Here is a 72089-nt window from a genome sequence, read left to right as displayed (position 1 = left end):
ATTTTCGCATACGTTTGCTCCTGCTGGTTCAGCCGAGCAGCGAATTTCTACTTAACCACCTGCTATCATGAGAGACATCAGGGCTGCATCTTTTGAGCCCAGTATTTAGTATGGAAAAGCGTTCCAACCCCCCTTACAAGTAAAACTTGCTAAAATGTGCCAGGCTGCTCTTCACTGAAAATCTCATTCTACGAACATTTTTAGCATACGTTTGCTCCTGCAGGGTCAGCCGAGCAGCGAATTTCTACTTGACCACCTGCTATCATGAGAGACATCAGGGCTGCATCTTTGAGCCCAGTACTGAGCCTGAAAAGCGTTTCCAACCCCACTTACAAGTAAAACTTGCTAAAATGTGCCTGGCTGCTCTTCACTGAAAAACTCATTGTATGAACATTTTTTGCATACGTTTGCTCCTGCTGGTTCAGCCGAGCAGCGAATTTCTACTTATCCACCTCCTATCATGAGAGACATCACTGCATCTTTTGAGCCCAGTATTGAGCCTGAAAAGCGTTTCCAACCCCACTTACAAGTAAAACTTGCTAAAATGTGCCTGGATGCTCTTCACTGAAAATCTCATTCTACGTACATTTTTAGCATATGTTTGCTCCTGCAGGGTCAGCCGAGCAGCGAAGTTCTACTTAACCACCTGCTATCATGAGAGACATCAGGGCTGCATCTTTTGAGCCCAGTATTGAGCCTAAAAAGCGTTTCCATCCCCACTTACAAGTTAAAATGTGCCTGGCTGCTATTCACTGAAAATCTCATTCTACGTACATTTTTGGCATACGTTTGCTCCTGCAGGGTCAGCCGAGCAGCGAATTTCTACTTAACCACCTGCTATCATGAGAGACATCAGGGCTGCATGTTTTGAGCCCAGTATTGAGCCTGAAAACCGTTTCCAACCCCACTTACAAGTAAAACTTGCTAAAATGTGCCTGGCTGCTCTTCACTGAAAATCTCATTCTATGAACATTTTTAGCATACGTTTGCTCCTGCAGGGTCAGCCGAGCAGCGAATTTCTACTTAACCACCTGCTATCATGAGAGACATCAGGGCTGCATCTTTTGAGCCCAGTATTGAGCCTGAAAAGCGTTTCCAACCCCACTTACAAGTAAAACTTGCTAAAATGTGCCTGGCTGCTCTTCACTGAAAATCTCATTCTACGAACATTTTTAGCATACGTTTGCTCCTGCAGGGTCAGCCGAGCAGCGAATTTCTACTTAACCACCTGCTATCATGAGAGACATCAGGGCTGCATCTTTTGAGCCCAGTACTGAGCCTAAAAAGCGTTTCCATCCCCACTTACAAGTTAAAATGTGCCTGGCTGCTATTCACTGAAAAGCTCATTCTACGTACATTTTTGGCATACGTTTTTTCCTGCCGGGTCAGCCGAGCAGCGAATTTCTACTTAACCACCTGCTATCATGAGAGACATCAGGGCTGCATCTTTGAGCCCAGTACTGAGCCTGAAAAGCGTTTCCAACCCCACTTACAAGTAAAACTTGCTAAAATGTGCCTGGCTGCTCTTCACTGAAAATCTCATTCTACGTACATTTTTAGCATATGTTTGCTCCTGCAGGGTCAGCCGAGCAGCGAAGTTCTACTTAACCACCTGCTATCATGAGAGACATCAGGGCTGCATCTTTTGAGCCCAGTACTGAGCCTAAAAAGCGTTTCCATCCCCACTTACAAGTTAAAATGTGCCTGGCTGCTATTCACTGAAAATCTCATTCTACGTACATATTTGGCATACGTTTGCTCCTGCAGGGTCAGCCGAGCAGTGAATTTCTACTTAACCACCTGCTATCATGAGAGACATCAGGGCTGCATGTTTTGAGCCCAGTATTGAGCCTGAAAAGCGTTTCCAACCCCACTTACGAGTAAAACTTGCTAAAATGTGCCTGGCTGCTCTTCACTGAAAATCTCATTCTACGAACATTTTTAGCATACGTTTGCTCCTGCAGGGTCAGCCGAGCAGCGAATTTCTACTTAACCACCTGCTATCATGAGAGACATCAGGGCTGCATCTTTTGAGCCCAGTACTGAGCCTAAAAAGCGTTTCCATCCCCACTTACAAGTAAAACTTGCTAAAATGTGCCTGGCTGCTCTTCACTGAAAAACTCATTCTACGAACATTTTTCGCATACGTTTGCTCCTGCTGGTTCAGCCGAGCAGCGAATTTCTACTTAACCACCTGCTATCATGAGAGACATCAGGGCTGCATCTTTTGAGCCCAGTATTGAGTATGGAAAAGCGTTCCAACCCCCCTTACAAGTAAAACTTGCTAAAATGTGGCAGGCTGCTCTTCACTGAAAATCTCATTCTACGAACATTTTTAGCATACGTTTGCTCCTGCAGGGTCAGCCGAGCAGCGAATTTCTACTTAACCACCTGCTATCATGAGAGACATCAGGGCTGCATCTTTTGAGCCCATTACTGAGCCTGAAAAGCGTTTCCAACTCCACGTACAAGTAAAACTTGCTAAAATGTGCCTGGCTGCTCTTCACTGAAAAGCTCATTCTACGAACATTTTTAGCATACGTTTGATCCTGCAGGGTCAACCGAGCAGCGAATTTCTACTTAACCACCTGCTATCATGAGAGACATCAGGGCTGCATCTTTTGAGTCCAGTACTGAGCCTGAAAAGCGTTTCCAACCCCACATACAAGTAAAACTTGCTAAAATGTGCCTGGCTGCTCTTCACTGAAAATCTCATTCTATGAAAATTTTTAGCATACGTTTGCTCCTGCAGGGTAAGCCGAGCAGCGAATTTCTACTTAACCACCTGCTATCATGAGAGACATCAGGGCTGCATCTTTTGAGCCCAGTACTGAGCCTAAAAAGCGTTTCTATCCCCACTTACAAGTAAAACTTGCTAAAATGTGTCTGGCTGCTATTCACTGAAAATCTCATTCTACGTACATTTTTGGCATACGTTTGTTCCTGCCGGGTCAGCCGAGCAGCGAATTTCTACTTAACCACCTGCTATCATGAGAGACATCAGGGCTGCTTCTTTTGAGCCCAGTACTGAGCCTGAAAAGCGTTTCCACCCCCTCAAGTAAAACTTGCTAAAATGTGCCTGGCTGCTCTTCACTGAAAAGCTCATTCTACGAACATTTTTAGCATACGTTTGCTCCTGCAGGGTCAGCAGAGCAGCGAATTTCTACTTAACCACCTGCTATCATGAGAGACATCAGGGCTGCATCTTTTGAGGCCAGTACTGAGCCTGAAAAGCGTTTCCAACCCCACTTACAAGTAAAACTTGCTAAAATGTGCCTGGCTGCTCTTCACTGAAAAGCTCATTCTACGTACATTTTTCGCATATGTTTGCTCCTGCTGGATCAGCCGAGCAGCGAATTTCTACTTAACCACCTGCTATCATGAGAGACATCAGGGCTGCATCTTTTGAGCCCAGTATTGAGTATGGAAAAGCGTTTCCAACCCCCCTTACAAGTAAAACTTGCTAAAATGTGCCTGGCTGCTCTTCACTGAAAATCTCATTCTACGAACATTTTTAGCATACGTTTGCTCCTGCAGGGTCAGCCGAGCAGCGAATTTCTACTTAACCACCTGCTATCATGAGAGACATCAGGGCTGCATCTTTTGAGCCCAGTATTGAGCCTGAAAAGCGTTTCCAACCCCACTTACAAGTAAAACTTGCTAAAATGTGCCAGGCTGCTCTTCACTGAAAATCTCATTCTATGAACATTTTTAGCATACGTTTGCTCCTGCAGGGTCAGCCGAGCAGCGAATTTCTACTTAACCACCTGCTATCATGAGAGACATCAGGGCTGCTTCTTTTGAGCCCAGTACTGAGCCTGAAAAGCGTTTCCACCCCCTCAAGTAAAACTTGCTAAAATGTGCCTGGCTGCTCTTCACTGAAAAGCTCATTCTACGAACATTTTTAGCATACGTTTGCTCCTGCAGGGTCAGCCGAGCAGCGAATTTCTACTTAACCACCTGCTATCATGAGAGACATCAGGGCTGCATCTTTTGAGGCCAGTACTGAGCCTGAAAAGCGTTTCCAACCCCACTTACAAGTAAAACTTGCTAAAATGTGCCTGGCTGCTCTTCACTGAAAAGCTCATTCTACGTACATTTTTCGCATATGTTTGCTCCTGCTGGATCAGCCGAGCAGCGAATTTCTACTTAACCACCTGCTTTCATGAGAGACATCAGGGCTGCATCTTTTGAGCCCAGTATTGAGTATGGAAAAGCGTTTCCAACCCCCCTTACAAGTAAAACTTGCTAAAATGTGCCTGGCTGCTCTTCACTGAAAATCTCATTCTACGAACATTTTTAGCATACGTTTGCTCCTGCAGGGTCAGCCGAGCAGCGAATTTCTACTTAACCACCTGCTATCATGAGAGACATCAGGGCTGCATCTTTTGAGCCCAGTACTGAGCCTGAAAAGCGTTTCCAACCCCACTTACAAGTAAAACTTGCTAAAATGTGCCTGGCTGCTATTCACTGAAAATCTCATTCTACGTACGCATACGTTTGCTCCTGCAGGGTCATCCGAGCAGCGAATTTCTACTTAACCACCTGCTATCATGAGAGACATCAGGGCTGCATGTTTTGAGCCCAGTATTGAGCCTGAAAAGCGTTTCCAACCCCACTTACAAGTAAAACTTGCTAAAAATGTGCCTGGCTGCTCTTCACTGAAAATCTCATTCTACGAACATTTTTCGCATACGTTTGCTCCTGCTGGTTCAGCCGAGCAGCGAATTTCTACTTAACCACCTGCTATCATGAGAGACATCAGGGCTGCATCTTTTGAGCCCAGTATTGAGTATGGAAAAGCGTTTCCAACCCCCCTTACAAGTAAAACTTGCTAAAATGTGCCAGGCTGCTCTTCACTGAAAATCTCATTCTACGAACATTTTTAGCATACGTTTGCTCCTGCAGGGTCAGCCGAGCAGCGAATTTCTACTTAACCACCTGCTATCATGAGAGACATCAGGGCTGCATCTTTTGAGCCCAGTACTGAGCCTGAAAAGCGTTTCCAACTCCACGTACAAGTAAAACTTGCTAAAATGTGCCTGGCTGCTCTTCACTGAAAATCTCATTTTACGAACATTTTTAGCATACGTTTGCTCCTGCAGGGTCAGCCGAGCAGCGAATTTCTACTTAACCACCTGCTATCATGAGAGACATCAGGGCTGCATCTTTTGAGCCCAGTACTGAGCCTAAAAAGCGTTTCTATCCCCACTTACAAGTAAAACTTGTTAAAATGTGCCTGGCTACTATTCACTGAAAATCTCATTCTACGTACATTTTTGGCATACGTTTGTTCCTGCCGGGTCAGCCGAGCAGCGAATTTCTACTTAACCACCTGCTATCATGAGAGACATCAGGGCTGCATCTTTTGAGCCCAGTACTGAGCCTGAAAAGCGTTTCCAACCCCACTTACAAGTAAAACTTGTTAAAATGTGCCTGGCTGCTCTTCACTGAAAAGCTCATTCTACGAACATTTTTATCATACGTTTGATCCTGCAGGGTCAGCCGAGCAGCGAATTTCTACTTAACCACCTGCTATCATGAGAGACATCAGGGCTGCATCTTTTGAGGCCAGTACTGAGCCTGAAAAGCGTTTCCAACCCCACTTACAAGTAAAACTTGCTAAAATGTGCCTGGCTGCTCTTCACTGAAAAGCTCATTCTACGTACATTTTTCGCATATGTTTGCTCCTGCTGGATCAGCCGAGCAGCGAATTTCTACTTAACCACCTGCTATCATGAGAGACATCAGGGCTGCATCTTTTGAGCCCAGTATTGAGTATGGAAAAGCGTTTCCAACCCCCCTTACAAGTAAAACTTGCTAAAATGTGCCTGGCTGCTCTTCACTGAAAATCTCATTCTACGAACATTTTTAGCATATGTTTGCTCCTGCAGGGTCATCCGAGCAGCGAATTTCTACTTAACCACCTGCTATCATGAGAGACATCAGGGCTGCATGTTTTGAGCCCAGTATTGAGCCTGAAAAGCGTTTCCAACCTCACTTACAAGTAAAACTTGCTAAAATGTGCCTGGCTGCTCTTCACTGAAAATCCCATTCTACGAACATTTTTAGCATACGTTTGCTCCTGCAGGGTCAGCCGAGCAGCGAATTTCTACTTAACCACCTGCTATCATGAGAGACATCAGGGCTGCATCTTTTGAGCCCAGTACTAAGCCTAAAAAGCGTTTCCATCCCCACTTACAAGTAAAACTTGCTAAAATGTGCCTGGCTGCTCTTCACTGAAAAACTCATTCTACGAACATTTTTCGCATACGTTTGCTCCTGCTGGTTCAGCCGAGCAGCGAATTTCTACTTCACCACCTGCTATCATGAGAGACATCAGGGCTGCATCTTTTGAGCCCAGTATTGAGTATGGAAAAGCGTTTCCAACCCCCCTTACAAGTAAAACTTGCTAAAATGTGCCAGGCTGCTCTTCACTGAAAATCTCATTCTACGAACATTTTTAGCATACGTTTGCTCCTGCAGGATCAGCCGAGCAGCGAATTTCTACTTAACCACCTGCTATCATGAGAGACATCAGGGCTGCATCTTTTGAGCCCAGTACTGAGCCTGAAAAGCGTTTCCAACTCCACATACAAGTAAAACTTGCTAAAATGTGCCTGGCTGCTCTTCACTGAAAATCTCATTTTACGAACATTTTTAGCATACGTTTGCTCCTGCAGGGTCAGCCGAGCAGCGAATTTCTACTTAACTACCTGCTATCATGAGAGACATCAGGGCTGCATCTTTTGAGCCCAGTACTGAGCCTAAAAAGCGTTTCTATCCCCATTTACAAGTAAAACTTGTTAAAATGTGCCTGGCTACTATTCACTGAAAATCTCATTCTACGTACATTTTTGGCATACGTTTGTTCCTGCCGGGTCAGCCGAGCAGCGAATTTCTACTTAACCACCTGCTATCATGAGAGACATCAGGGCTGCATCTTTTGAGCCTAGTACTGAGCCTGAAAAGCGTTTCCAACCCCACTTACAAGTAAAACTTGTTAAAATGTGCCTGGCTGCTCTTCACTGAAAAGCTCATTCTACGAACATTTTTAGCATACATTTGATCCTGCAGGGTCAGCCGAGCAGCGAATTTCTACTTAACCACCTGCTATCATGAGAGACATCAGGGCTGCATGTTTTGAGCCCAGTACTGAGCCTGAAAAGCGTTTCCAACCCCACTTACAAGTAAAACTTGCTAAAATGTGCCTGGCTGCTCTTCACTGAAAATCTCATTCTACGAACATTTTTAGCATACGTTTGCTCCTGCAGGGTCAGCCGAGCAGCGAATTTCTACTTAACCACCTGCTATCATGAGAGACATCAGGGCTGCATGTTTTGAGCCCATTACTGAGCCTGAAAAGCGTTTCCAACTCCACGTACAAGTAAAACTTGCTAAAATGTGCCTGGCTGCTCTTCACTGAAAATCTCATTCTACGTACATTTTTGGCATACGTTTGTTCCTGCCGGGTCAGCCGAGCAGCGAATTTCTACTTAACCACCTGCTATCATGAGAGACATCAGGGCTGCATCTTTTGAGCCCAGTACTGAGCCTGAAAAGCGTTTCCAACCCCACTTACAAGTAAAACTTGTTAAAATGTGCCTGGCTGCTCTTCACTGAAAAGCTCATTCTACGGACATTTTTAGCATACGTTTGCTCCTGCAGAGTCAGCCGAGCAGCGAATTTCTACTTAACCACCTGCTATCATGAGAGACATCAGGGCTGCATCTTTTGAGCCCAGTATTGAGCCTGAAAAGTGTTTCCAACCCCACTTACAAGTAAAACTTGCTAAAATGTGCCAGGCTGCTCTTCACTGAAAATCTCATTCTACGAAAATTTTTAGCATACGTTTGCTCCATCAGGGTCAGCCGAGCAGCGAATTTCTACTTAACCACCTGCTATCATGAGAGACATCAGGGCTGCATGTTTTGAGCCCAGTATTGAGCCTGAAAAGCGTTTCCAACCCCACTTACAAGTAAAACTTGCTAAAATGTGCCTGGCTGCTCTTCACTGAAAATTTCATTCCACGAACATTTTTAGCATCCGTTTGCTCCTGCAGGGTCAGCCGAGCAGCGAATTTCTACTTAACCACCTGCTATCATGAGAGACATCAGGGCTGCATCTTTTGAGCCCAGTATTGAGCCTGAAAAGCGTTTCCAACCCCACTTACAAGTAAAACTTGCTAAAATGTGCCAGGCTGCTCTTCACTGAAAATCTCATTCTACGAAAATTTTTAGCATACGTTTGCTCCATCAGGGTCAGCCGAGCAGCGAATTTCTACTTAACCACCTGCTATCATGAGAGACATCAGGGCTGCATGTTTTGAGCCCAGTATTGAGCCTGAAAAGCGTTTCCAACCCCACTTACAAGTAAAACTTGCTAAAATGTGCCTGGCTGCTCTTCACTGAAAATTTCATTCCACGAACATTTTTAGCATCCGTTTGCTCCTGCAGGGTCAGCCGAGCAGCGAATTTCTACTTAACCACCTGCTATCATGAGAGACATCAGGTCTGCATCTTTTGAGCCCAGTACTGAGCCTAAAAAGTGTTTCCATCCCCACTTACAAGTAAAACTTGCTAAAATGTGCCTGGCTGCTCTTCACTGAAAAGCTCATTCTACGTACATTTTTCGCATATGTTTGCTCCTGCTGGATCAGCCGAGCAGCGAATTTCTACTTAACCACCTCCTATCATGAGAGACATCACTGCATCTTTTGAGCCCAGTATTGAGCCTGAAAAGCGTTTCCAACCCCACTTACAAGTAAAACTTGCTAAAATGTGCCTGGCTGCTCTTCACTGAAAATCTCATTCTACGTACATTTTTAGCATATGTTTGCTCCTGCAGGGTCAGCCAAGCAGCGAAGTTCTACTTAACCACCTGCTATCATGAGAGACATCAGGGCTGCATCTTTTGAGCCCAGTACTGAGCCTAAAAAGCGTTTCCATCCCCACTTACAAGTTAAAATGTGCCTGGCTGCTATTCACTGAAAATCTCATTCTACGTACATTTTTGGCATACGTTTGCTCCTGCAGGGTCAGCCGAGCAGCGAATTTCTACTTAACCACCTGCTATCATGAGAGACATCAGGGCTGCATGTTTTGAGCCCAGTACTGAGCCTGAAAAGCGTTTCCATCCCCACTTACAAGTAATACTTGCTAAAATGTGCCTGGCTGCTCTTCACTGAAAAACTCATTCTACGAACATTTTTCGCATACGTTTGCTCCTGCTGGTTCAGCCGAGCAGCGAATTTCTACTTAACCACCTGCTATCATGAGAGACATCAGGGCTGCATCTTTTGAGCCCAGTATTGAGTATGGAAAAGCGTTCCAACCCCCCTTACAAGTAAAACTTGCTAAAATGTGCCAGGCTGCTCTTCACTGAAAATCTCATTCTACGAACATTTTTAGCATACGTTTGCTCCTGCAGGGTCAGCCGAGCAGCGTATTTCTACTTAAACACCTTCTATCATGAGAGACATCAGGGCTGCATCTTTTGAGCCCAGTACTGAGCCTGAAAAGCGTTTCCAACTCCACGTACAAGTAAAACTTGCTAAAATGTGCCTGGCTGCTCTTCACTGAAAATCTCATTCTACGAACATTTTTAGCATACGTTTGCTCCTGCAGGGTCAGCCGAGCAGCGTATTTCTACTTAAACACCTTCTATCATGAGAGACATCAGGGCTGCATCTTTTGAGCCCAGTACTGAGCCTGAAAAGCGTTTCCAACTCCACGTACAAGTAAAACTTGCTAAAATGTGCCTGGCTGCTCTTCACTGAAAATCTCATTTTACGAACATTTTTAGCATACGTTTGCTCCTGCAGGGTCAGCCGAGCAGCGAATTTCTACTTAACCACCTGCTATCATGAGAGATATCAGGGCTGCATCTTTTGAGCCCAGTACTGAGCCTGAAAAGCGTTTCCAACTCCACGTACAAGTAAAACTTGCTAAAATGTGCCTGGCTGCTCTTCACTGAAAATCTCATTTTACGAACATTTTTAGCATACGTTTGCTCCTGCAGGGTCAGCCGAGCAGCGAATTTCTACTTAACCACCTGCTATCATGAGAGACATCAGGGCTGCATCTTTTGAGCCCAGTACTGAGCCTAAAAAGCGTTTCTATCCCCACTTACAAGTAAAACTTGTTAAATTGTGCCTGGCTACTATTCACTGAAAATCTCATTCTACGTACATTTTTGGCATACGTTTGTTCCTGCCGGGTCAGCCGAGCAGCGAATTTCTACTTAACCACCTGCTATCATGAGAGACATCAGGGCTGCATCTTTTGAGCCCAGTACTGAGCCTGAAAAGCGTTTCCAACCCCACTTACAAGTAAAACTTGTTAAAATGTGCCTGGCTGCTCTTCACTGAAAAGCTCATTCTACGAACATTTTTAGCATACGTTTGATCCTGCAGGGTCAGCCGAGCAGCGAATTTCTACTTAACCACCTGCTATCATGAGAGACATCAGGGCTGCATCTTTTGAGGCCAGTACTGAGCCTGAAAAGCGTTTCCAACCACACTTACAAGTAAAACTTGCTAAAATGTGCCTGGCTGCTCTTCACTGAAAAGCTCATTCTACGTACATTTTTCGCATATGTTTGCTCCTGCTGGATCAGCCGAGCAGCGAATTTCTACTTAACCACCTCCTATCATGAGAGACATCACTGCATCTTTTGAGCCCAGTATTGAGCCTGAAAAGCGTTTCCAACCCCACTTACAAGTAAAACTTGCTAAAATGTGCCTGGCTGCTCTTCACTGAAAATCTCATTCTACGTACATTTTTAGCATATGTTTGCTCCTGCAGGGTCAGCCGAGCAGCGAAGTCCTACTTAACCACCTGCTATCATGAGAGACATCAGGGCTGCATCTTTTGAGCCCAGTACTGAGCCTAAAAAGCGTTTCCATCCCCACTTACAAGTTAAAATGTGCCTGGCTGCTATTCACTGAAAATCTCATTCTACGTACATTTTTGGCATACGTTTGCTCCTGCAGGGTCAGCCGAGCAGCGAATTTCTACTTAACCACCTGCTATCATGAGAGACATCAGGGCTGCATGTTTTGAGCCCAGTACTGAGCCTGAAAAGCGTTTCCATCCCCACTTACAAGTAATACTTGCTAAAATGTGCCTGGCTGCTCTTCACTGAAAAACTCATTCTACGAACATTTTTCGCATACGTTTGCTCCTGCTGGTTCAGCCGAGCAGCGAATTTCTACTTAACCACCTGCTATCATGAGAGACATCAGGGCTGCATCTTTTGAGCCCAGTATTGAGTATGGAAAAGCGTTCCAACCCCCCTTACAAGTAAAACTTGCTAAAATGTGCCAGGCTGCTCTTCACTGAAAATCTCATTCTACGAACATTTTTAGCATACGTTTGCTCCTGCAGGGTCAGCCGAGCAGCGTATTTCTACTTAAACACCTTCTATCATGAGAGACATCAGGGCTGCATCTTTTGAGCCCAGTACTGAGCCTGAAAAGCGTTTCCAACTCCACGTACAAGTAAAACTTGCTAAAATGTGCCTGGCTGCTCTTCACTGAAAATCTCATTCTACGAACATTTTTAGCATACGTTTGCTCCTGCAGGGTCAGCCGAGCAGCGTATTTCTACTTAAACACCTTCTATCATGAGAGACATCAGGGCTGCATCTTTTGAGCCCAGTACTGAGCCTGAAAAGCGTTTCCAACTCCACGTACAAGTAAAACTTGCTAAAATGTGCCTGGCTGCTCTTCACTGAAAATCTCATTTTACGAACATTTTTAGCATACGTTTGCTCCTGCAGGGTCAGCCGAGCAGCGAATTTCTACTTAACCACCTGCTATCATGAGAGACATCAGGGCTGCATCTTTTGAGCCCAGTACTGAGCCTGAAAAGCGTTTCCAACTCCACGTACAAGTAAAACTTGCTAAAATGTGCCTGGCTGCTCTTCACTGAAAATCTCATTTTACGAACATTTTTAGCATACGTTTGCTCCTGCAGGGTCAGCCGAGCAGCGAATTTCTACTTAACCACCTGCTATCATGAGAGACATCAGGGCTGCATCTTTTGAGCCCAGTACTGAGCCTAAAAAGCGTTTCTATCCCCACTTACAAGTAAAACTTGTTAAAATGTGCCTGGCTACTATTCACTGAAAATCTCATTCTACGTACATTTTTGGCATACGTTTGATCCTGCCGGGTCAGCCGAGCAGCGAATTTCTACTTAACCACCTGCTATCATGAGAGACATCAGGGCTGCATCTTTTGAGCCCAGTACTGAGCCTGAAAAGCGTTTCCAACCCCACTTACAAGTAAAACTTGTTAAAATGTGCCTGGCTGCTCTTCACTGAAAAGCTCATTCTACGAACATTTTTAGCATACGTTTGATCCTGCAGGGTCAGCCGAGCAGCGAATTTCTACTTAACCACCTGCTATCATGAGAGACATCAGGGCTGCATCTTTTGAGCCCAGTACTGAGCCTAAAAAGCGTTTCTATCCCCACTTACAAGTAAAACTTGTTAAAATGTGCCTGGCTACTATTCACTGAAAATCTCATTCTACGTACATTTTTGGCATACGTTTGATCCTGCCGGGTCAGCCGAGCAGCGAATTTCTACTTAACCACCTGCTATCATGAGAGACATCAGGGCTGCATCTTTTGAGCCCAGTACTGAGCCTGAAAAGCGTTTCCAACTCCACGTACAAGTAAAACTTGCTAAAATGTGCCTGGCTGCTCTTCACTGAAAATCTCATTCTACGAACATTTTTAGCATACGTTTGCTCCTGCAGGGTCAGCCGAGCAGCGTATTTCTACTTAAACACCTTCTATCATGAGAGACATCAGGGCTGCATCTTTTGAGCCCAGTACTGAGCCTGAAAAGCGTTTCCAACTCCACGTACAAGTAAAACTTGCTAAAATGTGCCTGGCTGCTCTTCACTGAAAATCTCATTTTACGAACATTTTTAGCATACGTTTGCTCCTGCAGGGTCAGCCGAGCAGCGAATTTCTACTTAACCACCTGCTATCATGAGAGACATCAGGGCTGCATCTTTTGAGCCCAGTACTGAGCCTGAAAAGCGTTTCCAACTCCACGTACAAGTAAAACTTGCTAAAATGTGCCTGGCTGCTCTTCACTGAAAATCTCATTTTACGAACATTTTTAGCATACGTTTGCTCCTGCAGGGTCAGCCGAGCAGCGAATTTCTACTTAACCACCTGCTATCATGAGAGACATCAGGGCTGCATCTTTTGAGCCCAGTACTGAGCCTAAAAAGCGTTTCTATCCCCACTTACAAGTAAAACTTGTTAAAATGTGCCTGGCTACTATTCACTGAAAATCTCATTCTACGTACATTTTTGGCATACGTTTGATCCTGCCGGGTCAGCCGAGCAGCGAATTTCTACTTAACCACCTGCTATCATGAGAGACATCAGGGCTGCATCTTTTGAGCCCAGTACTGAGCCTGAAAAGCGTTTCCAACCCCACTTACAAGTAAAACTTGTTAAAATGTGCCTGGCTGCTCTTCACTGAAAAGCTCATTCTACGAACATTTTTAGCATACGTTTGATCCTGCAGGGTCAGCCGAGCAGCGAATTTCTACTTAACCACCTGCTATCATGAGAGACATCAGGGCTGCATCTTTTGAGGCCAGTACTGAGCCTGAAAAGCGTTTCCAACCCCACTTACAAGTAAAACTTGCTAAAATGTGCCTGGCTGCTCTTCACTGAAAAGCTCATTCTACGTACATTTTTCGCATATGTTTGCTCCTGCTGGATCAGCCGAGCAGCGAATTTCTACTTAACCACCTGCTATCATGAGAGACATCAGGGCTGCATCTTTTGAGCCCAGTATTGAGTATGGAAAAGCGTTTCCAACCCCCCTTACAAGTAAAACTTGCTAAAATGTGCCTGGCTGCTCTTCACTGAAAATCTCATTCTACGAACATTTTTAGCATATGTTTGCTCCTGCAGGGTCATCCGAGCAGCGAAATTCTACTTAACCACCTGCTATCATGAGAGACATCAGGGCTGCATGTTTTGAGCCCAGTATTGAGCCTGAAAAGCGTTTCCAACCCCACTTACAAGTAAAACTTGCTAAAATGTGCCTGGCTGCTCTTCACTGAAAATCCCATTCTACGAACATTTTTAGCATACGTTTGCTCCTGCAGGGTCAGCCGAGCAGCGAATTTCTACTTAACCACCTGCTATTATGAGAGACATCAGGGCTGCATCTTTTGAGCCCAGTACTAAGCCTAAAAAGCGTTTCCATCCCCACTTACAAGTAAAACTTGCTAAAATGTGCCTGGCTGCTCTTCACTGAAAAACTCATTCTACGAACATTTTTCGCATACGTTTGCTCCTGCTGGTTCAGCCGAGCAGCGAATTTCTACTTCACCACCTGCTATCATGAGAGACATCAGGGCTGCATCTTTTGAGCCCAGTATTGAGTATGGAAAAGCGTTTCCAACCCCCCTTACAAGTAAAACTTGCTAAAATGTGCCAGGCTGCTCTTCACTGAAAATCTCATTCTACGAACATTTTTAGCATACGTTTGCTCCTGCAGGGTCAGCCGAGCAGCGAATTTCTACTTAACCACCTGCTATCATGAGAGACATCAGGGCTGCATCTTTTGAGCCCAGTACTGAGCCTGAAAAGCGTTTCCAACTCCACATACAAGTAAAACTTGCTAAAATGTGCCTGGCTGCTCTTCACTGAAAATCTCATTTTACGAACATTTTTAGCATACGTTTGCTCCTGCAGGGTCAGCCGAGCAGCGAATTTCTACTTAACTACCTGCTATCATGAGAGACATCAGGGCTGCATCTTTTGAGCCCAGTACTGAGCCTAAAAAGCGTTTCTATCCCCATTTACAAGTAAAACTTGTTAAAATGTGCCTGGCTACTATTCACTGAAAATCTCATTCTACGTACATTTTTGGCATACGTTTGTTCCTGCCGGGTCAGCCGAGCAGCGAATTTCTACTTAACCACCTGCTATCATGAGAGACATCAGGGCTGCATCTTTTGAGCCCAGTACTGAGCCTGAAAAGCGTTTCCAACCCCACTTACAAGTAAAACTTGTTAAAATGTGCCTGGCTGCTCTTCACTGAAAAGCTCATTCTACGAACATTTTTAGCATACGTTTGATCCTGCAGGGTCAGCCGAGCAGCGAATTTCTACTTAACCACCTGCTATCATGAGAGACATCAGGGCTGCATGTTTTGAGCCCAGTACTGAGCCTGAAAAGCGTTTCCAACTCCACGTACAAGTAAAACTTGCTAAAATGTGCCTGGCTGCTCTTCACTGAAAATCTCATTCTACGTACATTTTTGGCATACGTTTGTTCCTGCCGGGTCAGCCGAGCAGCGAATTTCTACTTAACCACCTGCTATCATGAGAGACATCAGGGCTGCATCTTTTGAGCCCAGTACTGAGCCTGAAAAGCGTTTCCAACCCCACTTACAAGTAAAACTTGTTAAAATGTGCCTGGCTGCTCTTCACTGAAAAGCTCATTCTACGGACATTTTTAGCATACGTTTGCTCCTGCAGGGTCAGCCGAGCAGCGAATTTCTACTTAACCACCTGCTATCATGAGAGACATCAGGGCTGCATCTTTTGAGCCCAGTATTGAGCCTGAAAAGCGTTTCCAACCCCACTTACAAGTAAAACTTGCTAAAATGTGCCAGGCTGCTCTTCACTGAAAATCTCATTCTACGAAAATTTTTAGCATACGTTTGCTCCATCAGGGTCAGCCGAGCAGCGAATTTCTACTTAACCACCTGCTATCATGAGAGACATCAGGGCTGCATGTTTTGAGCCCAGTATTGAGCCTGAAAAGCGTTTCCAACCCCACTTACAAGTAAAACTTGCTAAAATGTGCCTGGCTGCTCTTCACTGAAAATTTCATTCCACGAACATTTTTAGCATCCGTTTGCTCCTGCAGGGTCAGCCGAGCAGCGAATTTCTACTTAACCACCTGCTATCATGAGAGACATCAGGGCTGCATCTTTTGAGCCCAGTATTGAGCCTGAAAAGCGTTTCCAACCCCACTTACAAGTAAAACTTGCTAAAATGTGCCAGGCTGCTCTTCACTGAAAATCTCATTCTACGAAAATTTTTAGCATACGTTTGCTCCATCAGGGTCAGCCGAGCAGAGAATTTCTACTTAACCACCTGCTATCATGAGAGACATCAGGGCTGCATGTTTTGAGCCCAGTATTGAGCCTGAAAAGCGTTTCCAACCCCACTTACAAGTAAAACTTGCTAAAATGTGCCTGGCTGCTCTTCACTGAAAATTTCATTCCACGAACATTTTTAGCATCCGTTTGCTCCTGCAGGGTCAGCCGAGCAGCGAATTTCTACTTAACCACCTGCTATCATGAGAGACATCAGGTCTGCATCTTTTGAGCCCAGTACTGAGCCTAAAAAGTGTTTCCATCCCCACTTACAAGTAAAACTTGCTAAAATGTGCCTGGCTGCTCTTCACTGAAAAGCTCATTCTACGTACATTTTTCGCATATGTTTGCTCCTGCTGGATCAGCCGAGCAGCGAATTTCTACTTAACCACCTCCTATCATGAGAGACATCACTGCATCTTTTGAGCCCAGTATTGAGCCTGAAAAGCGTTTCCAACCCCACTTACAAGTAAAACTTGCTAAAATGTGCCTGGCTGCTCTTCACTGAAAATCCCATTCTACGAACATTTTTAGCATACGTTTGCTCCTGCAGGGTCAGCCGAGCAGCGAATTTCTACTTAACCACCTGCTATCATGAGAGACATCAGGGCTGCATCTTTTGAGCCCAGTACTAAGCCTAAAAAGCGTTTCCATCCCCACTTACAAGTAAAACTTGCTAAAATGTTCCTGGCTGCTCTTCACTGAAAAACTCATTCTACGAACATTTTTCGCATACGTTTGCTCCTGCTGGTTCAGCCGAGCAGCGAATTTCTACTTCACCACCTGCTATCATGAGAGACATCAGGGCTGCATCTTTTGAGCCCAGTATTGAGTATGGAAAAGCGTTTCCAACCCCCCTTACAAGTAAAACTTGCTAAAATGTGCCAGGCTGCTCTTCACTGAAAATCTCATTCTACGAACATTTTTAGCATACGTTTGCTCCTGCAGGGTCAGCCGAGCAGCGAATTTCTACTTAACCACCTGCTATCATGAGAGACATCAGGGCTGCATCTTTTGAGCCCAGTACTGAGCCTGAAAAGCGTTTCCAACTCCACATACAAGTAAAACTTGCTAAAATGTGCCTGGCTGCTCTTCACTGAAAATCTCATTTTACGAACATTTTTAGCATACGTTTGCTCCTGCAGGGTCAGCCGAGCAGCGAATTTCTACTTAACTACCTGCTATCATGAGAGACATCAGGGCTGCATCTTTTGAGCCCAGTACTGAGCCTAAAAAGCGTTTCTATCCCCATTTACAAGTAAAACTTGTTAAAATGTGCCTGGCTACTATTCACTGAAAATCTCATTCTACGTACATTTTTGGCATACGTTTGTTCCTGCCGGGTCAGCCGAGCAGCGAATTTCTACTTAACCACCTGCTATCATGAGAGACATCAGGGCTGCATCTTTTGAGCCCAGTACTGAGCCTGAAAAGCGTTTCCAACCCCACTTACAAGTAAAACTTGTTAAAATGTGCCTGGCTGCTCTTCACTGAAAAGCTCATTCTACGAACATTTTTAGCATACGTTTGATCCTGCAGGGTCAGCCGAGCAGCGAATTTCTACTTAACCACCTGCTATCATGAGAGACATCAGGGCTGCATGTTTTGAGCCCAGTACTGAGCCTGAAAAGCGTTTCCAACTCCACGTACAAGTAAAACTTGCTAAAATGTGCCTGGCTGCTCTTCACTGAAAATCTCATTCTACGTACATTTTTGGCATACGTTTGTTCCTGCCGGGTCAGCCGAGCAGCGAATTTCTACTTAACCACCTGCTATCATGAGAGACATCAGGGCTGCATCTTTTGAGCCCAGTACTGAGCCTGAAAAGCGTTTCCAACCCCACTTACAAGTAAAACTTGTTAAAATGTGCCTGGCTGCTCTTCACTGAAAAGCTCATTCTACGGACATTTTTAGCATACGTTTGCTCCTGCAGGGTCAGCCGAGCAGCGAATTTCTACTTAACCACCTGCTATCATGAGAGACATCAGGGCTGCATCTTTTGAGCCCAGTATTGAGCCTGAAAAGCGTTTCCAACCCCACTTACAAGTAAAACTTGCTAAAATGTGCCAGGCTGCTCTTCACTGAAAATCTCATTCTACGAAAATTTTTAGCATACGTTTGCTCCATCAGGGTCAGCCGAGCAGCGAATTTCTACTTAACCACCTGCTATCATGAGAGACATCAGGGCTGCATGTTTTGAGCCCAGTATTGAGCCTGAAAAGCGTTTCCAACCCCACTTACAAGTAAAACTTGCTAAAATGTGCCTGGCTGCTCTTCACTGAAAATTTCATTCCACGAACATTTTTAGCATCCGTTTGCTCCTGCAGGGTCAGCCGAGCAGCGAATTTCTACTTAACCACCTGCTATCATGAGAGACATCAGGGCTGCATCTTTTGAGCCCAGTATTGAGCCTGAAAAGCGTTTCCAACCCCACTTACAAGTAAAACTTGCTAAAATGTGCCAGGCTGCTCTTCACTGAAAATCTCATTCTACGAAAATTTTTAGCATACGTTTGCTCCATCAGGGTCAGCCGAGCAGAGAATTTCTACTTAACCACCTGCTATCATGAGAGACATCAGGGCTGCATGTTTTGAGCCCAGTATTGAGCCTGAAAAGCGTTTCCAACCCCACTTACAAGTAAAACTTGCTAAAATGTGCCTGGCTGCTCTTCACTGAAAATTTCATTCCACGAACATTTTTAGCATCCGTTTGCTCCTGCAGGGTCAGCCGAGCAGCGAATTTCTACTTAACCACCTGCTATCATGAGAGACATCAGGTCTGCATCTTTTGAGCCCAGTACTGAGCCTAAAAAGTGTTTCCATCCCCACTTACAAGTAAAACTTGCTAAAATGTGCCTGGCTGCTCTTCACTGAAAAGCTCATTCTACGTACATTTTTCGCATATGTTTGCTCCTGCTGGATCAGCCGAGCAGCGAATTTCTACTTAACCACCTCCTATCATGAGAGACATCACTGCATCTTTTGAGCCCAGTATTGAGCCTGAAAAGCGTTTCCAACCCCACTTACAAGTAAAACTTGCTAAAATGTGCCTGGCTGCTCTTCACTGAAAATCTCATTCTACGTACATTTTTAGCATATGTTTGCTCCTGCAGGGTCAGCCGAGCAGCGAAGTTCTACTTAACCACCTGCTATCATGAGAGACATCAGGGCTGCATCTTTTGAGCCCAGTACTGAGCCTGAAAAGCGTTTCCAACCCCACTTACAAGTAAAACTTGTTAAAATGTGCCTGGCTGCTCTTCACTGAAAAGCTCATTCTACGAACATTTTTAGCATACGTTTGCTCCTGCAGGGTCAGCCGAGCAGCGAATTTCTACTTAACCACCTGCTATCATGAGAGACATCAGGGCTGCATGTTTTGAGCCCAGTACTGAGCCTGAAAAGCGTTTCCAACTCCACGTACAAGTAAAACTTGCTAAAATGTGCCTGGCTGCTCTTCACTGAAAATCTCATTCTACGTACATTTTTGGCATACGTTTGTTCCTGCCGGGTCAGCCGAGCAGCGAATTTCTACTTAACCACCTGCTATCATGAGAGACATCAGGGCTGCATCTTTTGAGCCCAGTACTGAGCCTGAAAAGCGTTTCCAACCCCAATTACAAGTAAAACTTGTTAAAATGTGCCTGGCTGCTCTTCACTGAAAAGCTCATTCTACGGACATTTTTAGCATACGTTTGCTCCTGCAGGGTCAGCCGAGCAGCGAATTTCTACTTAACCACCTGCTATCATGAGAGACATCAGGGCTGCATCTTTTGAGCCCAGTATTGAGCCTGAAAAGCGTTTCCAACCCCACTTACAAGTAAAACTTGCTAAAATGTGCCAGGCTGCTCTTCACTGAAAATCTCATTCTACGAAAATTTTTAGCATACGTTTGCTCCATCAGGGTCAGCCGAGCAGCGAATTTCTACTTAACCACCTGCTATCATGAGAGACATCAGGGCTGCATGTTTTGAGCCCAGTATTGAGCCTGAAAAGCGTTTCCAACCCCACTTACAAGTAAAACTTGCTAAAATGTGCCTGGCTGCTCTTCACTGAAAATTTCATTCCACGAACATTTTTAGCATCCGTTTGCTCCTGCAGGGTCAGCCGAGCAGCGAATTTCTACTTAACCACCTGCTATCATGAGAGACATCAGGGCTGCATCTTTTGAGCCCAGTATTGAGCCTGAAAAGCGTTTCCAACCCCACTTACAAGTAAAACTTGCTAAAATGTGCCAGGCTGCTCTTCACTGAAAATCTCATTCTACGAAAATTTTTAGCATACGTTTGCTCCATCAGGGTCAGCCGAGCAGCGAATTTCTACTTAACCACCTGCTATCATGAGAGACATCAGGGCTGCATGTTTTGAGCCCAGTATTGAGCCTGAAAAGTGTTTCCAACCCCACTTACAAGTAAAACTTGCTAAAATGTGCCTGGCTGCTCTTCACTGAAAATTTCATTCCACGAACATTTTTAGCATCCGTTTGCTCCTGCAGGGTCAGCCGAGCAGCGAATTTCTACTTAACCACCTGCTATCATGAGAGACATCAGGTCTGCATCTTTTGAGCCCAGTACTGAGCCTAAAAAGTGTTTCCATCCCCACTTACAAGTAAAACTTGCTAAAATGTGCCTGGCTGCTCTTCACTGAAAAGCTCATTCTACGTACATTTTTCGCATATGTTTGCTCCTGCTGGATCAGCCGAGCAGCGAATTTCTACTTAACCACCTCCTATCATGAGAGACATCACTGCATCTTTTGAGCCCAGTATTGAGCCTGAAAAGCGTTTCCAACCCCACTTACAAGTAAAACTTGCTAAAATGTGCCTGGCTGCTCTTCACTGAAAATCTCATTCTACGTACATTTTTAGCATATGTTTGCTCCTGCAGGGTCAGCCGAGCAGCGAAGTTCTACTTAACCACCTGCTATCATGAGAGACATCAGGGCTGCATCTTTTGAGCCCAGTACTGAGCCTAAAAAGCGTTTCCATCCCCACTTACAAGTTAAAATGTGCCTGGCTGCTATTCACTGAAAATCTCATTCTACGTACATTTTTGGCATACGTTTGCTCCTGCAGGGTCAGCCGAGCAGCGAATTTCTACTTAACCACCTGCTATCATGAGAGACATCAGGGCTGCATGTTTTGAGCCCAGTACTGAGCCTGAAAAGCGTTTCCATCCCCACTTACAAGTAATACTTGCTAAAATGTGCCTGGCTGCTCTTCACTGAAAAACTCATTCTACGAACATTTTTCGCATACGTTTGCTCCTGCTGGTTCAGCCGAGCAGCGAATTTCTACTTAACCACCTGCTATCATGAGAGACATCAGGGCTGCATCTTTTGAGCCCAGTATTGAGTATGGAAAAGCGTTCCAACCCCCCTTACAAGTAAAACTTGCTAAAATGTGCCAGGCTGCTCTTCACTGAAAATCTCATTCTACGAACATTTTTAGCATACGTTTGCTCCTGCAGGGTCAGCCGAGCAGCGTATTTCTACTTAAACACCTTCTATCATGAGAGACATCAGGGCTGCATCTTTTGAGCCCAGTACTGAGCCTGAAAAGCGTTTCCAACTCCACGTACAAGTAAAACTTGCTAAAATGTGCCTGGCTGCTCTTCACTGAAAATCTCATTCTACGAACATTTTTAGCATACGTTTGCTCCTGCAGGGTCAGCCGAGCAGCGTATTTCTACTTAAACACCTTCTATCATGAGAGACATCAGGGCTGCATCTTTTGAGCCCAGTACTGAGCCTGAAAAGCGTTTCCAACTCCACGTACAAGTAAAACTTGCTAAAATGTGCCTGGCTGCTCTTCACTGAAAATCTCATTTTACGAACATTTTTAGCATACGTTTGCTCCTGCAGGGTCAGCCGAGCAGCGAATTTCTACTTAACCACCTGCTATCATGAGAGACATCAGGGCTGCATCTTTTGAGCCCAGTACTGAGCCTGAAAAGCGTTTCCAACTCCACGTACAAGTAAAACTTGCTAAAATGTGCCTGGCTGCTCTTCACTGAAATTCTCATTTTACGAACATTTTTAGTAAGCATGGGCGTAAAATCCGCTCCGCTCGCGGATTTTTCGGATTTTCGGCAAATCCGCAATCCGCGAACGCTCGCGAATTTGTCGAAAATCCGTGAATCCGCTCGCGGCGTATATTTTTTGCTTGGTTGCGGCGCGCGGCGTGGTGCACGGCGTTCACTTTCCGTCATTTTAGCGTTTGCCGAGTTGTTTTTCTTTGCGAGTGACGCGCCATTTTAGATCTTGCTGCGTGTTCCCGCGGGAGTTTGTCGCCCGCGAATACGTACTCGCGGCTTGCCACCTTGCACAGCACACCTCGCGAGAGTTCGCAATTGCGAACATGTAGTTGCGGCGGAAAGGAACAATCTCGCACTTGCGAAATAGAGATTTTGCAATTTCGCACAAGAAAATCACCAGCAAACAGGATAAACCTTCAGAAAATTATGATTTTTATCAGAATCACTCCTCAGGTTGACATTTGCATGGCCTTTTTTTTTGCAAGGAGTCCATTTTGGGGGGGGGGGAGGAAGGAAGTGCCCCACAGTCTCCAACTTCCTGTTCCTGTCCAGCAGGCTCCTCCCAGTGCTTTGTCCATCTCCTGGTCACTTTCATTTGGATCTGGAGCTGGAAGGATTACTTTTTGTGGGTGCTGCTGGATATTTGGATTTGAGGCCTTTTTGACTGTCTTTGGATCACTTTTGGATTAGAAATCAACTTTCACAAGTAAGTTTGTTTGGGGCATTACAGTTGCTGCAAGTACAATTTTGGAACTTTTTCAGAAAATTAAATAAATTATATTGTGGGTAGCCACAGTATCCAGTAGGACCAGGGTTGGTTATGGGTGCATGATACAACTGTTTTGTTGAATTTAAACACCATTGAGGCCATGGATGGGCTGGGATTGTGCAGATTTTATTGTTTTTTGTCGTTTTTTTGGGCCTGCTGGTGTGGCCCTTTGCCCAGGGGTGGTGAGTGTTGCATGGGCCTAGTCTTTCTGTGGGGTGTCTTCTTGAATTTAAACATAATTGAGGCCATGGATGGGCTGGGATTGTGCTTATTTTATTGTTTTTTGTCGTTTTTGGGGGGCTGCTGGTGTGGCCTTTTGCTTGCCCAGGGGTGGTGGTGGTGCATGGACTGAGTGTGCCTGTGGTGTTGTCTCACTCTCTTTGATGTAAACATCATGGATGGCATTGGATTGTGGTGATTTCTGGCTGTTTTTCTGTTTTTTGGGGGTGTACTGTTGATGTGGTCTGGCCATGTGGGTGGTGGTGGTGGCCATCTTGAGTGCTGGCTGGTACAGGCAACATGTGCTTGGGGTGTAAGGGGGCCATTTTGAGGAGAGGCAGTGTCTGAGGCCTGCACTTATTTTGCCTACTTTTCATCCCTTATGCCCAGGGGTAGTGAGTGTTGCATGGGCCTAGTGTTTCTGTGGGGTGTCTTCTTGAATTTAAACATAATTGAGGCCATGGATGGGCTGGGATTGTGCTTATTTTATTGTTTTTTGTCGTTTTTTGGGGGGCTGCTGGTGTGGCCTTTTGCTTGCCCAGGGGTGGTGGTGGTGCATGGACTGAGTGTGCCTGTGGTGTTGTCTCACTCTCTTTGATGTAAACATCATGGATGGCATTGGATTGTGGTGATTTCTGGCTGTTTTTCTGTTTTTTGGGGGTGTACTGTTGATGTGGTCTGGCCATGTGGGTGGTGGTGGTGGCCATCTTGAGTGCTGGCTGGTACAGGCAACATGTGCTTGGGGTGTAAGGGGGCCATTTTGAGGAGAGGCAGTGTCTGAGGCCTGCACTTATTTTGCCTACTTTTCATCCCTTATGCCCAGGGGTAGTGAGTGTTGCATGGGCCTAGTGTTTCTGAGGGGTGTCTTCTTGAATTTAAACACCATTGAGGCCATGGATGGGCTGGGATTGTGCAGATTTTATTGTTTTTTGTCGTTTTTTTGGGCCTGCTGGTGTGGCCCTTTGCCCAGGGGTGGTGAGTGTTGCATGGGCCTAGTCTTTCTGTGGGGTGTCTTCTTGAATTTAAACACCATTGAGGCCATGGATGGGCTGGGATTGTGCAGATTTTATTGTTTTTTGTCGTTTTTTTGGGCCTGCTGGTGTGGCCCTTTGCCCAGGGGTGGTGAGTGTTGCATGGGCCTAGTCTTTCTGTGGGGTGTCTTCTTGAATTTAAACACCATTGAGGCCATGGATGGGCTGGGATTGTGCAGATTTTATTGTTTTTTGTCGTTTTTTTGGGCCTGCTGGTGTGGCCCTTTGCCCAGGGGTGGTGAGTGTTGCATGGACTGAGTGTGCCTGTGGTGTTGTCTCACTCTTTTTGATGTAAACATCATGGATGGCATTGGATTGTGGTGATTTCTGGCTGTTTTTCTGTTTTTTGGGGGTGTACTGTTGATGTGGACTGGCCATGTGGGTGGTGGTGGTGGCCATCTTGAGTGCTGGCTGGTACAGGCAACATGTGCTTGGGGTGTAAGGGGGCCATTTTGAGGAGAGGCAGTGTCTGAGGCCTGCACTTATTTTGCCTACTTTTCATCCCTTATGCCCAGGGGTAGTGAGTGTTGCATGGGCCTAGTGTTTCTGAGGGGTGTCTTCTTGAATTTAAACACCATTGAGGTCATGGATGGACTGGGAATGTGCAGATTTTATTGGTTTTTGTCGTTTTTTTGGGCCTGCTGGTGTGGCCCTTTGCCCAGGGGTGGTGAGTGTTGCATGGGCCTAGTCTTTCTGTGGGGTGTCTTCTTGAATTTAAACACCATTGAGGCCATGGATGGGCTGGGATTGTGCAGATTTTATTGTTTTTTGTCGTTTTTTTGGGCCTGCTGGTGTGGCCCTTTGCCCAGGGGTGGTGAGTGTTGCATGGGCCTAGTCTTTCTGTGGGGTGTCTTCTTGAATTTAAACATAATTGAGGCCATGGATGGGCTGGGATTGTGCTTATTTTATTGTTTTTTGTCGTTTTTGGGGGGCTGCTGGTGTGGCCTTTTGCTTGCCCAGGGGTGGTGGTGGTGGTGGTGCATGGACTGAGTGTGCCTGTGGTGTTGTCTCACTCTCTTTGATGTAAACATCATGGATGGCATTGGATTGTGGTGATTTCTGGCTGTTTTTCTGTTTTTTGGGGGTGTACTGTTGATGTGGACGGGCCATGTGGGTGGTGGTGGTGGCCATCTTGAGTGCTGGCTGGTACAGGCAGCAACATGTGCTTGGGGTGTAAGGGGGCCATTTTGAGGAGAGGCAGTGTCTGAGGCCTGCACTTATTTTGCCTACTTTTCATCCCTTATGCCCAGGGGTAGTGAGTGTTGCATGGGCCTAGTGTTTCTGAGGGGTGTCTTCTTGAATTTAAACACCATTGAGGTCATGGATGGACTGGGAATGTGCAGATTTTATTGGTTTTTGTCGTTTTTTTGGGCCTGCTGGTGTGGCCCTTTGCCCAGGGGTGGTGAGTGTTGCATGGGCCTAGTCTTTCTGTGGGGTGTCTTCTTGAATTTAAACACCATTGAGGCCATGGATGGGCTGGGATTGTGCAGATTTTATTGTTTTTTGTCGTTTTTTTGGGCCTGCTGGTGTGGCCCTTTGCCCAGGGGTGGTGAGTGTTGCATGGGCCTAGTCTTTCTGTGGGGTGTCTTCTTGAATTTAAACATAATTGAGGCCATGGATGGGCTGGGATTGTGCTTATTTTATTTTTTTTTTGTCGTTTTTGGGGGGCTGCTGGTGTGGCCTTTTGCTTGCCCAGGGGTGGTGGTGGTGCATGGACTGAGTGTGCCTGTGGTGTTGTCTCACTCTCTTTGATGTAAACATCATGGATGGCATTGGATTGTGGTGATTTCTGGCTGTTTTTCTGTTTTTTGGGGGTGTACTGTTGATGTGGACTGGCCATGTGGGTGGTGGTGGTGGCCATCTTGAGTGCTGGCTGGTACAGGCAGCAACATGTGCTTGGGGTGTAAGGGGGCCATTTTGAGGAGAGGCAGTGTCTGAGGCCTGCACTTATTTTGCCTACTTTTCATCCCTTATGCCCAGGGGTAGTGAGTGTTGCATACTTGCATGTCCCTAGTCTTTCTGTGGGGTGTCTTCAATGTAAACATCATGGATGGCATGGGATTGTGCTCATTTTTCTGTGTTTTGTCGATTTTTTGGGGTGTATAACTGAACTGATGTTCCTCTGTCTTCCATTGCTTTTAGGTGCACAAGAAGACTCAATAGAACCACCAGTGCCAGGAAGAAGTCCTGCAGCGGTGTGTGCAGCATAACGTCACGCGACGTCACGTCTGGACACAGAACCCTCTGCAACTCGTGCAACTGCTGCCTGCTGACCTGCTCTGAAGAAGATGGCCCCAAAAAAAGTAACCCGTAGCTCCTCTAGCAAGAAAGGTGCCAGTAAGGAGCAGAAGAAGCAAGTTACCAAGGACACTGGTGTGCCGCCCGCCCCTTTTTTTGTGAGTAAAAAAAAAAGTATGCCTGCAGCAGCTGCAGCGGGATCTGCTGGGGACCAAGCTGGCAGCAGCACCCCCGCTCCATTGGGCTCAGTGCCACCACCACCACCACGCCAACTTAAGTCCAAGCCCTTGAGTGCTGCAGAGGCAGCCAGTATACTTCTTCAATCACCATCGACCAGTGATGTTGGCTCATCGCAAGAAAGCAGCAGCAATGTCCCTCAATCAACACAGGTTGTTGTAGCTCATCTGACGAGTGTTGAACAACCACAGCGGCAACAACAATCACATGTGCAAGTACAAGCCCAAGTACATGTGGAAGGAGAGGCAGCGCAAGGAGATGCGCATGCAGAGGTGCATGGAGGGTCACAACAAGTGCCCACAATAGTTGTTCCTCCCGAAGTAGGGGCACATCAGGAAATCGACAATCAAGGCGAGGTATCATTTGAGGAAGCCACTCCTCCTGATGATCCTTCATTGTCTTCCACAACCCTAGCAAGGAAGAGATCAAGGGTGGTGTCTACATCCTCTTCAAGCACACCTCCTTCTGATGATACGGATCAAACTTGGGAACCAGCACCACAGCCGTCTGAGAGTGAGGCACACCATGATCCAACAAAGGTACTTAAGCGTAAAAGGAAGCTCGTCCAAAGTCTCAGACTTATGGAGTGTGATGAGGCTCAACAAGAAGTGGCGGATACTGCTGCTGATGAAGACTCTGCCAACGACGACCCAGTCATCATAAAGGTCACTGCAGCCCCAGCGGGCATGCAGCAAACAGACATTTTGACCCTAGCCCGAAGAGCTGCTGCGCGTGATGATGATGATGATGATGTTGTCGATGAGGAGGCAGTGGAAACACCACAATCATTGGAGTTAAGTAGTACACCAACTCGTCCCGCTTCCATATTTCTTTCTGGCAAGAAGAGACCTGCGTCAACCTCGACCTTAATTAGTGGCGGTGAAAGTGGAAAACGTACAAAAGTTGGCCAATCCAGATCCTCCACTTCATCTGGCATTAGCTTCATGACCACCACCACCACCAGTATCGCCGCCTCCTCCAGGTCCCACAGACACTTCAAGTCCCCAGTTTGGGACTTCTTTACTGTTTGTCCCAAAAATCCAAGGTTTGCCATTTGTACCCTTTGTAAGCTTGCAGTTAGTCGTGGTAAGCCAGGTAGCAACTATGGTACCGGCGGCCAGAGTGGTCATCTTGACAGAAAGCACGGTGTCCAATGGTTTGCGCACCTAGCTGCGATCAAGAAAGGCCAAAATCAAGGAAACGTTGATGTTTCATCTGATGTTGACGAGCAGGAAGAAGACGTGTCAAACACTTCCCTTACACCCAGTACCCCTCTCAGCAGCACACCCAATGTGAGGCACACTAAGAGTGTTGGAGCGAGTGAGACACCAACGCACAAAAGTTCACCAGCGAGCAAAATTGGGTCAACGAAGTCATTATCAGCCCGTAAATGCTTGGTCCAGGCCAACATTAGAACAATGCTTACTTCAGACGTGCCATATGAACGCAACCACCCACTGACGCGTCTGTATAACACTAAGCTGGCTAAAATGCTAGCTGTGGACCTTCTACCTTTTTCTTTTGTAGAAGCGGTAGGTTTTCTTGAATTAGTTGCAACGCTCTGCCCTAAATGGAAGGTTCCGAGCCGGTTCTATTTTGCCAGAGTTGCGGTTCCAGCACTACATGAAGATGTGCTGCAGGCGATTGGGGCAGCTTTGCAGAAGAGTGCTGTTCACACAATACATCTGACAACAGACATGTGGACCAGTGGCCCAGGCGATGATTACATGTGCATCACTGCACACTGGGTCTCTTTTTCAGGTGTTATAGCAAAGCTAAACGCAGGTGTTGACCCGGACCAAGTTTTCAAAGCTGCTCGGAAACATGCAACACTAGCCATGTTTGCCTTGGAGAAAAGTCACACAGCAGAAAACCTTTTGGAAGAGTTTGACAAAAAGGTGTTGTCAATGCTATCCCCCCTAAAACGCAAGATTGGTTATGTTTCCACGGATAATGGCGCCAATGTAGTTAAGGCCATGTCACAGGGTCACCATGTTAGAGTGCCGTGTTTGGCGCACTGTATCAACCTGGTAGTTCAAAAATTCTTGAGTGATAAAGAGAGTCCAGCGTTCGAGGTAATGGCCACCTGCCGCAAAATGTGCAACCATTTCAGCCATTCTTTTAAGGCCCGGAAGCATCTGCGGAGACTGCTACTTCAACGTGGAATGCCAGTGAAAGCACTCATCCAGGAGGTGGCAACACGTTGGAACTCAACCTTCTACATGCTTGAGCGTCTGCATGAGCAGTATACGGTACTCGATCACTATTTCTTGACAGAGGCTACATCTCAGAAGGAGGACCTGCGGATGAGTAAGGCGCAATGGGCCATAGTTAAAAGCCTGACAGACATGCTTCGTCCTTTTGAGTTCTTCACGCGTGCAGTCAGCCAGGAGGACTGTAATTTGGGAAAAGCTATCCCATTGTTGTGCATACTGGAGCACCAACTGATGGCGGTTTCTTCTGAGTTTGAAAAAGATGAAAAAAAAAAAAACCATTTCATTTTGTCTGAGAAATTATTACATCGCCTACGTGGTGATGAACGTCTTAAAAACATCAACTCAGATCAGCATTACATTTGTGCTACTATTCTGGATCCACGCTACAAAAAGGCGCTGGCAGACAACGCATTCTTTCCTTTCGCTGATGCAGATGTTCAAAAGTACAAACATTGGTTAGCCTGGTCAGCCAAGAGGTTTGAAAAAGAACGGCAGGTTATTGAAGGAGAAGCCAGTACATCAGCATCAGCATCAGCAGGCCATCCGCAGTCACAAGAATCCACTTCTGCACCTGTGGCTGGGGCACAAGTGACCTCTCAGCCGTTAAAGACACCGGCAACTGGATCATCTGCACCACACACAATGACAACACTAACAGTGGCTGGGGAGGAGGATTGGCTAAGTTTGATGGGGTATGGTTCTCTAAAAAATGTCACAGGCACAGCAAAAAGTAAGCAAAGTGGAGGAACAGTTGATGACCTTGAGTCGATGGTGCAGGACTATCTGAATGACTCAACAGTGGTCTTTCTTAATGAGGAGCCATTGCAGTATTGGCATGGCAAAAAACAATTGTGGCCACAGCTCTACAACCTGGCTATAAACTATTTGTCTTGCCCACTCGCAAGTGTGTCTTCTGAACGTGTTTTCAGTGCTGCTGGTGGCATTGTAACTGCCAAACGGAGCCGCCTATCGCCCAAAAATGTGGAGCGGCTGACAATGATCAAGATGAATCAGCACCTCATACCACCAGATTACAAAGTGCGAGAAAGCACGCCACATGAAGACGATGAGGACAGCAACGTAGATGAGGGGATTTTTTCTCTGTTCGGTGCCACTGACCTCATCCAGCCTGAATTCGCAGAGTATGATGACGAAATCTTGTTCTTATTCCCTGACACCGAGCCCTGAAAATGAGACAATCAATCAAGAACTTTCTTTTTCGTCCTTATTCACTTTTATTCCTGTGTGCTTTGTGTCTCTCTTTCTTTGTTTTGCACAGTTAATTTAATTCAAACTTTAATCACCTAATCCCAAAAAGAAGACCATCATCAGAACTGTCTTCACTTGTTTGCTTATTGATTTGAAGGTGCCGCAGTCTACATTCCTCAGGTTCACAAGTTCTGAAGAACATGCTCCTCTATCCTCCTCCTCCAGACTGCGATTTCCCTCCAAGCAGAGTGCTGGATTACGCACAATGAAGAAAGACTCAGCACTTGTGGGGGTGTTGTACTTCTTTGCGGGTGAGTTGACGGTTTTGGGCCCATTGCTGTGAAGCTCTAATAATGGACAAAAGTGTTTTGGACCAAATATGAGGTGAAAATTTCTTGCCGTTTTTGCTGACTTGCTTGCCTTTGAGGTGCTCTTTGGCGGGGTTCCGGGGGTTTGTGTGTAATTTTTGGTGTCTGTCGAAGCACTGCTGCGACAGTCTAATCTTGATTGCATTTGCTTTTCAGGAAATCCGTGGTGGAAAACAGGAGTTATGATGATTGATGATGACCTAGCTGCACAGCGCGTTACTTTGGACCGAAGGCCGAGAGATATTGTAAGTATGAGATTTAGCTTTTTCGCTGTTTGGGGGTGTTGTCGGGTGTTTTTTTGCGGGTGGGTTGGCGCCGGCGGGTCTTGCCTGGGGCATTCCTGGGAAGGTCTAATACCGGATACAAGTATTTTGGACAAAATCCATAAGGAACAGCCTTTTTTTTGCCATTTCTTCAGACATCTTGCTCAATGTAGCTTTTGGGGGGCTTCCTGCTGTTCGTGGGTGGGTTGCGGCCGGGGTCTCTGTCGAAGCACTGCTGCGACAGTCTAATCTTGATTGCATTTGCTTTTCAGGAAATCCGTGGTGGAAAACAGGAGTTATGATGATTGATGATGATGACGACCTAGCTGCACAGCGCCGCCTTTGGACCGAAGGCCGAGAGACATTGTAAGTATGAGATTTAGCTTTTTCGCTGTTTGGTGGTGTTGTGTCGCGTGTTTTTTTGCGGGTGGGTTGGCGCCGGCGGGTCTTGCCTGGGGCTTTCCTGGGAAGGTCTAATACCGGATACAAGTGTTTTGGACAAAATCCATAAGGAACAGCCTTTTTTTTGCCATTTCTTCAGACATCTTGCTCAATGTAGCGTTTTGGGGGGCTTCCTGCTGTTCGTGGGTGGGTTGCGGCCGGGGTCTCTGTCGAAGCACTGCTGCGACAGTCTAATCTTGATTGCATTTGCTTTTCAGGAAATCCGTGGTGGAAAACAGGAGTTATGATGATTGATGATGATGATGACGACCTAGCTGCACAGCGCCGCGTTTGGACCGAAGGCCGAGAGACATTGTAAGTATGAGATTTAGCTTTTTCGCTGTTTGGTGGTGTTGTGTCGGGTGTTTTTTTGCGGGTGGGTTGGCGGGTCTTGCCTGGGGCATTCCTGGGAAGGTCTAATACCGGCTAGAAGTTAGTTGGACAAAATCCATAAGGAAACACCAGTTTTGGCACTTTGTAAGTTAGGGTTCGTTAGGGTTAGCCCTAGCAGCAGGATTGCATGTGTTTAGGGGGGTTCTATTGCAACGCGGTTCTGTTGTTGTAGAGCACTGTTGGAGCGATGCTGGCTATGGATACTTTTGCTTGCAGGCAAGTGGTTTGAATACAATCCACGGTCTGTATTTGGGTCTACTGTTACTTTCAAAGTACGTTTTGTAACCATTTTTCTGCTAGGCATCATCAAAGTGTGACTTTTTGAACCACACAGCGTACATACCTTTTATTTATTTATCAGTGGTATTGTAATAGCACTTCCTGTTTTCCGTTCAATAATTACAGGCCGGGTTTCAGTCAACATCCGCCAGGCAGGCAGTGGACAGGGTGTCTCTTCTGTCAGTGGTCACCACCACATTGATGGACGAAGCGTCAGCTGGAATGGAGGAGTGCCGCCAATAAGAGGAATTGTTTGCTGCATGCAACTTACTTACCAATTTCAACAGGACAACTCCAACAACATACGCAATACAGATACAGTATCCATTGTTGTCTTTTATTCTATGAGTGTGACTGCATGTGCTTACCTTTACTTTGTAACCAAAGATTGTCTGTAAACTCTGTATCTTCAATTATTGTTTGTCCATGCTCTGCTTTTTTTTTCTTCTCTCAACAAAACCTACCCAAAAAGAAACCCCCATTCCCATCCATTTTACAAACCCTAACCCTCTTCCCCCGGGCTGTGTTGTTTTGCTTGATGTCTGACTAAAATGACATCAATAATTCCACACACTTGCTGGGGAGGATAAGGTGATAGCAGCAACAGGCTGGTGAAGGAATACGAGGATATCTTCTAGACTTACTCAGCTTCAGTACTATATCTTCTAGTAGTAGTAGCCAATGTCAAATAAATTCAACGCAAGTACTAGTTATACTTGCAATACTTTACCATTTGTTAGGCTACATTATGGCACTGTTCTAGTGTACTGTCACCTGCTATTTTCTCGATCGTACCGTAACCGTTGTAATGCTACAGTAAGGAGTACAAACAAGGTTTCGTTTTCTTTTTTTCCATAGGCATGCAACTGCCACTGTGTCACACCACTAGTAACACCGCAATGAGGAAATGTCACCCGCCCAGGAATGACAACGTTAATCCCCATTTCACCTGGAGCCAGCCCTGGGCCTAGCCCTAATTTCTAACACAAATTACAGGTAAGATAAGCGTTTGGTGGGAGGTAGTATAATGGAGTATTATTTCGGAGTAGACAAGAGTTTGACGGTTGTACTACTAAAGTCCTACGACTGTTCAGGAAAACAAAGTTACTGTTACACCCCCGCCCCCCACCCACCAGACTGAAAAGCAGTAAAAAACAGGTATGGTCAGATAAAGTAGTTGAAAAATATATTTATTTATCCCTAACAAAATAATCTCCCTCACCCACCCTAACCCCAACGATTGTCTCTGAAACGTCCCAAAACGATCCCAACTCCCAAATCCCACCCCCCAAAAGTCTATAAAAAAAGGGCAAGGGACACTCCACTACTGGAGGGTGCTGGTGCTGGTGCATGATGCGGCATGGGCATCATACTCCTTGCGGAGGGTGGCAAGCTCGGAGCGGAGGCCCTTAACCAAGGTCTTATACCTCAGGACCTCCTGCTCCAGGTTGGACATGCGGACTCGTAGGCGGTGTTGGCGTTCCTTGCAGCTCCTGTGGGGGGCAGCTGGTGTTTCCGGTGCTTGGCGGTGGCGGTCGGCTTTCTTAGCCCGGCTCGGTCCCGCTGGTTTAGTCACGGAGGAGGATGCAGTCGAAGATGTTGCCCCGCTCGACTGCGTGTCCTCCTCCTCCTCCAGGGCCACCAGCCGCCGATACTCGGCGACTGTGGCCTCCAGCCTCCGTTGCCGGGCCAATCTAGCCTGCTCCCTCCTTGTTGTTGATTTGGAAGAAGGAGCAACTATATGAAGAAAGAAAGACATAGTCTGTAACCAATGCTCCTTATTAATAACACAAAGTGATTGAGCCGAAAGTTGGGTCACAGAGTACAAGTAGCAAATTGAAAGCACAGTACATAACTATTGAGGACAGTATCTATGTAACCCTCCCACTTCTGCATCCTTGCTCTAACAGTAGTGGTAGTTTAATGAACTAATTCTACGACCACTATGGACTTCCATTACAGTCGACTATGACAGTACACCAGTCTTATTCTTCTTCTTCTCTCTTGTTTAGGGAAATGGGTACGTTATCTTATGCAAGCCGGCAGAATGACATGGACACAGCACAGTGAAGTTGCACCCGAGAAAAAAAGTTGCACACCATGATGATGGAGACAGACTTGCGTTACTGTACCGGTCCAGTACATGCAGGTGGTGAAGCTATTACTTTTCTATTACGGGTGGCACTGAGAATACTCTGTTACAAGGGCTACTGCTTAATTAATTTACCTTTCACCCTACAGTGCAAATGAGTACTAGAAAAGGAAACTGAAGAAGCTAACTAATTTGATTATCTATCACTTCACATGGGACGTATTTAATGACAGATGAGATGACTTTAGGTGCTTTGCTTAATATTGAGTGAACACAGTGATACACCCACACATGAATGACGTACTACAAGTAAACTAAAGTTATTAAGAGAGGTACGGAGTGTCCACCGTAATAACCAGATATATGCTGTGAATGCAAACGCAATACAAAGTACTGCTACTATTCATGGAAGTATTGGACACATTTACAATTTCTTTTCCTTGCCTTCCCTGCACTGGGACGGACGTGCGGGTGCGGTGGTACATGCTCTTCAAGGTAACACTTACTTCACCTGGCGACCATCTACTCTCTCTAGATACACATTTGCTATGTAAGAGTCAGAGAATACCATGCTCCAGGCATCCATTCATTCAAAGTATACGCACACATACAGTTTCTGTTTCACCCACCCAGGCTGCTGTCCTTCCACCCATCCTTGCTTCATCATTGACCCAGCCATGCACCATACCATATTCTTTCCTTCCCAGCCACCTCTGGGTCCAAGCAAACACATATCGTTCTTCTTTGCCAGCCATCATACAAGTTCGCGTCCCACTTACTTACACCCTTCTTTCGCTTTTCGTTCATCCCATCCATCACGTTCGTCTAAGAACTTATTGGGATTCTTCTCACCAAAAACTTCACAGCTAAGTCGAAGTACATTTCGAGGAGGCTACTACCTGGTTGATTTGTAATTGTAATACACCCGTGCAGAAAGCACACTATGCAGTCTTCAATCTCAATAAGTAAGGAATATATAGCTTACCTGTTTCCGCCACCACCGTTTGATCCCCCACAGGAACGGCCACCAGCTCTTCTACCGCCGCATCCTCCCCAGAGGCCTCCGAGTCCAAGTCCAACACATCAGCCACCTCCGCGCTGGCCCCGTCACCAGATGTTACACCTACAAAGTACATTTAAGAAAGTTAGAATACACCACTCACTACTATATAATATTTGGTCTAGGAGAAATGTTAAAAAAACAGAATACAATGTAATAATTTGTGACTGTCTACTCCATAGTAAAAATGTCCCATTTTCCAGGGAAGGCTGTTGTCTTGCTGCACTTTTATGCACAACTGATGAATGCTTGCTTTTGATTTTTAACACGCACCACTTTTTCTCCTAACAGACAGAAGCTTGACTCCTGAGTCCTAAGAACACGACCAGGATCAAGTTCAAAGTAGGTGAGAGTTCGGCTCGACCACAAGAAATGTGTCCAATTAATCGTCAGCACTAACCACTTTTCCGTTTACAGTTAAATAGTTTTATGACAAAGTAGATTTCAATAAATGTGTTTACTTTTAATAAAGCTTTTACACTTAAATAGACTCTGTGGTTTTTGTTCCTCTAGACTAGAGTGGATGAGCTAAAGGTTTTGGAATTTTTGCAAGCATGAGTGCCTCTGACACTTCTTGACTGTGCTGTGACTCCGTACTACTCTCTTGTCCTGCGTACGATAATCTAGAGATCATTGGGGATCTATAATCGGTGACTTCGGGAGCTGAATGACTCTGCCACACTATCTAGTCAGTAAGGAGACAGTGCATAGAGGTATTGCTGAATATAATGGGAGTCCAATGGAATTGCCAAATGTCCAATCTTAGTTAGCTACACAGACAGACTAATAAGAATAGTCTAGTAATACCACAGGGAGTCATCATATTCGAGGCAGGATAAGAATTTATATCCAGTCTACAAGAAGATCAAAGACGATTTAGAAAAAATCGAATGAGGAACGCTAGGAAAAAATAGGTACTGTTTAGTAAAATGTAAACTTACTGGGGCCAGCAAAGGAGCCCTCGCCTGCCCGATCCTGGCCTGCATCCTCAGCACCCTCCTCCTGTGTCCTCTTGCCCTTGGGGGGAGCTGATGTACAACATGAAAGAAAGAAAAACCATAAAACATGGATGAGATTTTTCAACCAAATCAAACATTTCAAAAGAACAATAACAACATATTTTGGAAAAATAGCAAATAGATAGACAACTATTCCACGGGATCTATCTCATGTGGTATACTACGTTATTCGTATTGCCTGATTTGCGGAACGTTGACTTAGAAAGTTCCTATGTAACTCAATAAACAGACTACTAAAGAGGTTTGCCTAGGCCTGGCACTGCAGGCAGTAGTGCACAACACGTGACAGACAAAGTCCATCCTGCTTGCAGATCAGTGAATACTCAAACTATCAATCCACCCGCCACCACCGCCACTATTTCTTCTGATAGCCATGTGACTGTCTAAAGGAAGGACACTGGACTTCAGTCTGTTGGGGCTGATTTATAAGTCCCTTGCGGAAGTTGCGGCTGATTTTCCTCCATTGTTGCGTGCCTTTTCTGACGCAGCGGCAGAACAAAAGACTCGCCATACGTGCGGCGTATATATTAAAAAAAAAAACACATATGGGCATATGGGCGATGCATCACGTTGTAAAGCCCTGCGCCATCAGGGGGCGTTCCGGCGCAAGGGAGGGCGTACCTGCGCAGGAACGAATCCTAAAAGTGGCTGAGGGAAATCTACAAGATGTCAATCAGTCATTTTTATGACAATGATGCATGACTCAAACCCTGCGCGCTTGAAGCCGACGTACGGCTTGATGCAGCATTGGGGAGATAGGGTACCCCAGAGCATTGCTGGAGCTGCGCCATCGTTGGCACGCAACTCCAGCAATGCGCTGCCTTTACGGCACAGATGCGTAAGGCTTCTGTGACGTTTTGGGCCAATGGGTGGTGGTGGCATGGCACACAATTACTGCCGCATCCCTGCTACTTTGCAGGGATGCGCCGGTAATTGAAAATATGACCCTTACTGTCTAGCATTACGCAGTTCTTTTCTTTACAGTACACTGATACATAATTTCTCAGGCCAATGAAATGCTTCTGAACACAACATACAAAACAAAGAAGCATAGTAGCAAGCAAGGCTACTGAGAAGGAGAGCAGTGCACCTGAAAATGAAATGCATAGAAGATTTTGAAATATAATTTACCTCAATGTAATCGGCAGCATTATTGCTCTTGGTAAAGAACAAAGATTTGCAAATAACAGAGCAGGATAAAACAGAGTAGTAAATGTACTACTACTACTACTCACCAAGCCCGGGGACCTCTACGCCGAGCGCGTCCAGCAAGTCCCGCTCCCGGTCCATGACATCGGTCCAGCGGTGGGTGGCCTGGTTATATGTGCGCCGGACCCCAGAGATCTTGTACATGGCCCGGCACACCTTCTCCCACCGCTGGCGGCGCTCCCGGATGCCATAGCCGGTCGCGATCTTGCCGCCTCCCAGGATCGTCTTGGGGAGGCGGCGCTGGACATGGAAGATCAGTGCCGCCACTTCCTCCGCGCTAAAGATCTCCCTCGGGACCACTTGCTCCCCCCTTAAACGCCCGCACGGGAGCCGGGCACGGGGTGCGGGACCCTTCCCCTTCTCAGGGTGCTTCCCGGCTCCCTTTACCATGGTCTGGGCAGAAATAAACTTAAATGATAAAGAAGAAATAGAATAGTGAAGAAGAAAATAAAAGAGTTTAAAAAAGTAGTTTAAAAGTAACTAAAAGCTGCAGAAAACACAAAAATATAGAGCTAGAAAAATAGAGGGTTAGATAATAAGTAAAATTAGATCAAAAAAACTTCAAACAAGCAAAGGATGGCAGAGATTGAGAGAGGATAGAGAAAGCATGCCCAGAACCATAGCAATGAATGAGAAACAAGATGGCCGCGCCCGTTCACGACCGCGTGGGTAAGTTCGCGCGAGATTTTCCTTGCGAGTACGCGCGAACTTGTACTCGCGAGCAGCACACTTTGCGAGATTACACATAGCGGGCGGAAACGGAATTACGTCACGCCAACAAGATGGCCGCGCCCGTGTACGACCGATAGGGTAACTTGGCAAACGAATAGCTAGAAGCGCCTCGCGAACACGCGCAAGATCACGCGAACATACACGTCGCAACAAAAACAATTTTGTATTCGCACGTATTCGCGGCTTCCGAAATCGATCTCGCACGGATTCGCGCCCCAAATAACGCGCGAAATTGCAAAAAAAACGATTTTAGCTAAAATGAAAGCAATGAGCAGGTGCAAAAGTTCAAACTTAACATTAGTAACATTCAAGGTAGTGCTTCCTGATGGGCCCCTCCAGAGTTTGCAACAATTCTATGACCCTGCTATGACCCAAACAGCAGGCTCATAGAATAGCACCATAAAGGTCCTGTAAAAAAAAAATTTCACTGCAACAAAAAGCAAATTACAGATAAGGAAGGAAGCAGGTGCCAGCCAGACTGGAACTTTCAAAATTACTGACACATTAATGAAACACAAATTAATTGATGGCAGTTGAAGAAGGGCAGGTGTGCTAGCTTTTTTCAACCACCATAATCTACAGTAATAAATAAACCTAATAGGTGCCTGTGAGGATGTACTAGAGGGTGGCATGGGTGTCCCAGAGGGTGGCAGTGGTGAAACAGAGGGTGCTGTGAACCTGTGATGATAAACCAGACGTAGAAACAACATAGTCGCGGCCGTTGCAAGCCGAAAAGTAAGTTCGCAATTGCGAACTTGTCCCAAAATCGGCGCGAACACGCGCCAACACAAAAAACGGAAAAATCCGCAAGTCCGCTAGAGTTCGCGGATCTTCGCGGATTGCGAATCCGTAAATACGCAAGTTCGCGGATTGCCAATCCGCAAAATCCGCCCATGCTTAATTTTTAGCATACGTTTGCTCCTGCAGGGTCAGCCGAGCAGCGAATTTCTACTTAACCACCTGCTATCATGAGAGACATCAGGGCTGCATCTTTTGAGCCCAGTACTGAGCCTAAAAAGCGTTTCTATCCCCACTTACAAGTAAAACTTGTTAAATTGTGCCTGGCTACTATTCACTGAAAATCTCATTCTACGTACATTTTTGGCATACGTTTGTTCCTGCCGGGTCAGCCGAGCAGCGAATTTCTACTTAACCACCTGCTATCATGAGAGACATCAGGGCTGCATCTTTTGAGCCCAGTACTGAGCCTGAAAAGCGTTTCCAACCCCACTTACAAGTAAAACTTGTTAAAATGTGCCTGGCTGCTCTTCACTGAAAAGCTCATTCTACGAACATTTTTAGCATACGTTTGATCCTGCAGGGTCAGCCGAGCAGCGAATTTCTACTTAACCACCTGCTATCATGAGAGACATCAGGGCTGCATCTTTTGAGGCCAGTACTGAGCCTGAAAAGCGTTTCCAACCACACTTACAAGTAAAACTTGCTAAAATGTGCCTGGCTGCTCTTCACTGAAAAGCTCATTCTACGTACATTTTTCGCATATGTTTGCTCCTGCTGGATCAGCCGAGCAGCGAATTTCTACTTAACCACCTCCTATCATGAGAGACATCACTGCATCTTTTGAGCCCAGTATTGAGCCTGAAAAGCGTTTCCAACCCCACTTACAAGTAAAACTTGCTAAAATGTGCCTGGCTGCTCTTCACTGAAAATCTCATTCTACGTACATTTTTAGCATATGTTTGCTCCTGCAGGGTCAGCCGAGCAGCGAAGTTCTACTTAACCACCTGCTATCATGAGAGACATCAGGGCTGCATCTTTTGAGCCCAGTACTGAGCCTAAAAAGCGTTTCCATCCCCACTTACAAGTTAAAATGTGCCTGGCTGCTATTCACTGAAAATCTCATTCTACGTACATTTTTGGCATACGTTTGCTCCTGCAGGGTCAGCCGAGCAGCGAATTTCTACTTAACCACCTGCTATCATGAGAGACATCAGGGCTGCATGTTTTGAGCCCAGTACTGAGCCTGAAAAGCGTTTCCATCCCCACTTACAAGTAATACTTGCTAAAATGTGCCTGGCTGCTCTTCACTGAAAATCTCATTCTACGAACATTTTTCGCATACGTTTGCTCCTGCTGGTTCAGCCGAGCAGCGAATTTCTACTTAACCACCTGCTATCATGAGAGACATCAGGGCTGCATCTTTTGAGCCCAGTATTGAGTATGGAAAAGCGTTCCAACCCCCCTTACAAGTAAAACTTGCTAAAATGTGCCAGGCTGCTCTTCACTGAAAATCTCATTCTACGAACCTTTTTAGCATACGTTTGCTCCTGCAGGGTCAGCCGAGCAGCGTATTTCTACTTAAACACCTTCTATCATGAGAGACATCAGGGCTGCATCTTTTGAGCCCAGTACTGAGCCTGAAAAGCGTTTCCAACTCCACGTACAAGTAAAACTTGCTAAAATGTGCCTGGCTGCTCTTCACTGAAAATCTCATTCTACGAACATTTTTAGCATACGTTTGCTCCTGCAGGGTCAGCCGAGCAGCGTATTTCTACTTAAACACCTTCTATCATGAGAGACATCAGGGCTGCATCTTTTGAGCCCAGTACTGAGCCTGAAAAGCGTTTCCAACTCCACGTACAAGTAAAACTTGCTAAAATGTGCCTGGCTGCTCTTCACTGAAAATCTCATTTTACGAACATTTTTAGCATACGTTTGCTCCTGCAGGGTCAGCCGAGCAGCGAATTTCTACTTAACCACCTGCTATCATGAGAGACATCAGGGCTGCATCTTTTGAGCCCAGTACTGAGCCTGAAAAGCGTTTCCAACTCCACGTACAAGTAAAACTTGCTAAAATGTGCCTGGCTGCTCTTCACTGAAAATCTCATTTTACGAACATTTTTAGCATACGTTTGCTCCTGCAGGGTCAGCCGAGCAGCGAATTTCTACTTAACCACCTGCTATCATGAGAGACATCAGGGCTGCATCTTTTGAGCCCAGTACTGAGCCTAAAAAGCGTTTCTATCCCCACTTACAAGTAAAACTTGTTAAAATGTGCCTGGCTACTATTCACTGAAAATCTCATTCTACGTACATTTTTGGCATACGTTTGTTCCTGCCGGGTCAGCCGAGCAGCGAATTTCTACTTAACCACCTGCTATCATGAGAGACATCAGGGCTGCATCTTTTGAGCCCAGTACTGAGCCTGAAAAGCGTTTCCAACCCCACTTACAAGTAAAACTTGTTAAAATGTGCCTGGCTGCTCTTCACTGAAAAGCTCATTCTACGAACATTTTTAGCATACGTTTGATCCTGCAGGGTCAGCCGAGCAGCGAATTTCTACTTAACCACCTGCTATCATGAGAGACATCAGGGCTGCATCTTTTGAGGCCAGTACTGAGCCTGAAAAGCGTTTCCAACCACACTTACAAGTAAAACTTGCTAAAATGTGCCTGGCTGCTCTTCACTGAAAAGCTCATTCTACGTACATTTTTCGCATATGTTTGCTCCTGCTGGATCAGCCGAGCAGCGAATTTCTACTTAACCACCTGCTATCATGAGAGACATCAGGGCTGCATCTTTTGAGCCCAGTATTGAGTATGGAAAAGCGTTTTCAACCCCCCTTACCAGTAAAACTTGCTAAAATGTGCCTGGCTGCTCTTCACTGAAAATCTCATTCTACGAACATTTTTAGCATACGTTTGCTCCTGCAGGGTCATCCGAGCAGCGAATTTCTACTTAACCACCTGCTATCATGAGAGACATCAGGGCTGCATGTTTTGAGCCCAGTATTGAGCCTGAAAAGCGTTTCCAACCCCACTTACAAGTAAAACTTGCTAAAATGTGCCTGGCTGCTCTTCACTGAAAATCCCATTCTACGAACATTTTTAGCATACGTTTGCTCCTGCAGGGTCAGCCGAGCAGCGAATTTCTACTTAACCACCTGCTATCATGAGAGACATCAGGGCTGCATCTTTTGAGCCCAGTACTGAGCCTAAAAAGCGTTTCCATCCCCACTTACAAGTAAAACTTGCTAAAATGTGCCTGGCTGCTCTTCACTGATATACTCATTCTACGAACATTTTTCGCATACGTTTGCTCCTGCTGGTTCAGCCGAGCAGCGAATTTCTACTTCACCACCTGCTATCATGAGATTTTCAGTGAAGAGCAGCCTGGCACATTTTAGCAAGTTTTACTTGTAAGGGGGGTTGGAAACGCTTTTCCATACTCAATACTGGGCTCAAAAGATGCAGCCCTGATGTCTCTCATGATAGCAGGTGGTTAAGTAGAAATTTGCTGCTCGGCTGACCCTGCAAGAGCAAACATATGCTAAAAATGTTCGTAGAATGAGATTTTCAGTGAAGAGCAGCCTGGCACATTTTAGCAAGTTTTACTTGTAAGGGGGGTTGGAAACGCTTTTCCATACTCAATACTGGGCTCAAAAGATGCAGCCCTGATGTCTCTAATGATAGCAGGTGGTTAAGTAGAAATTCGCTGCTCGGCTGAACCAGCAGGAGCAAACGTATGCGAAAAATGTTCGTAGAATGAGTTTTTCAGTGAAGAGCAGCCAGGCACATTTTAGCAAGTTTTACTTGTAAGTGGGGAAGGAAACACTTTTTAGGCTCAGTACTGGGCTCAAAAGATGCAGCCCTGATGTCTCTCATGATAGCAGGTGGTTAAGTAGAAAATCGCTGCTCGGCTTACCCTGCAGGAGCAAACGTATGCTAAAAATGTTGGTAGAATGAGATTTTCAGTGAAGAGCAGCCAGGCACATTTTAGCAAGTTTTACTTGTAAGTGGGGTTGGAAACGCTTTTCAGGCTCAATACTGGGCTCAAAACATGCAGCCCTGATGTCTCTCATGATAGCAGGTGGTTAAGTAGAAATTCGCTGCTCGGCTGACCCTGCAGGAGCAAACGTATGCGTACGTAGAATGAGATTTTCAGTGAATAGCAGCCAGGCACATTTTAGCAAGTTTTACTTGTAAGTGGGGATGGAAACGCTTTTTAGGCTCAGTACTGGGCTCAAAAGATGCAGCCCTGATGTCTCTCATGATAGCAGGTGGTTAAGTAGAAATTCGCTGCTCGGCTGACCCTGCAGGAGCAAACGTATGCTAAAAATGTTCGTAGAATGAGATTTTCAGTGAAGAGCAGCCAGGCACATTTTAGCAAGTTTTACTTGTATGTGGGGTTGGAAACGCTTTTCAGGCTCAGTACTGGGCTCAAAAGATGCAGCCCTGATGTCTCTCATGATAGCAGGTGGTTAAGTAGAAATTCGCTGCTCGGCTGACCCTGCAGGAGCAAACGTATGCTAAAAATGTTCGTAGAATGAGCTTTTCAGTGAAGAGCAGCCAGGCACATTTTAGCAAGTTTTACTTGTAAGGGGGGTTGGAAACGCTTTTCCATACTCAATACTGGGCTCAAAAGATGCAGCCCTGATGTCTCTCATGATAGCAGGTGGTTAAGTAGAAATTCGCTGCTCGGCTGATCCAGCAGGAGCAAACATATGCGAAAAATGTACGTAGAATGAGCTTTTCAGTGAAGAGCAGCCAGGCACATTTTAGCAAGTTTTACTTGTAAGTGGGGTTGGAAACGCTTTTCAGGCTCAGTACTGGCCTCAAAAGATGCAGCCCTGATCTCTCTCATGATAGCAGGTGGTTAAGTAGAAATTCGCTGCTCGGCTGACCCTGCAGGAGCAAACGTATGCTAAAAATGTTCGTAGAATGAGCTTTTCAGTGTAGAGCAGCCAGGCACATTTTAGCAAGTTTTACTTGAGGGGGTGGAAACTCTTTTCAGGCTCAGTACTGGGCTCAAAAGAAGCAGCCCTGATGTCTCTCATGATAGCAGGTGGTTAAGTAGAAATTCGCTGCTCGGCTGACCCGGCAGGAACAAACGTATGCCAAAAATGTACGTAGAATGAGATTTTCAGTGAATAGCAGCCAGGCACATTTTAGCAAGTTTTACTTGTAAGTGGGGATAGAAACGCTTTTTAGGCTCAGTACTGGGCTCAAAAGATGCAGCCCTGATGTCTCTCATGATAGCAGGTGGTTAAGTAGAAATTCGCTGCTCAGCTGACCCTGCAGGAGCAAACGTATGCTAAAAATGTTCGTAGAATGAGATTTTCAGTGAAGAGCAGCCAGGCACATTTTAGCAAGTTTTACTTGTATGTGGGGTTGGAAACGCTTTTCAGGCTCAGTACTGGGCTCAAAAGATGCAGCCCTGATGTCTCTCACAATAGCAGGTGGTTAAGTAGAAATTCGCTGCTCGGTTGACCCTGCAGGATCAAACGTATGCTAAAAATGTTCGTAGGATGAGCTTTTCAGTGAAGAGCAGCCAGGCACATTTTAGCAAGTTTTACTTGTACGTGGAGTTGGAAACGCTTTTCAGGCTCAGTACTGGGCTCAAAAGATGCAGCCCTGATGTCTCTCATGATAGCAGGTGGTTAAGTAGAAATTCGCTGCTCGGCTGACCCTGCAGGAGCAAACGTATGCTAAAAATGTTCGTAGAATGAGATTTTCAGTGACGAGCAGCCTGGCACATTTTAGCAAGTTTAACTTGTAAGGGGGGTTGGAACGCTTTTCCATACTCAATACTGGGCTCAAAAGATGCAGCCCTGATGTCTCTCATGATAGCAGGTGGTTAAGTAGAAATTCGCTGCTCGGCTGAACCAGCAGGAGCAAACGTATGCGAAAAATGTTCGTAGAATGAGTTTTTCAGTGAAGAGCAGCCAGGCACATTTTAGCAAGTTTTACTTGTAAGTGGGGATGGAAACGCTTTTTAGGCTCAGTACTGGGCTCAAAAGATGCAGCCCTGATGTCTCTCATGATAGCAGGTGGTTAAGTAGAAATTCGCTGCTCGGCTGACCATGCAGGAGCAAACGTATGCTAAAAATGTTCGTAGAATGAGATTTTCAATGAAGAGCATCCAGGCACATTTTAGCAAGTTTTACTTGTAAGTGGGGTTGGAAACGCTTTTCAGGCTCAATACTGGGCTCAAAACATGCAGCCCTGATGTCTCTCATGATAGCAGGTGGTTAAGTAGAAATTCACTGCTCGGCTGACCCTGCAGGAGCAAACGTATGCCAAATATGTACGTAGAATGAGATTTTCAGTGAATAGCAGCCAGGCACATTTTAACTTGTAAGTGGGGATGGAAACGCTTTTTAGGCTCAGTACTGGGCTCAAAAGATGTGCCTGGCTGCTCTTCACTGAAAAACTCATTCTACGAACATTTTTTGCATACGTTTGCTCCTGCTGGTTCAGCCGAGCAGCGAATTTCTACTTAACCACCTCCTATCATGAGAGACATCACTGCACCTTTTGAGCCCAGTATTGAGCCTGAAAAGCGTTTCCAACCCCACTTACAAGTAAAACTTGCAAAAATGTGCCTGGCTGCTCTTCACTGAAAATCTCATTCTATGTACATTTTTAGCATATGTTTGCTCCTGCAGGGTCAGCCGAGCAGCGAAGTTCTACTTAACCACCTGCTATCATGAGAGACATCAGGGATGCATCTTTTGAGCCCAGTACTGAGCCTGAAAAAGCGTTTCCAACCCCACTTACAAGTAAAACTTGCTAAAATGTGCCTGGCTGCTAATTACTGAAAATCTCATTCTACGAACATTTTTAGCATACGTTTGATCCTGCAGGGTCAGCCGAGCAGCGAATTTCTACTTAACCACCTGCTATCATGAGAGACATCAGGGCTGCATCTTTTGAGCCCAGTACTGAACCTACAAAGTGTTTCCATCCCCACTTACAAGTAAAACTTGCTAAAATGTGCCTGGCTGCTATTCACTGAAAATCTCATTCTACGTACATTTTTGGCATACGTTTGTTCCTGCTGGGTCAGCCGAGCAGCGAATTTCTACTTAACCATCTGCTATCATGAGAGACATCAGGGCTGCATGTTTTGAGCCCAGTATTGAGCCTGAAAAGCGTTTCCAACCCCACTTACAAATAAAACTTGCTAAAATGTGCCTGGCTGCTCTTCACTGAAAAGCTCATTCTACGTACATTTTTTGCACATGTTTGCTCCTGCTGGATCAGCCGAGCAGCGAATTTCTACTTAACCACCTGCTATCATGAGAGACATCAGGGCTGCATCTTTTGAGCCCAGTATTGAGCCTGAAAAGTGTTTCAAACCCCACTTACAAGTAAAACTTGCTAAAATGTGCCTGGCTGCTCTTCACTGAAAATCTCATTCTACGAACATTTTTAGCATACGTTTGCTCCTGCAGGGTCAGCCGAGCAGCGAATTTCTACTTAACCACCTGCTATCATGAGAGACATCAGGGCTGCATCTTTTGAGCCCAGTACTGAGCCTAAAAAGCGTTTCCATCCCCACTTACAAGTTAAAATGTGCCTGGCTGCTATTCACTGAAAATCTCATTCTACGTACATTTTTGGCATACGTTTGCTTCTGCAGGGTCAGCCGAGCAGCAAATTTCTACTTAACCACCTGCTATCATGAGAGACATCGGGGCTGCATGTTTTGAGCCCAGTATTGAGCCTGAAAAGCCTTTCCAACCCCACTTACAAGTAAAACTTGCTAAAATGTGCCTGGCTGCTCTTCACTGAAAATCTCATTCTACGAACATTTTTAGCATACGTTTGCTCCTGCAGGGTCAGCCGAGCAGCGAATTTCTACTTAACCACCTGCTATCATGAGAGACATCAGGGCTGCATCTTTTGAGCCCAGTACTGAGCCTAAAAAGCGTTTCCATCCCCACTTACAAGTAAAACTTGCTAAAATGTGCCTGGCTGCTCTTCACTGAAAAACTCATTCTACGAACATTTTTCGCATACGTTTGCTCCTGCTGGTTCAGCCGAGCAGCGAATTTCTACTTAACCACCTGCTATCATGAGAGACATCAGGGCTGCATCTTTTGAGCCCAGTATTGAGTATGGAAAAGCGTTTCCAACCCCCCTTACAAGTAAAACTTGCTAAAATGTGCCAGGCTGCTCTTCACTGAAAATCTCATTCTACGAACATTTTTAGCATACGTTTGCTCCTGCAGGGTCAGCCGAGCAGCGATTTTCTACTTAACCACCTGCTATCATGAGAGACATCAGGGCTGCATCTTTTGAGCCCAGTACTGAGCCTGAAAAGCGTTTCCAACTCCACGTACAAGTAAAACTTGCTAAAATGTGCCTGGCTGCTCTTCACTGAAAAGCTCATTCTACGAACATTTTTAGCATACGTTTGATCCTGCAGGGTCAACCGAGCAGCGAATTTCTACTTAACCACCTGCTATCATGAGAGACATCAGGGCTGCATCTTTTGAGCCCAGTACTGAGCCTGAAAAGCGTTTCCATCCCCACTTACAAGTAAAACTTGCTAAAATGTGCCTGGCAACTCTTCACTGAAAATCTCATTCTACGAACATTTTTAGCATACGTTTGCTCCTGCAGGGTTAGCCGAGCAGCGAATTTCTACTTAACCACCTGCTATCATGAGAGACATCAGGGCTGCATCTTTTGAGCCCAGTACTGAGCCTAAAAAGCGTTTCTATCCCCACTTACAAGTAAAACTTGCTAAAATGTGCCTGGCTGCTATTCACTGAAAATCTCATTCTACGAACATTTTTAGCATACGTTTGCTCCTGCAGGGTTAGCCGAGCAGCGAATTTCTACTTAACCACCTGCTATCATGAGAGACATCAGGGCTGCATCTTTTGAGCCCAGTACTGAGCCTAAAAAGCCTTTCCAACCCCACTTACAAGTAAAACTTGCTAAAATGTGCCTGGCTGCTCTTCACTGAAAATCTCATTCTACGAACATTTTTAGCATACGTTTGCTCCTGCAGAGTCAGCCGAGCAGCGAATTTCTACTTAACCACCTGCTATCATGAGAGACATCAGGGCTGCATCTTTTGAGCCCAGTACTGAGCCTAAAAAGCGTTTCCATCCCCACTTACAAGTAAAACTTGCTAAAATGTGCCTGGCTGCTCTTCACTGAAAAACTCATTCTACGAACATTTTTCGCATACGTTTGCTCCTGCTGGTTCAGCCGAGCAGCGAATTTCTACTTAACCACCTGCTATCATGAGAGACATCAGGGCTGCATCTTTTGAGCCCAGTATTGAGTATGGAAAAGCGTTTCCAACCCCCCTTACAAGTAAAACTTGCTAAAATGTGCCAGGCTGCTCTTCACTGAAAATCTCATTCTACGAACATTTTTAGCATACGTTTGCTCCTGCAGGGTCAGCCGAGCAGCGATTTTCTACTTAACCACCTGCTATCATGAGAGACATCAGGGCTGCATCTTTTGAGCCCAGTACTGAGCCTGAAAAGCGTTTCCAACTCCACGTACAAGTAAAACTTGCTAAAATGTGCCTGGCTGCTCTTCACTGAAAAGCTCATTCTACGAACATTTTTAGCATACGTTTGATCCTGCAGGGTCAACCGAGCAGCGAATTTCTACTTAACCACCTGCTATCATGAGAGACATCAGGGCTGCATCTTTTGAGCCCAGTACTGAGCCTGAAAAGCGTTTCCATCCCCACTTACAAGTAAAACTTGCTAAAATGTGCCTGGCAACTCTTCACTGAAAATCTCATTCTACGAACATTTTTAGCATACGTTTGCTCCTGCAGGGTTAGCCGAGCAGCGAATTTCTACTTAACCACCTGCTATCATGAGAGACATCAGGGCTGCATCTTTTGAGCCCAGTACTGAGCCTAAAAAGCGTTTCTATCCCCACTTACAAGTAAAACTTGCTAAAATGTGCCTGGCTGCTCTTCACTGAAAATCTCATTCTACGAACATTTTTAGCATACGTTTGCTCCTGCAGGGTCAGCCGAGCAGCGAATTTCTACTTAACCACCTGCTATCATGAGAGACATCAGGGCTGCATCTTTTGAGCCCAGCACTGAGCCTAAAAAGCGTTTCCATCCCCACTTACAAGTAAAACTTGCTAAAATGTGCCTGACTGCTCTTCACTGAAAAACTCATTCTACGAACATTTTTCGCATACGTTTGCTCCTGCTGGTTCAGCCGAGCAGCGAATTTCTACTTAACCACCTGCTATCATGAGAGACATCAGGGCTGCATCTTTTGAGCCCAGTATTGAGTATGGAAAAGCGTTTCCAACCCCCCTTACAAGTAAAACTTGCTAAAGTGTGCCAGGCTGCTCTTCACTGAAAATCTCATTCTACGAACATTTTGAGCATACGTTTGCTCCTGCAGGGTCAGCCGAGCAGCGAATTTCTACTTAACCACCTGCTATCATGAGAGACATCAGGGCTGTATCTTTTGAGCCCAGTACTGAGCCTGAAAAGCGTTTCCAACTCCACGTACAAGTAAAACTCGCTAAAATGTGCCTGGCTGCTCTTCACTGAAAAGCTCATTCTACGAACATTTTTAGCATACGTTTGATCCTGCAGGGTCAACCGAGCAGCGAATTTCTACTTAACCACCTGCTATCATGAGAGACATCAGGGCTGCATGTTTTGAGCCCAGTATTGAGCCTGAAAAGCGTTTCCAACCCCACTTACAAGTAAAACTTGCTAAAATGTGCCTGGCTGCTCTTCACTGAAAAGCTCATTCTACGTACATTTTTCGCACATGTTTGCTCCTGCTGGATCAGCCGAGCAGCGAATTTCTACTTAACTACCTGCTATCATGAGAGACATCAGGGCTGCATCTTTTGAGCCCAGTATTGAGCCTGAAAAGCGTTTCAAACCCCACTTACAAGTAAAACTTGCTAAAATGTGCCTGGCTGCTCTTCACTGAAAATCTCATTCTACGAACATTTTTAGCATACGTTTGCTCCTGCAGGGTCAGCCGAGCAGCGAATTTCTACTTAACCACCTGCTATCATGAGAGACATCAGGGCTGCATCTTTTGAGCCCAGTACTGAGCCTAAAAAGCGTTTCCATCCCCACTTACAAGTTAAAATGTGCCTGGCTGCTATTCACTGAAAATCTCATTCTACGTACATTTTTGGCATACGTTTGCTTCTGCAGGGTCAGCCGAGCAGCAAATTTCTACTTAACCACCTGCTATCATGAGAGACATCGGGGCTGCATGTTTTGAGCCCAGTATTGAGCCTGAAAAGCCTTTCCAACCCCACTTACAAGTAAAACTTGCTAAAATGTGCCTGGCTGCTCTTCACTGAAAATCTCATTCTACGAACATTTTTAGCATACGTTTGCTCCTGCAGGGTCAGCCGAGCAGCGAATTTCTACTTAACCACCTGCTATCATGAGAGACATCAGGGCTGCATCTTTTGAGCCCAGTACTGAGCCTAAAAAGCGTTTCCATCCCCACTTACAAGTAAAACTTGCTAAAATGTGCCTGGCTGCTCTTCACTGAAAAACTCATTCTACGAACATTTTTCGCATACGTTTGCTCCTGCTGGTTCAGCCGAGCAGCGAATTTCTACTTAACCACCTGCTATCATGAGAGACATCAGGGCTGCATCTTTTGAGCCCAGTATTGAGTATGGAAAAGCGTTTCCAACCCCCCTTACAAGTAAAACTTGCTAAAATGTGCCAGGCTGCTCTTCACTGTAAATCTCATTCTACGAACATTTTTAGCATACGTTTGCTCCTGCAGGGTCAGCCGAGCAGCGATTTTCTACTTAACCACCTGCTATCATGAGAGACATCAGGGCTGCATCTTTTGAGCCCAGTACTGAGCCTGAAAAGCGTTTCCAACTCCACGTACAAGTAAAACTTGCTAAAATGTGCCTGGCTGCTCTTCACTGAAAAGCTCATTCTACGAACATTTTTAGCATACGTTTGATCCTGCAGGGTCAACCGAGCAGCGAATTTCTACTTAACCACCTGCTATCATGAGAGACATCAGGGCTGCATCTTTTGAGCCCAGTACTGAGCCTGAAAAGCGTTTCCAACCCCACATAAAAGTAAAACTTGCTAAAATGTGCCTGGCAACTCTTCACTGAAAATCTCATTCTACGAACATTTTTAGCATACGTTTGCTCCTGCAGGGTTAGCCGAGCAGCGAATTTCTACTTAACCACCTGCTATCATGAGAGACATCAGGGCTGCATCTTTTGAGCCCAGTACTGAGCCTAAAAAGCGTTTCTATCCCCACTTACAAGTAAAACTTGCTAAAATGTGCCTGGCTGCTCTTCACTGAAAATCTCATTCTACGAACATTTTTAGCATACGTTTGCTCCTGCAGGGTCAGCCGAGCAGCGAATTTCTACTTAACCACCTGCTATCATGAGAGACATCAGGGCTGCATCTTTTGAGCCCAGCACTGAGCCTAAAAAGCGTTTCCATCCCCACTTACAAGTAAAACTTGCTAAAATGTGCCTGACTGCTCTTCACTGAAAAACTCATTCTACGAACATTTTTCGCATACGTTTGCTCCTGCTGGTTCAGCCGAGCAGCGAATTTCTACTTAACCACCTGCTATCATGAGAGACATCAGGGCTGCATCTTTTGAGCCCAGTATTGAGTATGGAAAAGCGTTTCCAACCCCCCTTACAAGTAAAACTTGCTAAAGTGTGCCAGGCTGCTCTTCACTGAAAATCTCATTCTACGAACATTTTGAGCATACGTTTGCTCCTGCAGGGTCAGCCGAGCAGCGAATTTCTACTTAACCACCTGCTATCATGAGAGACATCAGGGCTGTATCTTTTGAGCCCAGTACTGAGCCTGAAAAGCGTTTCCAACTCCACGTACAAGTAAAACTCGCTAAAATGTGCCTGGCTGCTCTTCACTGAAAAGCTCATTCTACGAACATTTTTAGCATACGTTTGATCCTGCAGGGTCAACCGAGCAGCGAATTTCTACTTAACCACCTGCTATCATGAGAGACATCAGGGCTGCATCTTTTGAGCCCAGTATTGAGTATGGAAAAGCGTTTCCAACCCCCCTTACAAGTAAAACTTGCTAAAGTGTGCCAGGCTGCTCTTCACTGAAAATCTCATTCTACGAACATTTTGAGCATACGTTTGCTCCTGCAGGGTCAGCCGAGCAGCGAATTTCTACTTAACCACCTGCTATCATGAGAGACATCAGGGCTGTATCTTTTGAGCCCAGTACTGAGCCTGAAAAGCGTTTCCAACTCCACGTACAAGTAAAACTCGCTAAAATGTGCCTGGCTGCTCTTCACTGAAAAGCTCATTCTACGAACATTTTTAGCATACGTTTGATCCTGCAGGGTCAACCGAGCAGCGAATTTCTACTTAACCACCTGCTATCATGAGAGACATCAGGGCTGCATCTTTTGAGCCCAGTACTGAGCCTGAAAAGCGTTTCCAACCCCACATACAAGTAAAACTTGCTAAAATGTGCCTGGCTGCTCTTCACTGAAAATCTCATTCTACGAACATTTTTAGCATACGTTTGCTCCTGCAGGGTCAGCCGAGCAGCGAATTTCTACTTAACCACCTGCTATCATGAGAGACATCAGGGCTGCATCTTTTGAGCCCAGTACTGAGCCTAAAAAGCGTTTCTATCCCCACTTACAAGTAAAACTTGCTAAAATGTGCCTGGCTGCTATTCACTGAAAATCTCATTCTACGAACATTTTTAGCATACGTTTGCTCCTGCAGGGTCAGCAGAGCAGCGAATTTCTACTTAACCATCTGCTATCATGAGAGACATCAGGGCTGCATGTTTTGAGCCCAGTATTGAGCCTGAAAAGCGTTTCTAACCCCACTTACAAGTAAAACTTGCTAAAATGTGCCTGGCTGCTCTTCATTGAAAAGCTCATTCTACGTACATTTTTCGCATATGTTTGCTCCTGCTGGATCAGCCGAGCAGCGAATTTCTACTTAACCACCTGCTATCATGAGAGACATCAGGGCTGCATCGTTTGAGCCCAGTATTGAGCCTGAAAAGCGTTTCCAACCCCACTTACAAGTAAAACTTGCTAAAATGTGCCTGGCTGCTCCTCACTGAAAATCTCATTCTACGAACATTTTTAGCATACGTTTGCTCCTGCAGGGTCAGCCGAGCAGCGTATTTCTACTTAAACACCTTCTATCATGAGAGACATCAGGGGTGCATCTTTTGAGCCCAGTACTGAGCCTAAAAAGCGTTTCCATCCCCACTTACAAGTTAAAATGTGCCTGGCTGCTATTCACTGAAAATCTCATTCTACGTACATTTTTGGCATACGTTTGCTCCTGCAGGGTCAGTCGAGCAGCGAATTTCTACTTAACCACCTGCTATCATGAGAGACATCAGGGCTGCATGTTTTGAGCCCAGTATTGAGCCTGAAAAGCGTTTCCAACCCCACTTACAAGTAAAACTTGCTAAAATGTGCCTGGCTGCTCTTCACTGAAAATCTCATTCTACGAACATTTTTAGCATATGTTTGCTCCTGCAGGGTCAGCCGAGCAGCGAATTTCTACTTAACCACCTGCTATCATGAGAGACATCAGGGCTGCATCTTTTGAGCCCAGTACTGAGCCTAAAAAGCGTTTCCATCCCCACTTACAAGTAAAACTTGCTAAAATGTGCCTGGCTGCTCTTCACTGAAAAACTCATTCTACGAACATTTTTCGCATACGTTTGCTCCTGCTGGTTCAGCCGAGCAGCGAATTTCTACTTAACCACCTGCTATCATGAGAGACATCAGGGCTGCATCTTTTGAGCCCAGTATTGAGTATGGAAAAGCGTTTCCAACCCCCCTTACAAGTAAAACTTGCTAAAATGTGCCAGGCTGCTCTTCACTGAAAATCTCATTCTACGAACATTTTTAGCATACGTTTGCTCCTGCAGGGTCAGCCGAGCAGCGTATTTCTACTTAAACACCTTCTATCATGAGAGACATCAGGGGTGCATCTTTTGAGCCCAGTACTGAGCCTAAAAAGCGTTTCCATCCCCACTTACAAGTAAAACTTGCTAAAATGTGCCTGGCTGCTATTCACTGAAAATCTCATTCTACATACATTTTTGGCATACGTTTGTTCCTGCCGGGTCAGCCGAGCAGCAAATTTCTACTTAACCACCTGCTATCATGAGAGACATCAGGGCTGCATCTTTGAGCCCAGTACTGAGCCTGAAAAGCGTTTCCAACCCCACTTACAAGTAAAACTTGCTAAAATGTGCCTGGCTGCTCTTCACTGAAAAACTCATTCTACGAACATTTTTTGCATACGTTTGCTCCTGCTGGTTCAGCCGAGCAGCGAATTTCTACTTAACCACCTCCTATCACGAGAGACATCACTGCATCTTTTGAGCCCAGTATTGAGCCTGAAAAGCATTTCCAACCCCACTTACAAGTAAAACTTGCAAAAATGTGCCTGGCTGCTCTTCACTGAAAATCTCATTCTATGTACATTTTTAGCATATGTTTGCTCCTGCTGGATCAGCCGAGCAGCGAATTTCTACTTAACCACCTGCTATCATGAGAGACATCAGGGCTGCATCTTTTGAGCCCAGTATTGAGCCTGAAAAGCGTTTCAAACCCCACTTACAAGTAAAACTTGCTAAAATGTGCCTGGCTGCTCTTCACTGAAAATCTCATTCTACGAACATTTTTAGCATACGTTTGCTCCTGCAGGGTCAGCCGAGCAGCGAATTTCTACTTAACCACCTGCTATCATGAGAGACATCAGGGCTGCATCTTTTGAGCCCAGTACTGAGCCTAAAAAGCGTTTCCATCCCCACTTACAAGTTAAAATGTGCCTGGCTGCTATTCACTGAAAATCTCATTCTACGTACATTTTTGGCATACGTTTGCTTCTGCAGGGTCAGCCGAGCAGCAAATTTCTACTTAACCACGTGCTATCATGAGAGACATCGGGGCTGCATGTTTTGAGCCCAGTATTGAGCCTGAAAAGCGTTTCCAACCCCACTTACAAGTAAAACTTGCTAAAATGTGCCTGGCTGCTCTTCACTGAAAATCTCATTCTACGAACATTTTTAGCATACGTTTGCTCCTGCTGGTTCAGCCGAGCAGCGAATTTCTACTTAACCACCTGCTATCATGAGAGACATCAGGGCTGCATCTTTTGAGCCCAGTATTGAGTATGGAAAAGCGTTTCCAACCCCCCTTACAAGTAAAACTTGCTAAAATGTGCCAGGCTGCTCTTCACTGAAAATCTCATTCTACGAACATTTTTAGCATACGTTTGCTCCTGCAGGGTCAGCCGAGCAGCGTATTTCTACTTAAACACCTTCTATCATGAGAGACATCAGGGGTGCATCTTTTGAGCCCAGTACTGAGCCTAAAAAGCGTTTCCATCCCCACTTACAAGTAAAACTTGCTAAAATGTGCCTGGCTGCTATTCACTGAAAATCTCATTCTACATACATTTTTGGCATACGTTTGTTCCTGCCGGGTCAGCCGAGCAGCAAATTTCTACTTAACCACCTGCTATCATGAGAGACATCAGGGCTGCATCTTTGAGCCCAGTACTGAGCCTGAAAAGCGTTTCCAACCCCACTTACAAGTAAAACTTGCTAAAATGTGCCTGGCTGCTCTTCACTGAAAAACTCATTCTACGAACATTTTTTGCATACGTTTGCTCCTGCTGGTTCAGCCGAGCAGCGAATTTCTACTTAACCACCTCCTATCATGAGAGACATCACTGCATCTTTTGAGCCCAGTATTGAGCCTGAAAAGCGTTTCCAACCCCACTTACAAGTAAAACTTGCAAAAATGTGCCTGGCTGCTCTTCACTGAAAATCTCATTCTATGTACATTTTTAGCATATGTTTGCTCCTGCTGGATCAGCCGAGCAGCGAATTTCTACTTAACCACCTGCTATCATGAGAGACATCAGGGCTGCATCTTTTGAGCCCAGTATTGAGCCTGAAAAGCGTTTCAAACCCCACTTACAAGTAAAACTTGCTAAAATGTGCCTGGCTGCTCTTCACTGAAAATCTCATTCTACGAACATTTTTAGCATACGTTTGCTCCTGCAGGGTCAGCCGAGCAGCGAATTTCTACTTAACCACCTGCTATCATGAGAGACATCAGGGCTGCATCTTTTGAGCCCAGTACTGAGCCTAAAAAGCGTTTCCATCCCCACTTACAAGTTAAAATGTGCCTGGCTGCTATTCACTGAAAATCTCATTCTACGTACATTTTTGGCATACGTTTGCTTCTGCAGGGTCAGCCGAGCAGCAAATTTCTACTTAACCACGTGCTATCATGAGAGACATCGGGGCTGCATGTTTTGAGCCCAGTATTGAGCCTGAAAAGCGTTTCCAACCCCACTTACAAGTAAAACTTGCTAAAATGTGCCTGGCTGCTCTTCACTGAAAATCTCATTCTATGAACATTTTTAGCATACGTTTGCTCCTGCAGCGTCAGCCGAGCAGCGAATTTCTACTTAACCACCTGCTATCATGAGAGACATCAGGGCTGCATCTTTTGAGCCCAGTACTGAGCCTAAAAAGCGTTTCCATCCCCACTTACAAGTAAAACTTGCTAAAATGTGCCTGGCTGCTCTTCACTGAAAAACTCATTCTACGAACATTTTTCGCATACGTTTGCTCCTGCTGGTTCAGCCGAGCAGCGAATTTCTACTTAACCACCTGCTATCATGAGAGACATCAGGGCTGCATCTTTTGAGCCCAGTATTGAGTATGGAAAAGCGTTTCCAACCCCCCTTACAAGTAAAACTTGCTAAAATGTGCCAGGGTGCTCTTCACTGAAAATCTCATTCTACGAACATTTTTAGCATACGTTTGCTCCTGCAGGGTCAGCCGAGCAGCGAATTTCTACTTAACCACCTGCTATCATGAGAGACATCAGGGCTGCATCTTTTGAGCCCAGTACTGAGCCTAAAAAGCGTTTCCATCCCCACTTACAAGTTAAAATGTGCCTGGCTGCTATTCACTGAAAATCTCATTCTACGTACATTTTTGGCATACGTTTGCTTCTGCAGGGTCAGCCGAGCAGCAAATTTCTACTTAACCACGTGCTATCATGAGAGACATCGGGGCTGCATGTTTTGAGCCCAGTATTGAGCCTGAAAAGCGTTTCCAACCCCACTTACAAGTAAAACTTGCTAAAATGTGCCTGGCTGCTCTTCACTGAAAATCTCATTCTACGAACATTTTTAGCATACGTTTGCTCCTGCAGCGTCAGCCGAGCAGCGAATTTCTACTTAACCACCTGCTATCATGAGAGACATCAGGGCTGCATCTTTTGAGCCCAGTACTGAGCCTAAAAAGCGTTTCCATCCCCACTTACAAGTAAAACTTGCTAAAATGTGCCTGGCTGCTCTTCACTGAAAAACTCATTCTACGAACATTTTTCGCATACGTTTGCTCCTGCTGGTTCAGCCGAGCAGCGAATTTCTACTTAACCACCTGCTATCATGAGAGACATCAGGGCTGCATCTTTTGAGCCCAGTATTGAGTATGGAAAAGCGTTTCCAACCCCCCTTACAAGTAAAACTTGCTAAAATGTGCCAGGGTGCTCTTCACTGAAAATCTCATTCTACGAACATTTTTAGCATACGTTTGCTCCTGCAGGGTCAGCCGAGCAGCGATTTTCTACTTAACCACCTGCTATCATGAGAGACATCAGGGCTGCATCTTTTGAGCCCAGTACTGAGCCTGAAAAGCGTTTCCAACTCCACGTACAAGTAAAACTTGCTAAAATGTGCCTGGCTGCTCTTCACTGAAAAGCTCATTCTACGAACATTTTTAGCATACGTTTGATCCTGCAGGGTCAACCGAGCAGCGAATTTCTACTTAACCACCTGCTATCATGAGAGACATCAGGGCTGCATCTTTTGAGCCCAGTACTGAGCCTGAAAAGCGTTTCCAACCCCACATAAAAGTAAAACTTGCTAAAATGTGCCTGGCTGCTCTTCACTGAAAATCTCATTCTACGAACATTTTTAGCATACGTTTGCTCCTGCAGGGTCAGCCGAGCAGCGAATTTCTACTTAACCACCTGCTATCATGAGAGACATCAGGGCTGCATCTTTTGAGCCCAGTACTGAGCCTGAAAAGCGTTTCCAACCCCACATAAAAGTAAAACTTGCTAAAATGTGCCTGGCTGCTCTTCACTGAAAATCTCATTCTACGAACATTTTTAGCATACGTTTGCTCCTGCAGGGTCAGCCGAGCAGCGAATTTCTACTTAACCACCTGCTATCATGAGAGACATCAGGGCTGCATCTTTTGAGCCCAGTACTGAGCCTAAAAAGCGTTTCCATCCCCACTTACAAGTTAAAATGTGCCTGGCTGCTATTCACTGAAAATCTCATTCTACGTACATTTTTGGCATACGTTTGCTTCTGCAGAGTCAGCCGAGCAGCAAATTTCTACTTAACCACCTGCTATCATGAGAGACATCGGGGCTGCATGTTTTGAGCCCAGTATTGAGCCTGAAAAGCCTTTCCAACCCCACTTACAAGTAAAACTTGCTAAAATGTGCCTGGCTGCTCTTCACTGAAAATCTCATTCTACGAACATTTTTAGCATACGTTTGCTCCTGCAGGGTCAGCCGAGCAGCGAATTTCTACTTAACCACCTGCTATCATGAGAGACATCAGGGCTGCATCTTTTGAGCCCAGTACTGAGCCTAAAAAGCGTTTCCATCCCCACTTACAAGTAAAACTTGCTAAAATGTGCCTGGCTGCTCTTCACTGAAAAACTCATTCTACGAACATTTTTCGCATACGTTTGCTCCTGCTGGTTCAGCCGAGCAGCGAATTTCTACTTAACCACCTGCTATCATGAGAGACATCAGGGCTGCATCTTTTGAGCCCAGTATTGAGTATGGAAAAGCGTTTCCAACCCCCCTTACAAGTAAAACTTGCTAAAATGTGCCAGGCTGCTCTTCACTGTAAATCTCATTCTACGAACATTTTTAGCATACGTTTGCTCCTGCAGGGTCAGCCGAGCAGCGATTTTCTACTTAACCACCTGCTATCATGAGAGACATCAGGGCTGCATCTTTTGAGCCCAGTACTGAGCCTGAAAAGCGTTTCCAACTCCACGTACAAGTAAAACTTGCTAAAATGTGCCTGGCTGCTCTTCACTGAAAAGCTCATTCTACGAACATTTTTAGCATACGTTTGATCCTGCAGGGTCAACCGAGCAGCGAATTTCTACTTAACCACCTGCTATCATGAGAGACATCAGGGCTGCATCTTTTGAGCCCAGTACTGAGCCTGAAAAGCGTTTCCAACCCCACATAAAAGTAAAACTTGCTAAAATGTGCCTGGCAACTCTTCACTGAAAATCTCATTCTACGAACATTTTTAGCATACGTTTGCTCCTGCAGGGTTAGCCGAGCAGCGAATTTCTACTTAACCACCTGCTATCATGAGAGACATCAGGGCTGCATCTTTTGAGCCCAGTACTGAGCCTAAAAAGCGTTTCTATCCCCACTTACAAGTAAAACTTGCTAAAATGTGCCTGGCTGCTCTTCACTGAAAATCTCATTCTACGAACATTTTTAGCATACGTTTGCTCCTGCAGGGTCAGCCGAGCAGCGAATTTCTACTTAACCACCTGCTATCATGAGAGACATCAGGGCTGCATCTTTTGAGCCCAGCACTGAGCCTAAAAAGCGTTTCCATCCCCACTTACAAGTAAAACTTGCTAAAATGTGCCTGACTGCTCTTCACTGAAAAACTCATTCTACGAACATTTTTCGCATACGTTTGCTCCTGCTGGTTCAGCCGAGCAGCGAATTTCTACTTAACCACCTGCTATCATGAGAGACATCAGGGCTGCATCTTTTGAGCCCAGTATTGAGTATGGAAAAGCGTTTCCAACCCCCCTTACAAGTAAAACTTGCTAAAGTGTGCCAGGCTGCTCTTCACTGAAAATCTCATTCTACGAACATTTTGAGCATACGTTTGCTCCTGCAGGGTCAGCCGAGCAGCGAATTTCTACTTAACCACCTGCTATCATGAGAGACATCAGGGCTGTATCTTTTGAGCCCAGTACTGAGCCTGAAACGCGTTTCCAACTCCACGTACAAGTAAAACTCGCTAAAATGTGCCTGGCTGCTCTTCACTGAAAAGCTCATTCTACGAACATTTTTAGCATACGTTTGATCCTGCAGGGTCAACCGAGCAGCGAATTTCTACTTAACCACCTGCTATCATGAGAGACATCAGGGCTGCATCTTTTGAGCCCAGTACTGAGCCTGAAAAGCGTTTCCAACCCCACATACAAGTAAAACTTGCTAAAATGTGCCTGGCTGCTCTTCACTGAAAATCTCATTCTACGAACATTTTTAGCATACGTTTGCTCCTGCAGGGTCAGCCGAGCAGCGAATTTCTACTTAACCACCTGCTATCATGAGAGACATCAGGGCTGCATCTTTTGAGCCCAGTACTGAGCCTAAAAAGCGTTTCTATCCCCACTTACAAGTAAAACTTGCTAAAATGTGCCTGGCTGCTATTCACTGAAAATCTCATTCTACGAACATTTTTAGCATACGTTTGCTCCTGCAGGGTCAGCAGAGCAGCGAATTTCTACTTAACCATCTGCTATCATGAGAGACATCAGGGCTGCATGTTTTGAGCCCAGTATTGAGCCTGAAAAGCGTTTCTAACCCCACTTACAAGTAAAACTTGCTAAAATGTGCCTGGCTGCTCTTCATTGAAAAGCTCATTCTACGTACATTTTTCGCATATGTTTGCTCCTGCTGGATCAGCCGAGCAGCGAATTTCTACTTAACCACCTGCTATCATGAGAGACATCAGGGCTGCATCGTTTGAGCCCAGTATTGAGCCTGAAAAGCGTTTCCAACCCCACTTACAAGTAAAACTTGCTAAAATGTGCCTGGCTGCTCCTCACTGAAAATCTCATTCTACGAACATTTTTAGCATACGTTTGCTCCTGCAGGGTCAGCCGAGCAGCGTATTTCTACTTAAACACCGTCTATCATGAGAGACATCAGGGGTGCATCTTTTGAGCCCAGTACTGAGCCTAAAAAGCGTTTCCATCCCCACTTACAAGTTAAAATGTGCCTGGCTGCTATTCACTGAAAATCTCATTCTACGTACATTTTTGGCATACGTTTGCTCCTGCAGGGTCAGCCGAGCAGCGAATTTCTACTTAACCACCTGCTATCATGAGAGACATCAGGGCTGCATGTTTTGAGCCCAGTATTGAGCCTGAAAAGCGTTTCCAACCCCACTTACAAGTAAAACTTGCTAAAATGTGCCTGGCTGCTCTTCACTGAAAATCTCATTCTACGAACATTTTTAGCATACGTTTGCTCCTGCAGGGTCAGCCGAGCAGCGAATTTCTACTTAACCACCTGCTATCATGAGAGACATCAGGGCTGCATCTTTTGAGCCCAGTACTGAGCCTAAAAAGCGTTTCCATCCCCACTTACAAGTAAAACTTGCTAAAATGTGCCTGGCTGCTCTTCACTGAAAAACTCATTCTACGAACATTTTTCGCATACGTTTGCTCCTGCTGGTTCAGCCGAGCAGCGAATTTCTACTTAACCACCTGCTATCATGAGAGACATCAGGGCTGCATCTTTTGATCCCAGTATTGAGTATGGAAAAGCGTTTCCAACCCCCCTTACAAGTAAAACTTGCTAAAATGTGCCAGGCTGCTCTTCACTGAAAATCTCATTCTACGAACATTTTTAGCATACGTTTGCTCCTGCAGGGTCAGCCGAGCAGCGTATTTCTACTTAAACACCTTCTATCATGAGAGACATCAGGGGTGCATCTTTTGAGCCCAGTACTGAGCCTAAAAAGCGTTTCCATCCCCACTTACAAGTAAAACTTGCTAAAATGTGCCTGGCTGCTATTCACTGAAAATCTCATTCTACATACATTTTTGGCATACGTTTGTTCCTGCCGGGTCAGCCGAGCAGCAAATTTCTACTTAACCACCTGCTATCATGAGAGACATCAGGGCTGCATCTTTGAGCCCAGTACTGAGCCTGAAAAGCGTTTCCAACCCCACTTACAAGTAAAACTTGCTAAAATGTGCCTGGCTGCTCTTCACTGAAAAACTCATTCTACGAACATTTTTTGCATACGTTTGCTCCTGCTGGTTCAGCCGAGCAGCGAATTTCTACTTAACCACCTCCTATCATGAGAGACATCACTGCATCTTTTGAGCCCAGTATTGAGCCTGAAAAGCGTTTCCAACCCCACTTACAAGTAAAACTTGCAAAAATGTGCCTGGCTGCTCTTCACTGAAAATCTCATTCTATGTACATTTTTAGCATATGTTTGCTCCTGCTGGATCAGCCGAGCAGCGAATTTCTACTTAACCACCTGATATCATGAGAGACATCAGGGCTGCATCTTTTGAGCCCAGTATTGAGCCTGAAAAGCGTTTCAAACCCCACTTACAAGTAAAACTTGCTAAAATGTGCCTGGCTGCTCTTCACTGAAAATCTCATTCTACGAACATTTTTAGCATACGTTTGCTCCTGCAGGGTCAGCCGAGCAGCGAATTTCTACTTAACCACCTGCTATCATGAGAGACATCAGGGCTGCATCTTTTGAGCCCAGTACTGAGCCTAAAAAGCGTTTCCATCCCCACTTACAAGTTAAAATGTGCCTGGCTGCTATTCACTGAAAATCTCATTCTACGTACATTTTTGGCATACGTTTGCTTCTGCAGGGTCAGCCGAGCAGCAAATTTCTACTTAACCACGTGCTATCATGAGAGACATCGGGGCTGCATGTTTTGAGCCCAGTATTGAGCCTGAAAAGCGTTTCCAACCCCACTTACAAGTAAAACTTGCTAAAATGTGCCTGGCTGCTCTTCACTGAAAATCTCATTCTACGAACATTTTTAGCATACGTTTGCTCCTGCAGCGTCAGCCGAGCAGCAAATTTCTACTTAACCACCTGCTATCATGAGAGACATCAGGGCTGCATCTTTTGAGCCCAGTACTGAGCCTAAAAAGCGTTTCCATCCCCACTTACAAGTAAAACTTGCTAAAATGTGCCTGGCTGCTCTTCACTGAAAAACTCATTCTACGAACATTTTTCGCATACGTTTGCTCCTGCTGGTTCAGCCGAGCAGCGAATTTCTACTTAACCACCTGCTATCATGAGAGACATCAGGGCTGCATCTTTTGAGCCCAGTATTGAGTATGGAAAAGCGTTTCCAACCCCCCTTACAAGTAAAACTTGCTAAAATGTGCCAGGCTGCTCTTCACTGAAAATCTCATTCTACGAACATTTTTAGCATACGTTTGCTCCTGCAGGGTCAGCCGAGCAGCGATTTTCTACTTAACCACCTGCTATCATGAGAGACATCAGGGCTGCATCTTTTGAGCCCAGTACTGAGCCTGAAAAGCGTTTCCAACTCCACGTACAAGTAAAACTTGCTAAAATGTGCCTGGCTGCTCTTCACTGAAAAGCTCATTCTACGAACATTTTTAGCATACGTTTGATCCTGCAGGGTCAACCGAGCAGCGAATTTCTACTTAACCACCTGCTATCATGAGAGACATCAGGGCTGCATCTTTTGAGCCCAGTACTGAGCCTGAAAAGCGTTTCCAACCCCACATAAAAGTAAAACTTGCTAAAATGTGCCTGGCTGCTCTTCACTGAAAATCTCATTCTACGAACATTTTTAGCATACGTTTGCTCCTGCAGGGTCAGCCGAGCAGCGAATTTCTACTTAACCACCTGCTATCATGAGAGACATCAGGGCTGCATCTTTTGAGCCCAGTACTGAGCCTAAAAAGCGTTTCTATCCCCACTTACAAGTAAAACTTGCTAAAATGTGCCTGGCTGCTCTTCACTGAAAATCTCATTCTACGAACATTTTTAGCATACGTTTGCTCCTGCATGGTCAGCCGAGCAGCGAATTTCTACTTAACCACCTGCTATCATGAGAGACATCAGGGCTGCATCTTTTGAGCCCAGTACTGAGCCTAAAAAGCGTTTCTCTCCCCACTTACAACTAAAACTTGCTAAAATGTGCCTGGCTGCTCTTCACTGAAAAACTCATTCTACGAACATTTTTCGCATACGTTTGCTCCTGCTGGTTCAGCCGAGCAGCGAATTTCTACTTAACCACCTGCTATCATGAGAGACATCAGGGCTGCATCTTTTGAGCCCAGTATTGAGTATGGAAAAGCGTTTCCAACCCCCCTTACAAGTAAAACTTGCTAAAGTGTGCCAGGCTGCTCTTCACTGAAAATCTCATTCTACGAACATTTTTAGCATACGTTTGCTCCTGCAGGGTCAGCCGAGCAGCGAATTTCTACTTAACCACCTGCTATCATGAGAGACATCAGGGCTGTATCTTTTGAGCCCAGTACTGAGCCTGAAAAGCGTTTCCAACTCCACGTACAAGTAAAACTCGCTAAAATGTGCCTGGCTGCTCTTCACTGAAAAGCTCATTCTACGAACATTTTTAGCATACGTTTGATCCTGCAGGGTCAACCGAGCAGCGAATTTCTACTTAACCACCTGCTATCATGAGAGACATCAGGGCTGCATCTTTTGAGCACAGTACTGAGCCTGAAAAGCGTTTCCAACCCCACATACAAGTAAAACTTGCTAAAATGTGCCTGGCTGCTCTTCACTGAAAATCTCATTCTACGAACATTTTTAGCATACGTTTGCTCCTGCAGGGTCAGCCGAGCAGCGAATTTCTACTTAACCACCTGCTATCATGAGAGACATCAGGGCTGCATCTTTTGAGCCCAGTACTGAGCCTAAAAAGCGTTTCTATCCCCACTTACAAGTAAAACTTGCTAAAATGTGCCTGGCTGCTATTCACTGAAAATCTCATTCTACGAACATTTTTAGCATACGTTTGCTCCTGCAGGGTCAGCCGAGCAGCGAATTTCTACTTAACCACCTGCTATCATGAGAGACATCAGGGCTGCATCTTTTGAGCCCAGTACTGAGCCTAAAAAGCGTTTCCATCCCCACTTACAAGTTAAAATGTGCCTGGCTGCTATTCACTGAAAATCTCATTCTACGTACATTTTTGGCATACGTTTGCTTCTGCAGGGTCAGCCGAGCAGCAAATTTCTACTTAACCACCTGCTATCATGAGAGACATCGGGGCTGCATGTTTTGAGCCCAGTATTGAGCCTGAAAAGCGTTTCCAACCCCACTTACAAGTAAAACTTGCTAAAATGTGCCTGGCTGCTCTTCACTGAAAATCTCATTCTACGAATATTTTTAGCATACGTTTGCTCCTGCAGGGTCAGCCGAGCAGCGAATTTCTACTTAACCACCTGCTATCATGAGAGACATTAGGGCTGCATCTTTTGAGCCCAGTACTGAGCCTAAAACGCGTTTCCATCCCCACTTACAAGTAAAACTTGCTAAAATGTGCCTGGCTGCTCTTCACTGAAAAACTCATTCTACGAAAATTTTTCGCATACGTTTGCTCCTGCTGGTTCAGCCGAGCAGCGAATTTCTACTTAACCACCTGCTATCATGAGAGACATCAGGGCTGCATCTTTTGAGCCCAGTATTGAGTATGGAACAGCGTTTCCAACCCCCCTTACAAGTAAAACTTGCTAAAATGTGCCAGGCTGCTCTTCACTGAAAATCTCATTCTACGAACATTTTTAGCATACGTTTGCTCCTGCAGGGTCAGCCGAGCAGCGATTTTCTACTTAACCACCTGCTATCATGAGAGACATCAGGGCTGCATCTTTTGAGCCCAGTACTGAGCCTGAAAAGCGTTTCCAACTCCACGTACAAGTAAAACTTGCTAAAATGTGCCTGGCTGCTCTTCACTGAAAAGCTCATTCTACGAACATTTTTAGCATACGTTTGATCCTGCAGGGTCAACCGAGCAGCGAATTTCTACTTAACCACCTGCTATCATGAGAGACATCAGGGCTGCATCTTTTGAGCCCAGTACTGAGCCTGAAAAGCGTTTCCAACCCCACATAAAAGTAAAACTTGCTAAAATGTGCCTGGCTGCTCTTCACTGAAAATCTCATTCTACGAACATTTTTAGCATACGTTTGCTCCTGCAGGGTCAGCCGAGCAGCGAATTTCTACTTAACCACCTGCTATCATGAGAGACATCAGGGCTGCATCTTTTGAGCCCAGTACTGAGCCTAAAAAGCGTTTCTATCCCCACTTACAAGTAAAACTTGCTAAAATGTGCCTGGCTGCTCTTCACTGAAAATCTCATTCTACGAACATTTTTAGCATACGTTTGCTCCTGCAGGGTCAGCCGAGCAGCGAATTTCTACTTAACCACCTGCTATCATGAGAGACATCAGGGCTGCATCTTTTGAGCCCAGTACTGAGCCTAAAAAGCGTTTCCATCCCCACTTACAAGTAAAACTTGCTAAAATGTGCCTGGCTGCTCTTCACTGAAAAACTCATTCTACGAACATTTTTCGCATACGTTTGCTCCTGCTGGTTCAGCCGAGCAGCGAATTTCTACTTAACCACCTGCTATCATGAGAGACATCAGGGCTGCATCTTTTGAGCCCAGTATTGAGTATGGAAAAGCGTTTCCAACCCCCCTTACAAGTAAAACTTGCTAAAGTGTGCCAGGCTGCTCTTCACTGAAAATCTCATTCTACGAACATTTTTAGCATACGTTTGCTCCTGCAGGGTCAGCCGAGCAGCGAATTTCTACTTAACCACCTGCTATCATGAGAGACATCAGGGCTGCATCTTTTGAGCCCAGTACTGAGCCTAAAAAGCGTTTCCATCCCCACTTACAAGTAAAACTTGCTAAAATGTGCCTGGCTGCTCTTCACTGAAAAACTAATTCTACGAACATTTTTCGCATACGTTTGCTCCTGCTGGTTCAGCCGAGCAGCGAATTTCTACTTAACCACCTGCTATCATGAGAGACATCAGGGCTGCATCTTTTGAGCCCAGTATTGAGTATGGAAAAGCGTTTCCAACCCCCCTTACAAGTAAAACTTGCTAAAGTGTGCCAGGCTGCTCTTCACTGAAAATCTCATTCTACGAACATTTTTAGCATACGTTTGCTCCTGCAGGGTCAGCCGAGCAGCGAATTTCTACTTAACCACCTGCTATCATGAGAGACATCAGGGCTGCATCTTTTGAGCCCAGTACTGAGCCTGAAAAGCGTTTCCAACTCCACGTACAAGTAAAACTTGCTAAAATGTGCCTGACTGCTCTTCACTGAAAATCTCATTCTATGAACATTTTTAGCATACGTTTGCTCCTGCAGGGTCAGCCGAGCAGCGAATTTCTACTTAACCACCTGCTATCATGAGAGACATCAGGGCTGCATCTTTTGAGCCCAGTACTGAGCCTGAAAAGCGTTTCCAACCCCACATACAAGTAAAACTTGCTAAAATGTGCCTGGCTGCTCTTCACTGAAAATCTCATTCTACGAACATTTTTAGCATACGTTTGCTCCTGCAGGGTCAGCCGAGCAGCGAATTTCTACTTAACCACCTGCTATCATGAGAGACATCAGGGCTGCATCTTTTGAGCCCAGTACTGAGCCTAAAAAGCGTTTCTATCCCCACTTACAAGTAAAACTTGCTAAAATGTGCCTGGCTGCTATTCACTGAAAATCTCATTCTACGTACATTTTTGGCATACGTTTGTTCCTGCCGGGTCAGCCGAGCAGCGAATTTCTACTTAACCACCTGCTACCATGAGAGACATCAGGGCTGCTTCTTTTGAGCCCAGTGCTGAGCCTGAAAAGCGTTTCCACCCCCTCAAGTAAAACTTGCTAAAATGTGCCTGGCTGCTCTTCACTGAAAAGCTCATTCTACGAACATTTTTAGCATACGTTTGCTCCTGCATGGTCAGCCGAGCAGCGAATTTCTACTTAACCACCTGCTATCATGAGAGACATCAGGGCTGCATCTTTTGAGCCCAGTACTGAGCCTAAAAAGCGTTTCCATCCCCACTTACAAGTAAAACTTGCAAAAATGTGCCTGGCTGCTCTTCACTGAAAAACTCATTCTACGAACATTTTTCGCATACGTTTGCTCCTGCTGGTTCAGCCGAGCAGCGAATTTCTACTTAACCACCTGCTATCATGAGAGACATCAGGGCTGCATCTTTTGAGCCCAGTATTGAGTATGGAAAAGCGTTTCCAACCCCCCTTACAAGTAAAACTTGCTAAAGTGTGCCAGGCTGCTCTTCACTGAAAATCTCATTCTACGAACATTTTTAGCATACGTTTGCTCCTGCAGGGTCAACCGAGCAGCGAATTTCTACTTAACCACCTGCTATCATGAGAGACATCAGGGCTGCATCTTTTGAGCCCAGTACTGAGCCTGAAAAGCGTTTCCAACCCCACATACAAGTAAAACTTGCTAAAATGTGCCTGGCTGCTCTTCACTGAAAATCTCATTCTACGAACATTTTTAGCATACGTTTGATCCTGCAGGGTCAGCCGAGCAGCGAATTTCTACTTAACCACCTGCTATCATGAGAGACATCAGGGCTGCATCTTTTGAGCCCAGTACTGAGCCTAAAAAGCGTTTCTATCCCCACTTACAAGTAAAACTTGCTAAAATGTGCCTGGCTGCTATTCACTGAAAATCTCATTCTACGAACATTTTTAGCATACGTTTGCTCCTGCAGGGTCAGCCGAGCAGCGAATTTCTACTTAACCACCTGCTATCATGAGATACATCAGGGCTGCATCTTTTGAGCCCAGTACTGAGCCTAAAAAGCGTTTCCATCCCCACTTACAAGTTAAAATGTGCCTGGCTGCTATTCACTGAAAATCTCATTCTACGTACATTTTTGGCATACGTTTGCTTCTGCAGGGTCAGCCGAGCAGCAAATTTCTACTTAACCACCTGCTATCATGAGAGACATCGGGGCTGCATGTTTTGAGCCCAGTATTGAGCCTGAAAAGCGTTTCCAACCCCACTTACAAGTAAAACTTGCTAAAATGTGCCTGGCTGCTCTTCACTGAAAATCTCATTCTACGAATATTTTTAGCATACGTTTGCTCCTGCAGGGTCAGCCGAGCAGCGAATTTCTACTTAACCACCTGCTATCATGAGAGACATTAGGGCTGCATCTTTTGAGCCCAGTACTGAGCCTAAAAAGCGTTTCCATCCCCACTTACAAGTAAAACTTGCTAAAATGTGCCTGGCTGCTCTTCACTGAAAAACTCATTCTACGAAAAATTTTCGCATACGTTTGCTCCTGCTGGTTCAGCCGAGCAGCGAATTTCTACTTAACCACCTGCTATCATGAGAGACATCAGGGCTGCATCTTTTGAGCCCAGTATTGAGTATGGAACAGCGTTTCCAACCCCCCTTACAAGTAAAACTTGCTAAAATGTGCCAGGCTGCTCTTCACTGAAAATCTCATTCTACGAACATTTTTAGCATACGTTTGCTCCTGCAGGGTCAGCCGAGCAGCGATTTTCTACTTAACCACCTGCTATCATGAGAGACATCAGGGCTGCATCTTTTGAGCCCAGTACTGAGCCTGAAAAGCGTTTCCAACTCCACGTACAAGTAAAACTTGCTAAAATGTGCCTGGCTGCTCTTCACTGAAAAGCTCATTCTACGAACATTTTTAGCATACGTTTGATCCTGCAGGGTCAACCGAGCAGCGAATTTCTACTTAACCACCTGCTATCATGAGAGACATCAGGGCTGCATCTTTTGAGCCCAGTACTGAGCCTGAAAAGCGTTTCCAACCCCACATAAAAGTAAAACTTGCTAAAATGTGCCTGGCTGCTCTTCACTGAAAATCTCATTCTACGAACATTTTTAGCATACGTTTGCTCCTGCAGGGTCAGCCGAGCAGCGAATTTCTACTTAACCACCTGCTATCATGAGAGACATCAGGGCTGCATCTTTTGAGCCCAGTACTGAGCCTAAAAAGCGTTTCTATCCCCACTTACAAGTAAAACTTGCTAAAATGTGCCTGGCTGCTCTTCACTGAAAATCTCATTCTACGAACATTTTTAGCATACGTTTGCTCCTGCAGGGTCAGCCGAGCAGCGAATTTCTACTTAACCACCTGCTATCATGAGAGACATCAGGGCTGCATCTTTTGAGCCCAGTACTGAGCCTAAAAAGCGTTTCCATCCCCACTTACAAGTAAAACTTGCTAAAATGTGCCTGGCTGCTCTTCACTGAAAAACTCATTCTACGAACATTTTTCGCATACGTTTGCTCCTGCTGGTTCAGCCGAGCAGCGAATTTCTACTTAACCACCTGCTATCATGAGAGACATCAGGGCTGCATCTTTTGAGCCCAGTATTGAGTATGGAAAAGCGTTTCCAACCCCCCTTACAAGTAAAACTTGCTAAAGTGTGCCAGGCTGCTCTTCACTGAAAATCTCATTCTACGAACATTTTTAGCATACGTTTGCTCCTGCAGGGTCAGCCGAGCAGCGAATTTCTACTTAACCACCTGCTATCATGAGAGACATCAGGGCTGCATCTTTTGAGCCCAGTACTGAGCCTAAAAAGCGTTTCCATCCCCACTTACAAGTAAAACTTGCTAAAATGTGCCTGGCTGCTCTTCACTGAAAAACTAATTCTACGAACATTTTTCGCATACGTTTGCTCCTGCTGGTTCAGCCGAGCAGCGAATTTCTACTTAACCACCTGCTATCATGAGAGACATCAGGGCTGCATCTTTTGAGCCCAGTATTGAGTATGGAAAAGCGTTTCCAACCCCCCTTACAAGTAAAACTTGCTAAAGTGTGCCAGGCTGCTCTTCACTGAAAATCTCATTCTACGAACATTTTTAGCATACGTTTGCTCCTGCAGGGTCAGCCGAGCAGCGAATTTCTACTTAACCACCTGCTATCATGAGAGACATCAGGGCTGCATCTTTTGAGCCCAGTACTGAGCCTGAAAAGCGTTTCCAACTCCACGTACAAGTAAAACTTGCTAAAATGTGCCTGACTGCTCTTCACTGAAAATCTCATTCTATGAACATTTTTAGCATACGTTTGCTCCTGCAGGGTCAGCCGAGCAGCGAATTTCTACTTAACCACCTGCTATCATGAGAGACATCAGGGCTGCATCTTTTGAGCCCAGTACTGAGCCTGAAAAGCGTTTCCAACCCCACATACAAGTAAAACTTGCTAAAATGTGCCTGGCTGCTCTTCACTGAAAATCTCATTCTACGAACATTTTTAGCATACGTTTGCTCCTGCAGGGTCAGCCGAGCAGCAAATTTCTACTTAACCACCTGCTATCATGAGAGACATCAGGGCTGCATCTTTTGAGCCCAGTACTGAGCCTAAAAAGCGTTTCTATCCCCACTTACAAGTAAAACTTGCTAAAATGTGCCTGGCTGCTATTCACTGAAAATCTCATTCTACGTACATTTTTGGCATACGTTTGTTCCTGCCGGGTCAGCCGAGCAGCGAATTTCTACTTAACCACCTGCTACCATGAGAGACATCAGGGCTGCTTCTTTTGAGCCCAGTGCTGAGCCTGAAAAGCGTTTCCACCCCCTCAAGTAAAACTTGCTAAAATGTGCCTGGCTGCTCTTCACTGAAAAGCTCATTCTACGAACATTTTTAGCATACGTTTGCTCCTGCAGGGTCAGCCGAGCAGCGAATTTCTACTTAACCACCTGCTATCATGAGAGACATCAGGGCTGCATCTTTTGAGGCCAGTACTGAGCCTGAAAAGCGTTTCCAACCCCACTTACAAGTAAAACTTGCTAAAATGTGCCTGGCTGCTCTTCACTGAAAATCTCATTCTACGAACATTTTTAGCATACGTTTGCTCCTGCAGGGTCAGCCGAGCAGCGAATTTCTACTTAACCACCTGCTATCATGAGAGACATCAGGGCTGCATCTTTTGAGCCCAGTACTGAGCCTAAAAAGCGTTTCTATCCCCACTTACAAGTAAAACTTGCTAAAATGTGCCTGGCTGCTCTTCACTGAAAATCTCATTCTACGAACATTTTTAGCATACGTTTGCTCCTGCAGGGTCAGCCGAGCAGCGAATTTCTACTTAACCACCTGCTATCATGAGAGACATCAGGGCTGCATCTTTTGAGCCCAGTACTGAGCCTAAAAAGCGTTTCCATCCCCACTTACAAGTAAAACTTGCTAAAATGTGCCTGGCTGCTCTTCACTGAAAAACTCATTCTACAAACATTTTTCGCATACGTTTGCTCCTGCTGGTTCAGCCGAGCAGCGAATTTCTACTTAACCACCTGCTATCATGAGAGACATCAGGGATGCATCTTTTGAGCCCAGTGTTGAGTATGGGAATGCGTTTCCAACCCCCCTTACAAGTAAAACTTGCTAAAATGTGCCAGGCTGCTCTTCACTGAAAATCTCATTCTACGAACATTTTTAGCATACGTTTGCTCCTGCAGGGTCAGCTGAGCAGCGAATTTCTACT

Source organism: Lissotriton helveticus, chromosome 3_1, assembly GCF_964261635.1.
Source record: "Lissotriton helveticus chromosome 3_1, aLisHel1.1, whole genome shotgun sequence".
In the NCBI taxonomy this organism is placed as follows: domain Eukaryota; kingdom Metazoa; phylum Chordata; class Amphibia; order Caudata; family Salamandridae; genus Lissotriton; species Lissotriton helveticus.
Note: the sequence above shows the minus strand (reverse complement) of the source record.